General features: G+C 35.7%; 4 protein-coding genes and 5 pseudogenes across 4 annotated transcripts; 5 read left to right on the forward strand and 4 right to left on the reverse strand.

Moving 5' to 3' along the window:
• The first annotated feature begins 868 nt into the window (after positions 1-868).
• On the forward strand, positions 869-1870 carry LOC116133378 (annotated as a pseudogene).
• An 11519-nt stretch (positions 1871-13389) lies between these two features.
• LOC116133363 (uncharacterized mitochondrial protein AtMg00810-like) lies at positions 13390-14634 on the forward strand. The gene has a single exon (XM_031419073.1). It carries the CDS (start codon positions 13390-13392, stop codon positions 14632-14634), a length of 1245 nt encoding a protein of 414 aa, XP_031274933.1.
• Positions 14635-15310: 676 nt separating this feature from the next.
• LOC116133364 lies at positions 15311-15776 on the forward strand. Its single transcript, XM_031419074.1, has 2 exons — positions 15311-15593; positions 15694-15776. The coding sequence occupies exons 1-2, from the start codon at positions 15311-15313 to the stop codon at positions 15774-15776; spliced, it is 366 nt and encodes a 121-aa protein (XP_031274934.1).
• Positions 15777-17841: 2065 nt separating this feature from the next.
• Positions 17842-18831, reverse strand: LOC116133365 (probable F-box protein At4g22030). Its single transcript, XM_031419076.1, has 2 exons — positions 18817-18831; positions 17842-18747 (listed from the first exon to the last, which is right to left on the reverse strand). Exons 1-2 carry the CDS (start codon positions 18829-18831, stop codon positions 17842-17844), a joined length of 921 nt encoding a protein of 306 aa, XP_031274936.1.
• A 1553-nt stretch (positions 18832-20384) lies between these two features.
• On the reverse strand, positions 20385-27355 carry LOC116133377 (annotated as a pseudogene).
• Positions 27356-45382: 18027 nt separating this feature from the next.
• Positions 45383-46650, reverse strand: LOC116133366 (annotated as a pseudogene).
• Positions 46651-59857: 13207 nt separating this feature from the next.
• Positions 59858-61022, reverse strand: LOC116133367 (annotated as a pseudogene).
• Positions 61023-63550: 2528 nt separating this feature from the next.
• Positions 63551-66923, forward strand: LOC116133397 (peroxisomal membrane protein PMP22-like). The gene is made up of 7 exons (XM_031419100.1): positions 63551-63690; positions 63906-64004; positions 64697-64798; positions 66034-66109; positions 66331-66401; positions 66492-66577; positions 66702-66923. Exons 1-7 carry the CDS (start codon positions 63619-63621, stop codon positions 66754-66756), a joined length of 561 nt encoding a protein of 186 aa, XP_031274960.1. The 5' UTR covers positions 63551-63618; the 3' UTR covers positions 66757-66923.
• Positions 66924-68622: 1699 nt separating this feature from the next.
• LOC116133368 lies at positions 68623-70173 on the forward strand (annotated as a pseudogene).
• Positions 70174-72089: the final 1916 nt, after the last annotated feature.

Genomic DNA, 72089 nt, shown 5'->3' on the forward strand with positions numbered 1-72089 from the left:
CAATGCAGTAAACATATTCATCCAGAGTTTTTGAGATTGACATGAAGATCTTGCAGAGATCTCTTGGAAATTAAAATACATTAACAATGCTTAACTGGTAGCATATACAGAGACTTATCTGAAATATAATAATAGTACATGAAAGTATTCCACATGAGGAATTGAGTAAACCACAATGTTAAATAAATTGCCATGTGAATTTGCATGCAGAAGTTGAAAATTATAAAATCGCTGTGAACAAAACAATTATTTATTTAGTTTTTTAGCCGAATGAGCAATGCCTGTTGAATTAGAGCCAAGCAAGCAGGTTTCGTCCCTACTATTGTGTTGCTGTTTCAATGTTTACTCGAGAATGGTGTTGAAAGCAAAACGTAGGACCCCAAGACTTGAAAAAGTTGGTTGACAAAATTAATATTCAATGCGAAACATTGAAGAGGTCCAAGTTTAAAGCCAGAACTTGTTCAATTTTCAACTACCTTTCTATCGCTTCGCTTGTCACCCCCACACCTTGTTTGTATAAATATCACACAACTCAACATTCATATCTCAACCCAAATTCACTGCACGCTCTCTTATCAAAACCCTCAAAAACAATAACTACAAATCCCTGACACACAAACAGAAATTAGAAAGAAACTATTGTGTATAAAATGGCGACAGCTCAAGCTTCAAGCACCTTTTTCTCATAGAAGAAAGACGTTAGGCCCACATGAGTGCTCCAATTTCAGGTTGAGTTTGAACCATCTTTCTCTTCCAAACTTCCAACTAATACTCATTTGGAGAAAGGTCCAGCCCCAATATCAGTTTAACAAATAATTCTCACTAGAGTGGGATGCTCCCGATTCGGAGTGATTTCTAAGCTTTTGAAATGATGGAGGCTGTAGCTGAAGAGTTGAGATGCATAGATATTGGAGAGCAGAGGAACAACTGGAACCAGCTGCTTTATCATCCATTAATGCAATCACTCTCACCGCTTCTTTAATGACAGGAATTGCACCACAAGTGGTGTAAATGGATCAGGATTTTGGCTCTCAAGCTCTCTTCTACCATTCTTTATGGAGCGGCCACTGGCATGTTGGTGATGATGCCACTATTCAACCATCTCAGCTCGCTGAAGAACAAAGAAATGCGGCTAGATTGTTCAAGCGCTTCACAGAAACTTCAAACAGTCGTGGCCCTGCAACCCAACTGTTGTTGATGTATGAAGCTTGGAGAAAGTTTTGGCGCTGGACAAGGCATTCCCTCTTCCTTTACTAGGCAAAATGATCGAAAAGTTCCCTTCCGTGTTAGCCTGCAGTGTGGTGGCCTCAACAAAGGCGAAAGCAATGGCTCAAGGGAAGATAAATGGGAATGGTTGGAGTTCAAGCTGGAAGAAGAAATGAGAAACATTGTTGAGGTTTTGAAGAGGAAAGATCTGGATTACTTAGGTTGGGTAACAAACTTTGAAACTGAACAAAATTTTGGCGATTTCGTCCTTTGTTACAGGCCTTGCAGCCATTGGTTCAACCTTTGTGGGCAATCAGCCCTCTTGGTTCACTGGTGTGATGCTAGGATTCATTGTGGAGCCATGGCTGTCATAAACACATTTGAGCACGGTGGGCAAGTTGGGATGGTGTTTGAGATGTACCGTAGCAATGCCGGTTTCTTTAAGCTATGGAAGAGACAATAGAGTCAATATTGTGTGAGAATGGAGCTGAGAGAAGAGAAAATGGAGAATTGTTAGAAATGAAGGTTGCTCTACAATTGGGAAGGAGTTTATCAGAACTCAGGATTCTTGCAGCATCTTCTTCAAGTAATGGTAATGAGGCCACTGAAGAATTTGCAAGCAAGCTCTTTTAATGGATGCTTTTGCTAAATTAGTTAGTTTCATATTATGTACATTTCTGTTCATAATTAATTGATTCAAATTCTGAATTAGTTTGATGCTACTTTTTAATCCTTTCCCTTCAACGTAGTAGGGCTCATGACTATTATCTTATTTAATTCTCAGGTGTGAACTTAAAATTATGTTACATGCAAAAACGAAGGCCAAATAACTTTTATCGACTTTGATTTTACATTTGGTTAAGTTGAAGTCTTTTGATCCAGTTTTTTTGTTAAGAATACAAATGTCTGCACTTGAAAATGACTTCCATTACTGATTTTAAAATGAGAAATTAACCTCTGGTAGTCAACATTAATGTTGTTAAGATGGTGGAATGTATGAAATGACAAGAGCCGCTTCAGAAGTTCACGCAGAATTTCAAAGATGTGTAAACGAATTTTTCCCACGCAAGGTTTGCGTTAATAACACTTTCCACCCAAAAAGTTTTCAAAAAACCATTTTCCCACACAAAGTTAATATTATGTTACTACCCAAAGCCAACTCTGGCCGATTTTTATGAGGAAAATTCTCTCCGTTACCACCATTTGAACATTTAGTCTCCTCTTTAAAAAACCCCTCTCACTCTAGCACCTAATTTCTTGTCTATTGCCAGCTATCGTAAAACTAGGGTTTCCTATTCTTAACTAATTTTTGACTGATTCCGATGGTGAATATCCAATCGATCACCACTATTCAATCCACCAGCCTCCACTATACAAAACCCCTTCTTACCCTGGCTCTTGGTAACTCGCCAAACATTGGCTAAGAAAGTAAAGTGTATTTTAGGTATTAACGGAATATAAACTTTGGGTGGAAAAGTGATATTTTGAAACTTTTCAGGTGGGAAATTGTTATTAAGGCAATCCTTGGGTGGGAAAAAGTCGTTTACTCTTTCAAAGATATACAAGCAAGTTAAGGTGAATCTTTTAGACCAATAAAACATGTTAAGGTGCCATATTTTATTCATTCCTAGTAAAAAATATACTTGGGTTTCATCCAAGTTATATCAAATGTGATCAAACAAAAGCATATTGTGGGTTTTAAGTTGGCCTGATCTTTCATTTTGTCCAAGTCAAATTTATGTTGCTGTCTTCCTTTGTCAGAATGTTACTTGATTGCGAGGGAAAAAAAGAAATGAAAGTGACTATTCTTGAACATATCGATCGAGTCCTTCGTAACAGTAGTTATAGAAGTGGTTCTACCTAATAGTTGGCATATAGATGTAAAAATCGTGGTGGGTTTACTGTCTTTCCCTTTGTTTTGTTCATACCATTCTTTCTTTCAACTATAATTTATTCAGAAGTATGGAGGGTTACAAAGAGGTTGAACCCATCCTAGAACTTGCTCACCTTAAATTAAGCCCAACTTCTCACTTGAAAAATAGAAGGATAATTTTCACAAAACCTCCCCTAGAGTTTGATGAAATTTTAGGGCTTCAATATGTTTCACAAATAGACAGATAACCCCTTGATTGCGCGCACCTCAGCTAATATCCTAGGGTCTTGGAACTATTGGCCAAGTAAGAGCCCTAATGATCACCCCTATTAGTCCTTGAGGGGACTCAAACTTAAGAGCTTATAGAACCCTTTGATATGTGTCAGAAATAGCCAAGAAACCCCTTCTCGCCAATCTCAGTTAGCAAGACCAATTAGAGAAAAAGGCAAACAAGTAAGATGATAATAATTTTCAATACAAAATAAAAATGACGAGTATTACATTCTATATCAGATTTACATAGGTGGATCTTAAACGTATGAAGACAAATAAGTATTATCACCTAATAAGTTAGTTTTTTTGATAGTTAACAATCGTCCAACTCATAACACAGAAAATATATTCCTTAACTATTTTCGAAACATATTGCTCTACATAAAACTACCTCACATTCCTAACAAAAGATCATTTCAATTAAAGTAGATGGTTACTTGTGTTGTGTGAGACCCAATTTCCCAATCATGTTTTAATTTAGATAAATTCATGTGATGAGAAAGCACAAGACCCCCCACTACATCTAATTATAGTAGCCAAACTCATACAAAAAGGACTTAAAAGGGAAAAGGAGAAGTGCTTTTAAGCTTAGCAACAGGCTTTGATGATGGATCATGGCTCTGGTTGTGTTGTGGGAATGTCATGGAGATTGATCTAATAATAATAATTATAAATGAATAAAGGGAGAACGACATTTTCAAACCCAAGGTTTGACGAAATGACACTTTCCCACCCGTCAAGTTTTAAAATGACACTTTTCCACCATTCGTCAGGTTCTGTTAGTGTTTTCTGTTAATATTTGATTGAAAAGACGAGAATACTCTTAAATAGTTTATTTCTTAATTAGTTTATTATAAATTAAAATTTAATTAAGTAAAAGTCTTTATTCGATTATTTATTAGTTCAAGTGTAAAAATATTTTTTTTTTCTTTGTTTATTTAATTAATTAGGAATATTGATTTTTTATATTAATTTCGAAAAATGAAAAACTGTGAAACCCCGTTTTTAATCCTAATACATATTACGTATTCTGTGTGATTTTATTTTTATGGAAGGGGATTTCTGTTAGTTTTTAAAAGTTTTATTGGGAATGAAATTGCAAGAAAAGGAAGCTGCTGGGTTTGCAAGAACAAAGGGCTAAATCTGGAGGTTTATTTAAAAGAAAAGCTGATGTGGTAGGGGTTTAGCGAGATTACCTATAATCTAGGGGCAGAAGCATAAATTTAGAAAGATTAAAAATATAAAAAAGAAAGAAAATGGGCTGATTTTGGCCCAAAATGAAGAAGAAGAAAGATGAGAGAAGAAAACCGAGAGAAAGAAAAGAAAAAGGAGAAGAGAAGAAAAAGTGGGTTGGCCGAAAGGTTGAGCGAGGGAGCCATGGAGGAAATGAAGCGAAATAGAATTGGGGAGAAGAAAGAAAAAAAGTAGATCGGCCATAACCCAGTTTCTAATAGTCCATGCATGTAGATTGGGAGGTAGATATTCTAAATTTCTTCTTCAATCCAAGAGAAATTAACCCATTATTGTTCTGATCATGCTAGGAACGAAAGAGAAGAATGGAGGAGAGTGCTTGAGCCTTCAATTTTAGTTCGGTTGAGCTGAATGGTGAGTGGACCAGCCAAAAACTCTTTTAAAAACTCAATTCCTGTTTGCATGTAAAGTGTTGATTTCTATTATAGTGTTTGATCCAAATTTTGGTGTGATATCTTGTTAAATCTGTCTTGCATGTGTCGGCTGAGCTGACTTTAAAGTGCTGCATGTCCAGTTTCGATTCTAGCACCATGTCTTGATGAAATCTGGAAATTTTTGTAAGTGGAAAATGCATTGAATCCTTTTCTAAAGTTTGCATTTTTCAAGTTGCATGGTACTTGATGTTTATTGTTTCAGGCATTTAAAAGTTATGTTTAAATTGATTATTTGGAATATTGTTTGTACCATAGGATGGTTGTGGATGTTGTTGATTTGAAGAGTAGATGGAGAAAGGTTATAAAATGGCAGAATTAGAAATGCTGAACTTGGCCTGCATGTGGCATATGCATATACATAGTGTTTGTGAATAGAAAAGAAATTATGGGAAATTGTATATTGGATATGGTGGCTGACTATTGTGGTTAACCGAAATTGGAGATTTAATGCAATAGTTTTATATGGGTAGAGCATATATGTTGATCCTAAAGAACCAAGAGTTATTAAAATATGTTTTTGGTTATAAAAAGTTATGCTGTGAAATTAGACGCCTAAACTGAAAATTTATATATGTTTCGGTGTTGTAAATGAAGCTAAATTTCAGATTTTGTTTAGACTTATTAGAGATTGGTTGAAAATTGATTTCACCCCAAAATCGAAGTATTGGATTTTTTTTAATGAATTTTAAATTCTGGTGAATCCTATATGTGTCTAGTTTAATTTGGAGAGTTTCATGAGGTTTAGATTAGGGCTGAATTTAAATGGTTGAAAGAAAATTGTGTTTTAAATAGTATTATGATTCTGAAATGACTGAAAATATTACTGGGTAACGTATATTTGTCTTGAATGCCCCATTGAAATTATAGCTGATTCGGTGAGTGGATTAAACAAATCTTCTTCCAAATCCTTAAATCCATGCTTGCTGTTAACTTGTGATTTTATTTTAAATGTTTGATGAAGTTTGGTATAAGAATTTATATGTGTTCATGCTATATGAATAAAATGTTGCTGTTGAGAGTAGAGAATTGGTTGTTGTATACGGGTTGAGGTTCATGATGTTGGTAAATGGTTTCTTGTAAAAAAGAAAAGAGAAGGGGTGCATTCGTCAGTTTTGATAGTAAGTTTTAAAACTTGCATTCTACCCCCATTTTGCATGGAATTTCATACGTTTTGGCATGATTGCTTTTATATGAAATGTGGTATATATCTTATGATTAGTGTCGGACATATGCTATGGTAATGTGATGTTGAAAGTAATTTTTAATCTAGGTTAAACTGTCAGTTTTAAAACATGTTTGGAAATTTTCAATTTCACCCCTGGATGTGATTTTTGAATATTATGTCATATATGCATGATTTATAAGCACATATGTGGTATGTTCTTGACTTATATATGTTACTTGAGATTAACATGAGATGCATGATTAAATGAGAGTTTAGTGATTTTGATAAATATACTAAATGAGAAATGAAAAGGGTTTATTTGTCAGTTTTGAGGCATGTTCATAAATCTATATTTTTCCACCTTGGGCATAAATATCATACTTTTCAAGCAAACTATACATTTTTCACAAAGAAAAGTATTTTAGACTATGTATAAGAATATAAGTGGTTTTCAAACCACCCTACGAAGTACCCATCCCCTAGAGATACAGATTTTTAGCTCTGTCCGAGCGATGCAGGATCCCGCCGGGTATGATAGTTTCAGATTTTGGCTCTGTCCACGCGTATGACCGATTTTATTGGCTCTGCCTGGGCGTTGAGTGGTCCGCCAGGTATGACATATTTTATTAGCTCTGCCTGGGCGTTGAGTGGTCCACCAGGTACGACAGTTTTAGTATCTCTGCCCGCGCGATGATAGATCTTGTCGGGTATGACAGGTACATCCCTTGCTCTGCTTGCGTGCGGGAAGCCCACCAAGTAAGACAGATTTCCCAGAGGGTACTAGTTGCGGTGAGAGTTTTATGTTATTAACATCATAATCAGTTTTAGAATGTTCAAAATCACATTCAATTTCTTGTATCAGCTATGAGCGATAGTCTCAATATGACTTTTCAGAATATTTATTAAGAAAGCTTTGAGTATTAGCCACAGTTTCAAAATAAGATATCAGCTTATAATTTTCAGTATCAGTAAAAGCTACAATATCCAGTTTAAAGTTCAGTTATCAGCATAAAGTTTACAGTACTCCAAAATCAGTTATCAGTGCATAGTTTTAGAAAAATCAGTTTTCAATTTTATATCATCACAACAGTTATAAATTTAGTTACCAGATTTTGTTTTGTGAATCATGAGTGTTCATTGAATGATGGTTTGGATGTTTGCAGCATGACTAGTAGAGTTATTATTTTCATAATCTTATTTATTCTTGAGTGATGACATAGATGGTTGCAGCATGCCTTTCAGGAAATATTGTTCCCAGAAGCATAAGCACTTACAGTTATGTTTTAAGTTTCTAGAAAAAGAATTTTAAGCATTCAATGATGAGCTATAATTCAGAATTTGTTTTGAGCTTAAATGATGAGATTATAGTGCTTAGAACAATTTTAGAAAACGAGTTATACATGCATATATGAATGATTTAGTTACTTCCATAACACGTTCATAGAATCATATTGTTTTCAGGATTTCATAAGAACTATTGCATGCCATGACTATTGTTGAAGAATGTTTTGCAAACTCTCCCCAATCCCCCACTCACTGAGTATTTCAGCTCACCCCTTTTTAGACCTTTTTCCCCAGGTTCACAGGAAGAGTCGTGCTGAGGAGTGATTCCTTTCGAGGTTGGGCCCTTACGTCATCGACTCATCATGTGTGTAAAAATATCATGCTTGTTATCGCTACCGAATTATGTTTTATCCTTATGTTTATCTCCTGTGTTGATTATAAAAGATATGAATATCTGATACCATCCGTTTTTGGATTTTATGAACGTACAAGTTAGCTTTTAGATTTTCAAATGTATACATATATATATCTTATGTGTTTATGCTTTCAAAACGAATCCAAGCGAATGTTTTTATGAAAAACGTATTTAGAATACAGGTTTTTAGATTCCCACACGGCATGTCTCGGCTGCCCAAGTCTCATAGGTGCGCCCGGAGCTTATGGGGTAGGGAGGGTCGAGGCGGGTCGTGTCAAAAACACTATAAATTTAATAGATTATTGAATAATAGTGATGAGATATTGATGACGTTATAAATAAATAAATATTAAAATCATTTAACTTTAAACAATTTCATAGCATTACTCCTAATTTTTTAGGTGGAACTAACCATGGTTATCAAATCGTGTATCGTATCGTGTATCGAAAACCTAATTTTTTGAATCGTGTATCGCGTATCGTATCGTACCGTAAGATACGTCTTTTTCAAAAAAATTAATAAAATAATCAAAATTTTCTAAAAATTAATATAATCCCCAAGATTAATTAAAGAATTTTGTGGTATTATTGACTTTAAATTACGGTATTACATAATCAAAATTAATCACAAAATTCTAAGATCAATGTCAATATCTATATCTCCACTTATATTATTATTATCATGTAAAATGGGCAATACATATTCCTCTTCACTTTCTCCATGCAAAATAGGTAAATTTGGACAGGTTTTGGTGAATCGGGTTGGGTGACCCGGTTTTGACCCGAATTTTTTTTGGACATTTGATCCAAATTAATAAATTCGTATCGATTTATATCGATATTTTTAAGGATACGAACGGATACGTATCGTATCGTAGGATACATATCAACGTATCGAATGGTTTAGGATACACTCTCTGATACGTATCGTTGGCGACCTGTATCGAATCGTATCGTATGATACGTATCGGGTATCGTAGGATACTAACAACCATGGAACTAACTACTTTTTCTTTTTTGACTTTTTAGCTAATTAAAAAGAAGTCAAAATTTTAAGGGTACTTTCGTCTTTTTAATAAAATATTAACGAAAAATATAATAGAACCTAACGAAGGGTGAGAAAGTGTCATTTTTAAACTCGAAGGGTGGGAAATGTTATTCTCCCATGAATAAATAACTAAACATCTAGTTGGTACTAGCTTGTGCTAGATGATAATTGACTTATATATGACCCATCAAAATATTAAAAACTCTGAATATTCTACTCTTGTTCATATAGTGGGAGATCACTTGCCACCACCTAATTAATTCAATTCTACAAAATCTACTAATAAAATTATCTAAAATATTCGTTTATTCATTTAGCCCTTTAGCCATTAAGGTGAGATATACTTAATGATGTTGTGTTTGAGTTGCAGAAAAGACAATTATCGGGTTTCCCTTAAAAAAAAATACTATTTCAATTTTCAATGAAAACACACATTAATTGTTCATTATTATCTATTATTACCCTTCAACTACCCACTAGATTTACGTAAACCAAACTCATAATTGATGTAATTTGGAAAGCAAATATTACGTATTTACAAGATGGCAAGCTGGGATTAAGGCTTGATATCCTGAATTATTCTTCATTAATAAGTTGATTACATGTAATCTCACCATTAAGGTGTAATATTGTATTACCTTATTTATACTCTTAAAACATTGTATAAATTGAACTCTGTATAATCATACAAAATAATACAAAAGATTCAATTGAATTACTCACTGTCTCTTCTTTAAGGCATACTCCTAGCAACATATTGCTTCTCTTGCCTCTCTCTCTGATCAGCTTCTGACATGGTATCAGAGCTATCTTGTTAATTTCTTGCTTCCGCATTATTGATCTTCTCTAGCCAGTCTTCCAGATTTTATGAAGCAAGGCATTTGGGTCTCTTTCATCCAGCAACTCTTCTTTAGCCAATCTGCCACATCTTACAGCAAACAGATTGAGTCAGAGACTATTTTCCAATTTCCCACAACAAATTCCAACATATTGAGTCAACCACATTTTTTTTTAATTTTTTCTCCAAAATTTCCAGAATTCATCAAAGAAATTTGCTTCAACCAAGACTCCCCACATGGAACCAACAAACAACGACCAACCCATCACATCACCAACCTCAAACCAGTCCACCCAAAATAACCAAACCAACACTCAAAACCCAAATCTGTTGGGTCTGAATACCAACCCGACAGGTTCTAATCCTTACCCACTTTTCCAACTTGTATCACCCTCAGTAAAACGCCCAGAACCAAGTGATCCTCTCTATTCTCCGGCAACTGGTGGCTTCGAGCTTGTGCTCGTGAAACAACCTCTCACTGGATCCAGCAACTACGCAACTTAGGCTCACAATTTTTGGCGAGCACTGATCACAAAGGACAAAGAGGGGTTCATAGATGGAACCCTCTTGCCCCCAGAAGATCCGCAAATGCACAAATATTGGGTAAAATGCAACACACTCGTCTGAGCTTGGCTGAGCAATTCCCTGACCCAAGATATTGCCGCCGGACTCCCACAAACAGAAGACGCTCACGAAATGTGGCTGAACATTCAAGAAATGTATGGCCAACTTGATCTCGCCAAAATCTTCACCCTCCGACAAAGACTTGCCGAAACAAAGCAAGGTACACTTACTATCACAGCTTACTTTAACAAACTTTATGCCCTTTGGAATGAATTAGATGCAGTAGCGGAGCCCTTTGAAGGATCGTCGGCGACTCTCTACCAAATCTAGAGAGCCAAGAACCAAGATCGGCTCATTCATTTTCTCATGGGTCTGAATGAAGCATTCCTCCCATTTCGCACCCAAATATTGGCCACCACACCAATCACATCGTTGCGCCGCACTTACCAGTTGGCGGTGCAAGATGAGAGTCAACGCCAAACCACCCAAGATTCATCCAATCTGCTGATCCTGCCGCATTCATTGCTACCCAAGGAGACTCTGATGTTGTAAAGAAAATTGGAAGGGGAGAAGCTTATGGGATAGCAAAGGCAGATGGTGTTTTGCGAAATGGAAATGGTGGTGGAGTTTTTGTGCGGCTGGGGATTCAAGAAGACAAAGATTTTAACTCATATGGGGGCACTAATGTAACCAACGGCTCAAATCTAATTTTTTCATCCAATGGTCAAAATTCCACATCTCATATTAATGCATCTAATGGGTTTAGTGGATCTTTTCAAAATAACGGTTCTGGATCATCAAAAAGGGGCAAATTATATTGTGATCATTGTAAGAGGAGAAATCACAATCGGGAAAATTGTTGGAAGCTTCATGGCCGACCATCCAGTCAGAAATTTGGTAATTCATCTGTCAATCATACTTCCATTAATCCTGGAAACATTGTCACTACACCCATGATCAGTTCAGAACAATACCAACAGCTCATCCAGATGATGAATAACATTCCCCGAGCAAACACGACATCCTATGCAGGTACTATTCTTTGTTTTAATTTAATTAAAGATGATATCTGGATTATTGATTCAGGGGCTAGTGACCACGTTATTTGCAACCAGAAGTATTTTTCCCATATATCCACAGAATCCTCCACTTCCGTACATTTGCCTAATAGAAATATCATACCAGCCACACATAGAGGAACTGCTCAACTCACACAAAATTTAATTCTTAGAAATGTTTTATTTGTCCCAAGTTTTAGGTTTAATCTCATTTCTGTATCCAAAATCTATCGTGATAACAATTGCGTCCTAAAATTCCTTCCTGATATGTGTGAATTTCAGGACCATTTGACTGGGAAACCAATGGGCTTGGGTAAGGTTCAAAATGGTCTTTACTACTGGATGGGTGATTTGGTCGCAACTTTCCCAAAATTATCTTGTATTACCGAAAATAAACTTTCTGATTGTAATGCAAGTATTAATAAAAATTCATTTATTATGCATCAAAGATTGCGTCATAGTGCGTCAATTCCACACCCTAAGTGTTCAATTTGTCCTCTTGCTAAACAGTCTCGCATAAGCTTTCCGAATAGTGCCACACACACTACACGCCCGTTTGCTCTCATTCATCTCGATATATGGGGACCTTATCATACACCCAACCATGACGGTTCTAGATTTTTTCTAACAATAGCTATTGATTTTTCGCGGGGAACCTAGGTATACCTCATGACCTCCAAAACACAAACACTCACACACATTCAGAATTTCCTATCCATGGTCACAACCCAGTTTAACCTATCCGTCCAACGCATTAGAACTGATAATGCATGAGATTTCTTCAATTCCCATTGCTTGCTACTGTTTCTATCCTTAGGTATCCTCCATGAAAGTTCTTGTGTCTACACCCCTCAACAGAACGGTGTCGTTAAGCAAAAACATAGACATTTGTTAGAAGTCACTCGTGCCCTGAAACACCAAGCCAACATACCTGTCTCATTCTGGGGAGAATGTGTGATCACAGCTACATACCTAATCAATCGGATACCATCCCAAATTTTAAAAGGTAAAACCCCATATGAGTTACTCTTTGGAAAAGCACCAGACATTGGTCATCTTTGGGTCTTTGGATGTTTGTGCTATTCAACTGTCCTGGATTCCCATGACAAGTTTGGACCTCGAGCTACTCGGTGCATTTTTATGGGGTATCCGATGCATAAGAAAGGATACCGTTTATATGATCCAGTTGAACAAAGGTTTCTAGTTTCTAGAGATGTCATATTTCATGAGGACAGTTTCCTATTTTCTGAGATGACCACTGCTCTGGACAATAGTTCTGCACCTCCAATGCCTTTTCTGGAGGATGATCCCTCTCCAGTACCAACAAGTCCTCTCTTCACCATGGAGCCTGCCACTGACACTCAGTTGCCTCCAAATCCTTCAGAAAGTACATCATATTCTCTCTCAAATGCTCTACTCACTCCTAAGTCTTCTCCATCTATCAACGACTCCTCTCCTACATCTCTTATTGTGCCACCTGAACCTACCCAACGGCGGTCTACACGTCCCACTCGACCTCCCATTTGGACTGCTGATTATGTATGTCCTACCATACATGCCATTTTAGGTACTCCTTATCCAACTTACAATTATGTCAGTTATGACCGACTTTCTCCTGCCCACAGGATTTGTGTTAGTCAGATCTCCGACAGCCATGAGCCCTCTAGTTACACTGACGCTATCCAATATGAACATTGGCTGCAAGCCATGGTTGATGAACTTACAGCCTTGGCCCAAAACCACACATGGGATCTTGTCCCTCGCCCTCCACACAGAAAGCCTATTGGTTGTAAATGGGTTTACAAGATCAAGCATCAAGCAGATGGTTCCATTGAACGATACAAAGCTCGCCTTGTGGCCAAGGGCTTTACTCAACGAGAAGGCTTTGACTATCAGGATACTTTTTCTCCCGTTGCCAAACATGTCACCATTAGGGCCTTCCTTTCCATTGTTGCCATTTGAGATTGGTCTCTCCACCAAATGGATGTCCATAATGCCTTTCTTCATGGTGATTTACATGAAGAGATTTATATGGATCTACCTTCGGGAATTCGCCGACAAGGGGAGAATACTGTATGTCGTCTGCGAAAGTCCCTCTATGGTCTGAAACAAGCATCTCGACAATGGAACGCAAAATTCACAAAAGCTCTTGTTGGCATAGGATTTAATCAATCCAAACATGACTATGCACTATTCTCTTGGAAAAGAGGTAACTCATTTATCGCCCTTATTATCTATGTGTATGACATCCTTATCACAGGAAATGATGATGTGGCAATCAAGGCTCTAAAAGAGCGTTTACATAGACATTCCCGCATAAAAGATTTAGGGGAGCCAAAGTATTTCTTGGGAATTGATATTGCAAGATTTGCAGCAGGGATATCTCTTAGTCAACGAAAATACGTACTTGAGCTTGTATCAGACTCAGGATTATCTACATGCAAACCAAGTGCCATACCCGTTGAACAAAATACCAAGCTCTCCACTCAGCAATATGACAATGCAACTTCAGTCTTAGACAATGATCCACCGCTAAAAGATCCATCAAGTTATCAGAGACTTGTAGGACGATTAATCTATCTTACCATGACACGTCCAGACATCAGCTATGCTGTCCATATCCTTAGTCAATTCATGCATGGACCAAAGCAATCCCATATGGATGCTGCAACAAAGGTACTCAAGTATTTAAAAGGGTGCCTTGGACTAGGACTTCTTTTACCTAGGAATGGAAATCTGAATATGGCGGCAGATTGTGACTCCGATTGGGCTACATGTCCAATGACAAGAAAATCTCTTACTTGTTTCTGTATAAAGCTTGGTGGATCTCTGATCTCTTGGAAAACGAAAAAACAGTCAACAGTGTCCCTTTTCTCTGCAGAAGCAAAATATAGAGCTATGGCAAAAGCCACGTGTGAAATCATTTGGATTCTCGTGTTATTAAAGGATTTAGGAGCTGAAGTAAGAAAACCGGTCGTCTTGTACTGTGACAATAAGGCTGCAAATGACATAGCAGCAAATCCTGTTTTCCATGAAAGGACAAAACACATTGAAATTGACTGCCACTTCGTCAGGGATAAAATTCAGGAAGGAGTAATCAAGACCATGCATATTCGCACCCCAGAACAACCAGCGGATATCTTTACAAAACCATTATGTAGTCGACAGCATTCATTTTTGCTTGGCAAGCTCGGTGTTTTCGACATTTACAAACCACCAACTTGAGGAGGAGTGATGTAATTTGGAAAGCAAATATTACATATTTACAAGATGGCAAGATGGGATTAAGGCTTGATATCCTGAATTATTCTTCATTAATAGGTTGATTACATGTAATCTCACCATTAAGGTGTAATATTGTATTACCTTATTTATACTCTAAAACATTGTATAAATTGAACTTTGTATAATCATACAAAATAATACAAAAGATTCAATTAAATTACTCACTATCTCTTCTTTAAGGCAAGCTCCTAGCAACATATTGCTTCTCTTGCCTCTCTCTCTCTGATCAGCTTCTGACAATAATCACTAGTTTTACTTAATAATTTTAATTTATTTCCTTAATTAAACAATTTTTAAATAATATACCCATTGTGCATTAAAGTTTATGAAATTGCAAATTAACCCTCAAATAGACAAATACCTTCTCAAATAATAAATAATCAAAACTAAAGCAACCCTTAAGCAAGATCCCAATAACTTTTAAAACTGGTATCAAACCAAACAACTAGCCTGTCTTCTTCTTCTCTTCTCCTCCTATTGACTTCTCTTGCGGTCTCTGATCCTCTCATCGCATTAACTCACGCCCAATTTCTCATTTGATCTGAAATCATCGTAAAAATCACAACTTCTTTACTTTTTGTTGTCAAAAATTTGAACTTTTTGTCACCGGAAAACGATGCAACAGCTCTTGTTCACTGTGATATTTTCCGAGATGGTATTGATATTGGTGTTATCGTTCAAGACCCCCTTGAGGAAGCTTGTGATCATGAGCCTTGATCGTGTGAAGCGTGGCCGTGGGCCTGTGGTGATCAAAACGGTGGCTGGAACGGTCTTTGTGATGTTGATTTCGAGTTTATATAGTATGGTGAAGATCCAGAAGCGTTGGATCGATGAGGGCTCGGTCAATCCAACGGACCAGGTCCTCATGGGCAAGCACCTTCTTGAAGCCACTCTTATGGGTAATTATTGTTTTATTGAATTGTGTTTTCTGTTTTTTTTTGGGGGGGGGGTTGTAACTAATAAAGTTGCGAGCTTTATGAGGTTTGATTGATAATGTAGATTGGAATGTGCTTGATTTAGCGTTCTGTTATGTGGATACTGTTGATTGGCATATTGTGAAATACCATGTCTCTGAACTTTGAGGAATTAGAGTAACTGAAGTATCCAACTTTGTATCTCAAATGATGTGGCTGATTTGAGATTCGATGCTTTTATCGTCTGAAATACATCGTCTGAATTGAGAAAAGAAAAGGGCGGATCTACTAGCACTGAGTTTGTGTATCCATTATCTCTCACCTTGAGCTTCTCAACCAAGTCTCTACTTGGTTTTTTCAGAGGTGAGAAACGGATTCTGGGAAGTTTTGGGAAAGATATAGCAGCATTAATTCTATTCGAAGAAGGGCAAGAAATCAGATGATTTGAAACTTGTAAAGAGGCCATGAATGGTATTGACAATATAAGCTATTAAGCTGTATTTCTGGGTTGCTATCAGGTTTTGTTTCTTTTGTTCGAGTTTCTGAAGAATGAGAATGAAAATAAGAGAGCGCCGTGGCTGTATTTATAGCTATAAATTTAACCATGAATTGACAAAACAAAAGGTCGTAGTCTCGCAGATTGAATTATTGACCTGCTGGATGACTTGGCCCACGGCTGAACTCTTCCTCTTTGATCAAAATTCTTATAAATTTCTTTTTGACTTCTTTGTCAACTGTCGAATATTCAATATTTAAATGTTTCAAGGGTGAGAATTCTTTTCGGTCCCTATAGTTTATGTTTATTTTAAGGACACTTGTTTGAAATGTACTAATATTTTTGGTCATTTGACTCAGTTGATTAACTTCAAAATTATGTTGAAACAATGAAAAGAAAAATAATGAGAAATGCATTATACAAATAACACTTGTGTGCAATGGGTTCTTTTGTGAGGGAAATTCAGAGGGGATAAAATCCTCATTTGGCATACAGATATTTTGCGATCCCATAATCAAGGTTGAAGATCACGCAACTCCTCGTTTAATCAAATTTGAGTTTGTTTCCACTCAATCATATATCTGACCCTATATAAACCCAATTGTAATATGTTTTTAGGGATGGAAAATTAGTCACAGAAAGCAAACTAAAAATTTCTTATAAAACATAACAATGGACGTAAGCTTTACATTACGAGTAGACGAAACACTTTAAGAAGTTCTTTGTGTTTTGTGTTGATTCTAACATATTCATCATCATATTGTTCCATCTCTGATCCATAGGGATCATGCATACATCCTACGTGATTTTAATACTATCAATATCGTACCTCTAATTGGTGCAAAGTGTCTGCATCAACATGTTCATTTACTACTTTGCTCTTTTATTTTAGTGAAACTCTTTGTTAATATCTTTATTTTTGGAAGAATATGAGAGTTTATTTGTTTTAAAATCATTAACAAAAGTCCATTTTAATTCAAATTCTCATATTTCTTATTATTATGTTTTAATTAATTAAAGCGTGTTTAGACTGAAATCACGGGTAATGAGTTGAATTTACATAGGTATTTTTCAAATAATAGCAATTGAAATGGGGGTCTCTAAAATAACCGAAACTAAAGGGAGGAAAATGTACTTCGTCTTTGTTTCAATAACATGAGCTTGTCTCTTTCATGCTATACATCAACGTCAACATTTTCAGGTACCACATCAATATTTTTTTTAATTCTGATTTATATAAGATAACAAAGTTAAAAAATCAAAATTTTACCATTTTATTGAGCAAAAATTGATTATTTTTTTCATTTAATATTAAATAACATTTTAAGATGATTTAGGGGTTTTAGTAGAAACCACTCCCAAAAGCTAACTTAAGAGAGTAGGGACGAGTTCGAGTCCTCATGGTTGCTAATATGAGTGATCACTAAAACTCTATTCGATGATAGTTTCAGGGTCCCTGTTAGCTCAGACACTTTCTGCATTTGAAATTAAGCATGAAATATATGATCACATCTCTCATACACAATTTTGAAACTTAAAAAAAAATTCAGCTTGTGAATAAAAAGAATAATAGTAATATATTATCATTTAAATCTATTTTTTATACATTAAAGTTTGATATTATCCAAGGGTTTCTCTATAAAAGATTATATTACAAAAAAGAATTTGTTATCACGAATCAAAGAATGTATATAAATACAGTTATGGACTAAAATTTCTGAATCTCCTCGTACGAGATTAGAAAAGTTTACTTGCAAACTCCTCTACCTCGGTTCCATATATGCGAGAATGACTTGATTTCTTGGCAATATTTCTCAGCTGAGAAGTGCTTCTTCCCAGCAGTAGAGCTATTTTCTGTTCAAACATCTCCCCGTTTTCTCTCTTCTCTACATCACTTGCATTGAGAGTGGTTTCAATTGATTCTTCCAAGAGTGTGAAGAAGCCAGCGCAGTTTCTATACATCTCCAACACCATGCCAACTTGCCCACCGTGCTCTAAAGTGTTAACTGTGGTAGCTAACGCGCCTGCAGCCACCGTGATAACAGCAGCCCATGACCCGTGAGGAGACCCCACGAAAGCAGACCCAACAGCGGCAATGCCGGTGAGTAATGGCCCTGAGATGGCTAGAATCTTGTTTATCTTCAACGCCAAGTTGCCTAGTCTCATGTAATCTTCTGTATCTTTTAACACTCCAATAATCTCTCTCATTTCCACTTCCAGATCTTCACCCCATCCATTTTTCTCCGTATTCATGCTACTTTGCTCTCTTTTATATGCGTTTTTGTTGTTTGCCTGAGACTGATTTGATGGCCACCAAACAGCAGGCTCAAATGTTTTAGGGAACTTCTCTATCATTTTACCTAGCAAGGGAAGTGGGTATGCACGGTCAAGCGCCAAAACTTTCTCCATTGCTTCTTTCACGTCGGCTTCACTGGGAAACCTTAGAGCAAGGACGGTTTGTATTTCTCTCTGGATCTTCTTGAACAATCTTGTTGCGTTACGTTGCTCTTCTGCAAGTTGTGAGGGCTGGATCTTGTTCACCATAACCATCATCCCAGCGGCTGCAGAGAACAAGAGAGTTGATGATAACTTCAAAGCCAAAAGTGAATGCTTCGCGAAACTCCTACGCTTTCCACACTTGTTCTTGTCACAACATTGCGAAATAATGTTGTGACACAAGTAAAGGAAGGCTCTTTTCTATGAGCGACTTACCTTATAATATATCATTTAAATAATTGATGTGAAATCATTAATTAAGATCCTCCCATATATTGATTTATGGAAAGGGCAATTAATTTAATTATTGGTTTAGTGGTATACAACTATGAATGTTAGCAACTTAATTATTCATTTAATATAATGCAAATTGAAAAATATCAAACACGTTTTACTTTATATTGGTTACTTTACCTGAACTAAAACTGAATAAAAACATATATACACTTCACAGGTTTTTGAAGAGTCAAGTTTCTATGAAGTGATTAAATAAATAAAAGTCTAGCAGCAGGCAGACATGCAGCGAGCTCGATTAACTGGAATATGTCTAACTTTTGACGGCTATTACCAAAATCCAGCTGGTCAAATATCTGATCACCAAAATCCAGCTGGTCAAATATCTGATTTTACTGGGTAAAATTAACTAGAATCTTGGCAAAGCCCTTTGATTCGTGGTTTAAAGAAAACCAAAAAAATGAGCATAAATGAATATGGAGATAAAAGTTTGACGAAATAAGGGGTCGATTTTGTTGTTAGTCAAAAAGACAAAATTTTTGGGGTAATCATAGCCGTTGAGTGGCCTTTTGACTTCTTCAGGTTTTACAAGTTTATTAAGCATTCAACCATTTTGTCTACAGAGCCTCGCCACACTAGTTTGAAACCTAGACAATTCAACTCATATATATAAACACAAAAATATTTAGATATAGAAAATATATGTATTTTATAAAATCAACCATCGGGGCAAAACTCCTCTTATGATACAGATTTTCCTTCTTTTAAGAAAACTCTTACTCAGCAACTGAAAGTTGTACCTTCCCAAACCATACAACCTGACGGTTCATAACCAAAACTCTTTCATGCCAAAGTAGTTTTTGCATAAGATTGCTTTCTCTCTGAAGAGGGAGAGAATTCCAGTTCATAACACTTTTCTCTATGTTTTCTCTAAGCCCTTAAATTCAGTCTTCAACCTAAAAAATGTGACTAAAATAAATGTTAAATAATAATTTTTTTTTTTTTTTTTTTTGGGTAAATTTTGATATAATACATGAAGTTAAAACTTTTATCCATTATGTTAACCAGCGATAAATCATAATCGTCAATTAACAAGGTCCGTAGTTGAGACTGACAATATATTTATATACATAAAATTAAACTATTATTTGAAATTTGAAGTGGCAATATTGAAATGATAAAACCACCCCTACGTGGCCGGACAAGGACTCTTGAGTGTATTATATAAGAGGTCCTAAGTTCGAATCACCTCGGTTGTTAATAGGAATAACCATTGGAGAGTATCTCCGATTGTTAACTTCAAAACCTTGAAAGATTAGTCGAGATGTGCTCAAGCTGGTCTGGACACTAAGATGATTTAGTTGTCGTTAATAGCAAAAAATTAACTTGTTTGTTTCTGAGGACAACATGAACATATGATCATTAATATAATCAATAATTAAGGAGTATGTTTTATATATCTGAAAATGGAATGAAATAATTTCTGTTGTATGAAATTAAAAAAATAATTAATTAAATTAGAGGCTATTAATATCTTCTCTATACATGATTACACACTAGATATATATTTGTTATCACAAGAATCAAAGAATGTAAATTATCTCCGATCAGAAAAGTTTACTTGCAAATTCCTCTAGTTCGGCTCCATCTATGCGAGAGTAAATTGATTTTTCGGAAAGATCTCTCAGTTGAGAAGTGCTTCTTCCCAACTGTAAAGCTACTTTCTGTTCAAACATCTCCCCATTTTCTCTCTTCTCCACCTCACTTTCATTGAGAGTTGCGTCAATTGATTCCTCCAGAAGTTTGAAGGAGCCAGCGCAGTATCTATACATCTCCAACAACATACCGACTTGTACACCATGCTCCAATTTGTTAACTGTGGTAGCTAATGCGCTTGCAGCCATCGCAACGACAGCAGCCCATGACCCGTGAGGAGACCCCACGAAAGCCGACCCAACAGCTGCAATGCTGGTGAGTAATGGCCCTGAGATGGCTAGAATCTTGTTTATCTTCAACACCAAGTTGCCTAGTCTCATGTAATCTTCTGTATCTTTTGTCTTTAATACTCCAAAAATCTCTCTCATTTCAACTTCCAGATCTTCACTCCATCCATTTTTCTCCATATTCATGCTACTTTGCTCTCTTTCATATGCATTTTTGTTGTTTGCCTAGGAGTGATTTGATGGCCACCACACAGTAGGCTCAAATGTTTTAGGGAACTTTTCTATCATTTTACCTAGCAAGGGAAGTGGGTATGCTTGGTCAAGCGCTAAAACTTTCTCCATTGCTTCTTTCACGTCGGCTTCACTGGGAACCCTTAGAGCAAGGACGGTTTGTATTTCTCTCTGGAGCTGCTTGAACAATCTTGTTACGTTACGTTGCTCTTCTGCAAGTTGTGAGGGTTGAATCTTGTTCACCATAACCATCATCCCAGCGGCTGCAGAGAACAAGAGAGTTGATGATAACTTCAAAGCCAAAAGTGATGAAACGCCTGCGCAACCAGTTGCAGCAACACCAGCCATGGTGGTAGCAGTGAGAGAAATCATGTTGATAGAGTTCAACAGAAGGGTGTTCCAGTTGTCACGTTGCTGGCCCAGGTTGTTGTGCATCTCAACTCTATCAGCAACAGACTCTAAGATAGAGTAAAGTTGGGCTGTCACCATTGAATTAGTAGAGTCGCCAGCATTGTTTTCTTGTATTGATGTGCTAGGGACAATCTTTTCTACTGGGATTGAGCTTGTATTTTTATTAGCTCTCATCCTCAGTTGCTCAACCAAGTCTATACTCCGTTTTTTTGGAGCAGACAAACTGATTCTTGGGAGTTTTGGGACAGATATAGCAGCATTTATTCTATTTGAAAAACAACACGAAGATGAATAAAAAAGGTGTTGTGAGTGAATGCTGAAACAGCGTCGTACTGAGTATTAATGGAACGGTGTCGTTTTGAGATAGCTCCAAGATGATCCTGACCGCTGATTCAGAGGAAAAACCAACGGCTGAGATCAAGCCTCTAGTCAACACTATAAAAGGGTTAGGGTTTCTTATTGTAACAGTAGATCAAGCATAAAAGTTGAGAGCCGTATTTCATTTTCTTTTGTGAGATTACGGTTCTTTCTTTTGGGTCTGATTTCAGTGTAATCTGTGGGTTTCTTGAGTGGTTTGGGTTAATCAATCAAGGGAAGAACTACTGTGTTCTTATTATAGGGATTTCCAGGTTAGAGGATTCCTAGGGCAGATTACGGGTTTGAATCAAAGTTGTTTGATCTGGGTTCTTGGGTGTCATTCTTTGTAATCATGACTGTAATTGGTTGTTCTATAATATAGTGCAGCGAACTCCTTTTCCGGAGTTCAATGTGGATGTAGCTTGCTCAAATCGGGCAAGTGAACCACGGTAAAGATCCGGTGTTGATTGTTTTGTGGTTTCTATTTTCTTGTTTATTTATGGTTGAATCTTGGTTGATTTCATAACAGTGGTATCAGAGCTATCATCCTAGGGTGTATCTAGGTTTTAGAAATCGTTTAATTTTTTGACGAATAAAAAAATTAGGGTTTGCTAAAAAAATTAGGGTTTCTCAGATTTTAGGGGTTTCTCAATCCAAAGGTTCCTAGAGGCTTAGAACTTTGATTCTTACTGAGTCTTGGGGTTATTTTTGTGAGAGTAGATCACAAACACTGGTTAAGGGGAGTAATCTTGGTCATTGCCTTGAGTCTGTACTTGTAGTGTTCTTTTCGGGTTTTTTTTTCTGTCAAGTTTAAGGGTATATAGGCTGGAAACCAGTGATTGCCTTAAAAACTGCCTGACAGTATTTGGCAACTTCTAGTGTAACAACGCCACTTACACCTTAGACTGTATCACACTGTCTGTACAATACCATGAGCACTACACGTATGGAGATCTCCCAATACAATGGGAAGATCGATTTCGGGATTTGGAAGAAGAAAATGAAGGCTCTGCTTTCACATAATAAAGTCGGCCTTGTACTGGAAAAGGATCAAAAGAATGGTCCGGGAGAAATTGAAGGAGAATGAGGAGATTGATGAAGCAGCCTACAATCTGATGTGATGAACCTCTCAGACAGTGTACTGAGGAAGGTTGTTGGAATCGAAACCCCTCTGGGGTTATGGGGTAAACTCGAAACTTTGTATGCACTTCAATCTGCACCAAACTTAGCTTTTCTCAAGGGTGCTTTGTTTTCTTATAAAATGGATAGTAGCAAGACAATAGAGGAGAACCTAGATGAATTCCTAAAAATGACCTTAATTTTAAAGCGCACAGATCAGGAACTAGGAGAGACTAGTCTAGCCATGATACTGTTAAACTCCATTACCGAGGATTATCTTGTTGTTAAGAATGCACTACAGTATTTTGGTACTGTCCCTAGTGTTGACTTGATTGTGGCTGGTCTTAAGGCAAGAGAACTTGAGTTAAAGGTCCAAAGACGAAATGGGAGTAACCTATTTGTTAGGGAAAAACTAGATACCTTTCAATCTGGTAAAGGCAGTCAACCTAGCCAGAGGTCCAAAAACAAGAAACGGGGCAAATGGAACAATAAGCATAAGGCAGAGTCTAGAAAATGTTTTTTCTGTAATAAAACTGGTCATCTGAAAAAGAATTGCTTTGAATGGCTTAAGAAACAAAAGCAGGGAAACACAGAGAGTAACCTAGCCTTATCCAAACACTTAGCTGAAGAAACAGAGGTACTTACTCTCTCTGTTTCTGACAATACAAAAGAGTGGGTGTTAGATTCTGGGTGCTCTTTCCACATGAGCCCCAATAGGGACTGGTTTCAAGACTTTAAGGAGTATGATAAGGAGACTGTGTTCATGGGGAACAACAATGCCTGTAGGGTCAAAGGTAAATGTAGTATAACCCTTAGACTCTGTAGTGGGAAACTAATAAAGCTTACTCATGTTAGATACATTCCAGAACTCAAAAGGAACCTCATATCCTTAGGGACCTTAGATGAGGAAGGATGCTGTTACAGAGCCGAAAATGGGTGGCTGAATGTGTATAGAAACCAGAATCTAATTCTAAAAGAGAAAAAAAGAATGGGTTATACATCCTATGTGGAGAATATTACTCTGATTGCCTAAGTTCTTCCCTTGTCACCCCAAATATGTCAATAACTGAAAAATGGCACCTTAGGATGGGACATATGAGTCAGAGGGGACTAGATATCCTAAGTAACCAAGGCATGTTAGGAAAGGACATTGCTACAACCTTAGAATTTTGTGAGAACTGCATTTTAGGAAAACAGCACAGAGTCAGTTTCCCAAAAGGCATACACCTGGCCAAAGGTTGTTTAGATTACATACACTCAGACTTATGGGGACCTGAGAGAGTGAGGTCTCATGGGGGCAGTAGTTATTTTATGTCCATTGTAGATGATTTTAGCAGAAAAGTGTGGATTTACACCCTTAGAACTAAGGACCAAGCACTGTCTAAATTTCAAGAGTGGAAAGCCCTAGTGGAAAACCAACTAGACAAAAAGGTAAAAACTCTAAGGACTGACAATGGATTAGAGTACTGTAACACTGAATTTGATAAGTTTTGCAGTGAGCAACGAATCCTAAGACATAGAACTGTGAGAAGAACCCCTCAGCAGAATGGGGTAGCTGAGAGGATGAATAGGACACTCCTGAAAAAAGGTCAGATGCTTGTTGTTCACTTCAGGGTTACCTAATACCTTATGGGGAGGGCCTTGTCCACTGCAGCCTATCTGATAAATAGGAGCCCCTCTACTGCCATAAATTTCAAATGTCCAACCTATGCACATACAATGGGAGGAAAGTTAGAGCCTAGATCCACCAAGTGTGTGTTCCTAGGATATCAAGATGGTACCAAGGGGTACAGACTCTGGGACAGAAATTCACCAGGGGTAAAGATCATCATTTCCAGGGATGTGGTCTTTAATGAAGGGGTGTTCCCATGTAAAACCACTGAACAGAACACTGGTACCATCACCCCACCTAAACCTACCAAGGATACAACTGAGAGTACAACCATTGAGGTGGAGCCTATGGGTCAGCAGGCTGAACCACCTCAACCCAATGAGGAACATGCACCTGAAAACCAACCAGGACCAGAGGATCCTGGATCTGATAGTGAAGAAAATGAAGGAGATACCCCAGAGCCCCAACATGCACAATTAGAACACTATCAACTTGCCAGAGATAGAACAAGGAGGGAGGTAAGACCCCCTGCCAGGTTTTCTTATGCTGAACTGATATACACTGCTTTGCTTGCAGGAACAGGGATTCAAAGAACAGAACCAGACTCATATGAAGAAGCAATGAACTTTAAGGAAAGGGAAAAATGGAGGCAAGCAATGGAAGAGGAAATAAGGTCACTTAAGGTAAACAGAACCTGGTCCTTGGTTCCCAAACCCAAGAATCAAAAACTAATTAAATGCAGATGGTTGTACAAGATTAAAGAGGGAATCTTAGCTACTGACCCCCTTAGGTACAAAGCCAGATTAGTAGCTAAGGGTTACACCCAACATGAAGGAATAGACTTCAATGAAGTCTTTTTCCCTGTAGTCAAGTATAAAACCATCAGGTTAATGCTCTCCATTGTTGCCCATTATAACCTAGAGTTAGAACAGATGGATGTTACCACTGCCTTTTTGCATGGTAACTTAGAAGAGGAGATTTACATTAGCCAACCCCTAGGCTTTATTGATCCCCAAGAAACCTGACCATGTGTGCATTCTGCACAAATCACTGTATGGACTAAAACAGTCCCTAAGACAGTGGTATAAGAGGTTTGACAATTTCATTGTAAGTATAGGATACACTAGAAGTAGATATGACAATTGTTTCTATTTTAATTTGAATCATAATCTGCCTGTATATCTTTTACTGTATGTGGATGATATGTTACTTGTGAGTGAGTCTAAGTCTAAAATTCATGAGTTAAAGGGTCAGCTTAGATCAGAATTTGACATGAAGGATCTAGGAAATGCCAAAAGAATCCTAGGAATGGACATTATCAGGAACAGGGGTAAACATGAACTAATCATTAGGCAGAAATCATACTTAGAAAAACTAGTGTCTAAATTTGGTATGGCTGACTCAAAACCAGTGTCCATGCCTCTTGCAAACCATGTTGTGTTAAACAAGAGCCAATGCCCCACAACTGAATCTGGGATAATCAAAATGGAATCTGTCCCCTATGCAAATGTTGTTGGATCTGTGATGTATGGAATGATTAGTACCAGACCAGACCTGTCCTATTCTATTTCCTTACTGAGCAGATTCATGGCAAATCCAGGCAGTGAGCACTGGACTGCCTTAAAGGGAGTATTAAGGTACATTAATGGTACCCTGAATGTGGGTTTAAACTTCTGTAAAAGGCATAATACACTTGACTTGGTGGGTTTTGTAGACTCTGATTTGGCAGGTGACAAAGACACAAGGAAATCCACCACCTCATATTACTTTACCCTTGGAGGAAATTGCATTAGCTGGAAGTCACAGCTTCAGCCCATTGTTGCTCTCTCAACAACTGAAGCAGAGTATATTGCTATTGCTGATGTGTTTAAGGAAGCTGTGTGGCTGCAAGGTTTGTTAGCCGAAGCAAAACTGAGTAATGGCAAGGTTACTGTATTCTCAGATAGTCAGAGTGCAATCCCTCTCAGTAAGAATCCAGTTTACCATGAGTGAACCAAGCATGTGGATGTTCACTTCCACTTCGTCAGAGACTTAGTAACACAAGGGGTAATTGATCTTGTAAAGGTATCCACTGAAGATAACCCTACTGACATGGGAACCAAGGTTGTCTCACCTGCAAAGTTCAAGCACTGCTTGAACCTGCTGCATGTAAGTTAACCTGTGAAGACTAGAACAATGATGGAACTATTTGGGTTTGCTGCACTGTGAATGTTTAGCATTCAAGGTGGAGATTGTTGTGAGTGAATGCTGAAACGGCGTCGTACTGAGTATTAATGGAACGGTGTCGTTTTGAGACAGCTCCAAGATGATCCTGACCGCTGATTCAGAGAAAAAACCAATGGTTGAGATCAAGCCTCTAGTCAACACTATAAAAGGATTAGGGTTTCTTATTCTAACAGTAGATCAAACATAAAAGTTGAGAGCCGTATTTCGTTTTCTTTTGTGAGATTAGGGTTCTTTCTTTTAGGTCTGATTTCAGTGTAATCTGTGGGTTTCTTGAGTGGTTTGGGTTAATCACTCAAGGGAAGAACTACTGTGTTCTTATTATAGGGATTTCCAGGTTAGAGGATTCCTCGAGCAGATTACGGGTTTGAATCAGAGTTGTTTGATCTGGGTTCTTGGGTGTCATTCTTTGTAATCGTGACTGTAATTGGTTGTTCTATAATCATAGTGCAGCGAACTCCTTTTCCGGAGTTCAACGTGGATGTAGCTTGCTCAAATCGGGCAAGTGAACCACGGTAAAGATCCGGTGTTGATTGTTTTGTGGTTTCTGTTTTTTTGTTTGTTTCTGGTTGAATCTTGGTTGATTGCATAACAAAAGGGTATCTGAAACTTGTAAAGAAGCCATGAATTTTATCTGATATTTGATTATCTTTGTTTGTGATTGTTATTGTGTTCGTGTATGGTATCTGCCAGTATTTATACTAACGAACTATAACTGCTCAAAGATATATAGAAAAGGTCATCGATTGACTGGACTGGGTGCGTTTTGGAATGTGACTTGGCCTAAGCTGACTTTTTCTCTTTGTAATTTTCATGTCTAAGTTTAATCATCCCAAACTTTTTACTATCCAAGTGACATATTTCGTTTTAAAATATGACCCTCCATGTTTAAATTAGGAATTCCATTGAATACACAATTATTTATGTTTTGTAAAATCCTTATATCCTATTATTAATTAGTTGCTTTAATTTAATAAGAAAAATTTGTATATATATTTTTGTTAATTGAGATGTTTGGGTTAGCTTACGCACATTTCGACTATTCTTCAACCAGGCCATTGTCATGGCCCCTTAGATAAATCATGTGTAAATGTACTATCTTTGCACCTAGTGGGGAATCAAGCGTGGGACTGAGGGTTGAAGTCATATACAATACCCTTAATTCGCCCTTGTTGGTGCCCGCTGGGCTAGCCATGGGTGGGTTTCCTCCAAATTTTAGGATCAGGGTATCAGATCTTTTGGAGTGTGCTTCATTCAAAGGGTTTAGAAAAGGTTGAGTATTATTAGTTAGCTCTGTATCTTTGGTTCATCCATTTTTCTTTGAGATTTTGCTAATTATATTTAGTTAAACTTGTAATAAATAAGTAAATAACACGTTAACAGAACATGGTGGTGAAAGTTATACATACATATGGGAAGGATAATGAATCTGATCATCGTTCTAGCTGGCACAAACGAGTAAAAATGTGAAATGAAAAACTCAGACTCTTTTAACTTATACGAAGGTCCATTAATGCGGTTGGTAATTAACAAATACAAGGTTTAAATTCGACATTCTTCGATCATCAAATCCTTGCAACCAATCCTGTTTCTAACTTGTTATCTCTGCTGCTACATTTGTTTGCGTATATGGATGGTTCAACTAGCTAATTTAGGGCTTGATTTCTCATTCAACTCCATGTTTTTTGAACCACACAGTCTAAACTACGACCTCATCTGATGAATCTAGTTTGAAACTTAGACAATTCAAAAGCTTGTGAGAATATTTATTTAATATAATACAAGCAAGAAATAATTAACCTCCAACATATGAAGCATAATGAAAAATTCATTACTGTATAATTATGTTACGCGTACAACTTGTTCCATACTTTCATTCATCTTCTAGTTTACAATATAATGAAGAGATTTTTGATTTCTTGGTCTTAGAAAATGGGATTGAAGTGATATGGTAAAAGTTTTGATGAATGAATAGACAACGACTTGTGTTGTTGATATGGTAAAAGAGAAAAGGTCAATATTGAAAATATTGACAACCCAAAAGACTTATATTGGAATAATATGATTAAATAATTCCATTAGGTGACTTGCCATTCAACAAATAAATAAGATGATCATTGAGTAGCATTAACAGGAATCAATAAATTTATTGGTCTAAGTCTAACTCGAAAATAGACTAAAGCAGTGTAAATTTATTGGTCTAAGCATTAATAGGAATCAATAACTCAATTGCTGCAGCGACTGAGTTATTTTCCAAAGATGTAACAAAAACTCCATAAACTATATTTTTGGTTGACTAAGTAGTTTGATAGGAACTCTTGATATATTACTCAAGAGATCCTTAGTTCGAGTCACTTCTCGGTTGCTAATAGGGGTAATTACTGGAGTTTTTACCTGACTAGTAGTTCTAGAGTCCTAGAAGATTAATTGAGATGTGCGTAAGCTGGCCCAGACACCCTTGAACATAAAAAAAATAAATAAATAAATAAAAAAACTCAATATTGGGAGTTGATTCAAAACAAAAATTGAATATTTTTGTTAAACTTATGTTCTCTGTGTGCACAGCTGATGTGTGTGTGCACACTGAAGTTAGACATATACATGTTGCATTTCATCTCGCATTTTACTTCATGCATGCGTCCATTCTTCTTCTATGCTAAAATCGCATGTCTGACTCACTTTGCACAAGTTGCATTTTTTACTTAACAGCTAAGATATTTTCTTTGCATCTTTTGTGCTGTCTTTTTGACCACTTACAAGTATCCCAATATCCTTTAGTGGTCTAGGGAAAATCAGACTTTTTCCCTTTTTGATTGTGGTCCCAAAAGTTTGGTTGTGGTCCCAAATGATAGATGAAATCTTTTTTCATTTTTAAACCAATATATGTCAGCCCTTGTTTATTGACTTGGCAAGAATTAGGGAGCACGAAATTGGTCTTTATCATTCTTGCTCATTTGTAAAGCCAACCTTTGATATTGTATTTGTCTGTACTCTAATTCTTTTTACACATGTGGCGTTTTTCTTATATTATCTTGCCTATCAAGTTTTATCTCTTTCATGGTTTTTGTGTGAGTTTTCGTTTTATAAGTATCCGTCTCTCCTCTTGTGGTCCTGCAAAGTTGGTGGGCTTTTGTTTGTGGTCCCAACAAAAGATGAAAGAGATTGTCTACCACTTGTCTTAAAGAGATTGGCCAAGCAAGGATTATTTAAACTCATCTCCTTCTTCCTTGCATCTTCGAACCTGGATATTATTTTGTTTGTGCTCTGAAATTTTTAGAGAGTCTATTCCTTGACAGGTTCCATGTATGGTTTAATGCTTAAATCTTTTTGTTGATCTTTGTTTATTGTTTGTTGTTGCTAGAACTTGGTTCCTACACTAAGAGCTTGAAAGGAGTTCAAGCCGTGGAAGTTGGAGGTGTTCTTCGGTGAGTGAAGCTTGGGTGGAGCTCAATCGTTATCCGGGAGTGTTCCTGGTGTGGAGTGATCCGAAAAGTGACGAAGCATTAGAGATTCAGAGGGTGGTGTTTAATGTAACGTAGAATAGGGAGTTCTTTTTGCTGTAGCTAAAATCAACTCTAAGTGATATCTTGTAATGTTTGTTGTTATAGTGGATTAGCTTCAATCTGGACGAGGTCCCACGGATTTAGGCTAAGAATGGTTTTAGCCAAACTATGTACATGCTTGTGTGCTTTATCTATACTGCTTGTGGTTATTGATTCATGCTTAACTTAATAACCATTAATCAACTTAGTAAAATCTTCCGTTGAACTTTAAAAATGGGTATCTAACGTTGAATAGAGTTCACTAACTCTAACAACAACAATATAATTTATATTGAGGGTAATAAGGATGCGAGATAAACACTAAAATTGCGACTCAACAAACATTAAGAACTTTTCATACCGTCAAAGTATTTTAATGATAAAACTTCATATGGATTCGGTGTCCTTTTATCTTCAAGGATTGGCCCAACATTTCATGTTTCAATTTAAACACTTTCCATTTTTTATTATTCTCAAAGGAGAATATTTTTTTTTTTTTACCAATCATCTATGGATCCAATCACACGTTTAGACTTGAGTAGGTTGAAAAAAGACATACAACCTTAGCATGATCGACGTTATATGCTATATATAACTCTTGCTCCTTTAGGTTCTTTAAATATTGTGCAAACCAAAGAGAATGGTGACTTTGTGTTGTACTGAAACCGAGCGGATATGTATCATCATATGTCATATTTGTGTTCTTATTTTTATTTATATTTATCAAATATACTCTAAAACATTATAGTATATTTGCCTCCCCAATTCTTTATCAAGAATATATGATTAAATTAAAATATGCATCCTCAGTGCTTTATAAAGAATTATTAAATATGCAAAACAATTGGTTGTGGTTAAATCAAATTAAAAGATAATTCAACGCCAAAAGTGATGAAACGCCTGCGCCACCAGTTGCAGTAGCACCAGCCATGGTGGTAGCAGCAAGAGAAATCATGTTGATAGAGTTCACAGAAGGGTGTTCCAGTTGTCACGTTGCTGGCCAATGTTGTTGTGCATTCAACTTATCAGAAACAGACTCTAAGATAGGGTAAAGTTTTGGCGTCACCATGAATTAGTAGAGTCGTCAGCATTGTTTTCTTGTATGCTGTGCCGGGGACAATCTTTTCTACTGGGATTGAGCTTGTGTTTTTATATACTCTCATCCTCAGTTGTTCAACCAAGTCTATACTCGGTTCTTTTGGAGGAGACAAACTGATGCTTGGGAGTTTTGGGACAAATATAGCAGCATTTATTCTATTTGAAGAGCGACACAAAGCCATGAATGGTATCTGATATTTGATTATCTTTGTTTGTGATTGTTATTGTGTTTGTGTATGGTATTGCCAGTATTTATACAAACGAACTGTTGTATAATATGACCAAAAACAGTGTAATCATGCAATAACCCAGAAGTGTTCATTCAACCAAACAAAGCACAAAAGAAACAATTAATAGTAAAGTAGAAGGAAGAAGAAAAACACCAGATTATAGTGGTTCGGTAATCTGAAAGATTACCTACATCCACTCTTCAGAGCAACCAGAAAAAGAACTTCACTATGAGTTTGAGAAACCTTACAGAAGAATCGGCTCACCCTTTACAACGAGGCATCACTCCGATACAAAAAGCCCTCTGATTTTACACTTGTATACCCAGATGCTCTCACCACCATACGTTCTAAATAGGCAGAAATCAGTACATATTTATACAGTAAAAAGAGACTACTCAAAGAAGGACAGCTCACACCTACCGTCACCGTTGATTCCATGGACGAACCTCGAATTTCCAGCATAGCACCCCTAACTATTTCTCTCTGTTAACCAAGAGGGAAATGAGAGAATTGAGCTGCGCACAAAACCTAAAACGAATTTAGTTTTTAGAATATAGGGAAAAGACTGAACTGCCCTCAAGTCTTAACAATTTACATTTGACCAGCCAACCTCCAAGTTGACTTCCACGTGTGTCATTAGAATGCCAGTCACAACAGACTATAACTAATCAAAAATATATAGAAAAGGTCGTCGGCTGACTGGACTGGATGCGTTTTGGAATGTGACTTGGCATAAGCTGACTTTTTCTCTTTGTAATTTTCGTCCCCCCTTCAAGTCAAGATTATCTTCTACATACGCAAGAGTACTTGAACCCAATATTTAGTATAAGTTTAATCATTCCAAACTTTTTTTGTAAAACCTATTCCTAATTAGTTAGTCATGAATTGTATTTAGTTAATTAATTCTTATTTGATTTTTCGTATTGTGGTAAGATAGGGTATTTCTGTGCAGTTTTTAAAGTTGCTTTAAGGGGTGAAAACGAAGAAATAAATCCTGATGGGTTTGCCAGTATCAAGAGGGAAAAATTTAGACATTTTTGCTCGGAAAAGCTTATGTGGCGGGGTTAGATGAAATTAGAAAATTTTGGGGGCAGATTATATTTCAGAAAATTGTTTAGTTTAAAAGAAAAGAAAAACTGGGCAGTTTGCCCAAATAAAGAAGAAAAACGAGAGCAGAAGAAAGAAAGGAAAGGAGAAAGAGAGAAGGAGGAGCAGAGAGAGGAGAGAAAGAAGAAAAAAACAGGAGGAGAAGAGAAGAAAGAGTGGGTTTAGTCAGGAGAGATAGAGTGAGAAAGGAAGAGAAGAAAAAGAACTAAGAGAAAGGGAGAGGATATGTTAGTTTTGAGTCTGTGAACAGTGCATCATCCAATCTGACCTGGAGTCGTTTGCGTCCGATCGTTTTGATTTTTGGATATGTTGTTCATGAAACACAAACTCTACATTCTGAACGGTGGAGATCAAAATCAAAGCTATAATAGGCAGTCAATTATAGGATTAGAAGGGTAAGTAGCAAAAATCAAACCTTTTTCTAATATTTCCAAGCGTACATGTGTTAATTGTCAAGTTTTGTTTCTAAGATATGAAGGATTTTACAAGCATGGAGATACATTGCATCCAAATGCTTAAATTCATGTCTGCATGTGAAGGTTGTGTTAGACTTTTTTTATATGGTGCTACACTTTTATGCTGATATGGACGATGTGGTCATACGGTTGTGTCTCCTCCCTTGGGCAGCTGTCTTTGATGGAAAGACAACTGCATATAAAGGAGACTTTAAAGGTCCCCATTTGACGCAATTTTTCCTTTGATTCTCAAAACATCACTCGAACAGTCAGTGGAAGATTCTGTATTTGAAGGAACAAGAAGATTAAACAACAATTGCTATGGCTGAAGGTTTGTCATTTACTCCGCATATATTTCATGGAGATTTTATGATGAAATTGATTGTATCAACTTTTATATGAATATTGGAATATGAATGTATTTACATTTGGTATCAGAGCATTGTTGAATCTCTGCCTACCATGAAATTGTTTGTTTGCAAATCTGGAAAATATTGCATAAATTTTGGGATTTTTTTCTATTAAAACCTATACTGTAAATCAAGCAAACTTTTATTATAAATAGAATCTTTTTTGATTTTTATGTCATTGGAATCCTTGTTGAAAAATCTTTCCAATGGTATATTATTTGTCAAAAACGGGAGTTCTGGTTACAAAGTTATGCTAGTTTAAAATTTGGTTAAAAATTATCGTTTGGGTGCTTTGGAACCCATTTACGGCACCGATTTAGGACAAAATTGTCATTTGGGTTGTCACTGATATAGGTAATAAGTCGACATTCAAGTTCCTGTCGAAAAACCAGAAAAATGGCCAGAAACGGGTTGTTGAAAATCTGTAAAACTGGGTAACAAGTTGCAGAAAACGGGTCAAGAAGAACCAACCCAATAGGTTAAACGGGTCAAATGATCCGATCAAAGTCAATAGTGGGTCAAACCAACCTAGAAACCGACAGGTCAACCCGACCGATTAGCACGGTCAATGGGCCAGACTGGTCAATGAACTGGTCAAAGGGCATAGAGTGGTCAACGAACTGGTCAAGCGGTTCAGGCCGGTCCCAAATAGACCAAACCCGCCCAACAAACTGGTCAACCCGACCCGGTAAAAACGAGTCAAGCCGATCCAGTTGAGATCTATGTGTTCTGGTGCGTGAGGAAGCGTGTGCTTGCATCAGACGCGGGGTGATTTAGGCGAGTGTAAGCGCGTGAAGGACGTGGTAGGGACGTGTAGGCGTGTGTAGATGCGTGGAAGTGTGTGTTGCCTTCTGGCGACGCGTGAAGGCGTGAAGGGACACAATTTGTCACGATGGCACGTGGGAGTCCGGTGACAGCGTATATGATGGTTTTTTAGTCATATATTACTTTTTTTATGCATAAACAATTTGTTACTCTTGTATTGATGTGTTATATTATATAATTCATGTTATAAATTATTTGATGTTATGATCGTATACATTTGATTCATTTAGAGTAGCCGCAGCATTCAAATTATGATAATATATGCATTAAGTAATATATTTATGATCATATCAAGGTTATAACACCGTTTTGTAGCTAATCATATTAATAAAATTATTTTACCTATAGGAAATGTTATATTTTCATGTAATTAGGGTAGAATAGAAAATTTCTTATTTCTAATTAGCCCACAGGTATTATGAAATTTAATAATTTCTAGTTTCATCATTAAAGGATAATGAATATAATATGTAATGTCTTTACCCATAGGGAGATTTTATGATATGTGCGATTCATTTATGATTATTTATTTGTTTTACATTGGTAAACTTATAATTGTATTGATGGTTTGTGCCTCATATTTATTTAGTAAGCATGCTATTTGATATACCTATAGTTGATCAAACTTTGATGATGGTTGAGAATAAGGTCCACAATTTAAATGGTGATAACTACAAATCCTGGAGAGAGGCGTTCTTCTTCATTTAGGGTGCATTGATCTTGATTATGCTTTCGTAAGGAAGAGCCACCTACAACTATAGATATAGCCCTCAAGTGAGATGCATTGTATGAACGGTGAGAGCGATCCAACCGTTTAAGCATGAGTTTATCAAGTCTCACATTACGACTAGTATCCGTGGGTCGATATCGGAGTTTGAAAATGTTAAGGATTTGATGGATGCAATTCATGCATAGTTTGAAACATCAGACAAGGCATTAGGTAGCACCATAGAGTAGATTGACATCCATGAAGTTCATTGGTATCAAAGGAGTCGTGAGCATATATGAAAATGAGGGACATCGCTGCTCAGTTGAGATTTCCGATGGTGATTAATGATGATTTCCTAGTGCATTAGTCTTGAACTCTTCTCATCTCATTATACTCCTTTCAAATATCTATAACACATAGAAGCATAAATGGTAAATCAATGAGCTTTTGACCATGTGTGTTCAAGAAGAGGAGAGACTGCTTCAGGAAGTGAATGAAACTGCACATCTGGTGACAGGAAGTGCCAAGTATACTTAAACAAGAATAAGGAGTGGGAAGGGAAAATGCAAGCTACATGAGGTTATGAGCAAAGATAATAAGAACAATATCAAGTTTTTCTTCTGTTAAAGACGGGACACATGAAGAAGGATTGTCCTAAGAGGAAGGCCTGACTTGACAAGAAAGGTAACCTCTCATCTCTTGTGTGTTATAATATAATATGTTGTGTTTCACATAATGATTGGTGGATTGATTCTGGTTCTACAATCCATGTTTCAATACCATACAGGGTTTTCTGGATCAAAGGAAGCCATTGGGAAGTGAATGCAGCATCTATTCGGGAAACAGGATGCCTTCACGTGTTGAAGCTGTTGGAACATTTAGAATTATTTAAGTACTAATATGGTTTGGATTTGGAACGATTTGGAACGAACATTTTATATTCCTAGTTTTCTAGGAATTTAATTTCAGTTTCTAAACTCATACCTTGTGGATACTCTTTCAACTTTTATAATAGTTCTTTTAATTTAAATAAGAACTCATCTATTGTGGAAATGGTACTTTGGTTGATGGTTTGTTTAAAATCATTTAAGTGATATTGCTCCTTATAGTCTTATGACTTCACAATGCTAACACTGGTATGAAACGTTATTATAGTATGAAAACTCTTCTTTTTATGGCATAGGAGATTAGGACACATCTCCATTGATAGGATTAAAAGGTTGGTAAATGCTGGAGTTCTTGAAACTCTTGACTTTACTGACTTTGATACTTGTGTAGACTGTATTAAGGGAAAGCAGAAATACAAATCCAAGAAGGGTGCCAGGAAGAGTTCTGAACTTTAGAAATCATACACACAGTATTTATTGCCTTGACATAAGCTCTAGTGGTCAAAAAATTTATCACCTTTATTGATGATTACTCGCGATATATGTATCTCTATTTGTTTTATCACAAGGATGAAGCGTTAGATGCTTTCAAAATATATAAAGCAAGAAGTAGAGAAACAATGTGGAAAACAATTAAGAGCGTGAGATCTGATAGAGTTGGTGAATATTATGGTAGATACACTGGTATAGGACAAACACTTGGTCCATTTGTAAATTTCTTCAAGAGCAAGGTATTATGGCTAATACACCTTACTGGTACACTATCTCAAAATGTGTGTAACAGAATGGAGAAATAGAATATTAATGGATATGGTACAGAGTATGTTGAGTAACTCCAAACTTCTCTCTTTGTGGTTGAAGCTCTCAAAACTGCAGCGTATATATTAAAATGAGTTCTAACTAAGGCGGTTCCCAAAACGCCATTCAAATTATGGAAAGGTTGGAAACAAGTTTAAGTTATTTACGCGTCTGGGGTTGCCTAGTAGTTGAAGTTAGAGTTTATAATCCACAAGAACGGAAGTTAGATCCCAAGACTATTAGTGCATATTTTATTGGATATGCGGAAAAATCCAAAGGATATAAGTTTTATTGTCCGAACCATTCCAGTAGAATTGTTGAATCAAGAAATGCCAATTTCTTGAAAATGTGTGGTCAGTGGGAGTGATCAAATCAGGACTCAGTCCTTGAGAAAATTGATATTTTAGACAATGCTCCTACATCGAGTAAAAGATTAGTGTTCATCCAAACGGGTGAATAATGAGGAACCACTCAATCAAAATACACATTTTGATGAGATTGTTTTAGAAGATCATTTTAAACAACCTCCACTACAGGAGGAATAACCAGTTGTGCAACAGTCTAAGAGACTGTAGATACAACATTAAGGAGATCCACTAAAACAAAGAAATTAGCAATTCCTACTGATATGAAGTGTATATGCAAGAGTCTGGCTTGTGACATAGGTATTGAGGATGATACGACACGTTTATACAAGCTATGAATAGTAATAAATCTGAGTTGTGGTATAATGCCATGATTGAAGAGATGAATTCTATGGCGGATAATGAAGTTGGGCTTATTGAGTTACCTACTGGAAAGAAACCTATGGTTGTAAAGAGTATTAAAACCAAAAAGGATTCATTAGGCAACATTGAGAGATACAAGGCTAAACTTGTTGCCAAGGGGTTCACGCAAAAGGAAGGAATAGATTATAAAGAAACATTTTCTTCGGTTTCTAAAATGATTCCTTTCGTATCATAATGGCATTAGTTAACCATTACAATTTAGTATATATCAAATGGATGTGAAAACAGCTTTTCTAATGGAGATTTGGAGAAAAGGTTTATATGAAACAACCTGATGGGTTCATTTCAAGGATGGTGAGCATTTGTTTTGCAAGCTTAAGAAGTCCATTTATGGACTCTAAACAAGCCTCCGACAGTGGTATTTAAGATTTCACACTGTTATCTCTTCATTTGGTTTTATAAAGAATGTCATGGATCAGTGGATATTACCACAAGGTCAGTGGAGTAGTAAAATCATCTTTCTTGTGTTATAGTAGATGATATTCTACTTGCAACTAATGATTTGGGTTTGCTACATGAGGTGAAACAATTTCTCTAACATTTTAGTATGAAGGATATGGGTGAGGCGTCTTATGTCATTGGCATTAAGATATAGGAATAGGTCTCAACATATTTTGGGACTATCTCAAGAAGCCTATATTAATAAAATTCTTGAGAGATTAGGATGAAAGATTGTTCACCCACTGTTGCACCCATTGTAAGGGTGAAAGTTCAATCTGAACCAATGTCCTACACTTGAGATTGAAAAGGAACAAATGAAAACTATTCCTTATGCTTCAGCTATTAGAAGCCTAATGTATGCTCAAGTCGTACTAGACTGGCATGCTTTTGGAGTTGGCACGTTAAGAGATATCAAAGTAATCTATTGTTAGATCATTGGAGGGCTGCAAAGAAGGTCATGAAGTATCTTCAAGGAACTAAAGTTTCATGTACTTATAGACGGTCCGACATTTTAGAAGTCATCGGATATTCAGACTCAGATTCGCTGGCTGCGTTGATTCTAAAAAATCAACATCCGGATATGTTTTATGCTTTGGGGGTGCTATATCTTGGAGAGGTGCCAAACAATCTTAGTTGCCACTTCTACATGGAAGTTGAGTTTGTTTCTGTTTTTAGGCCACTAACAGGTATTTGGTTGAGAAGTTTCATTTCTAGGCTTGGAGTTCTTAAGTCTATCTCTAGGCCAATAAAGTTATATTGTGACAATTCAGCTGCTGTATTCTTTGCTAAGAAAATAAGAGTGGAGTCGAAGTAAACACATCGACATAAGTACTTAATAAGGGAGCACGTTAAAGCCAAAGAAGTGCTCATTGAAAACAAACATACCGAGCAGATGATTGTTGATCCTCTAACAAAAGGCATGCCACCAAAGACGTTTAAGGACCATGTTGTTCAAATGGGACTATGTCCTACTGTCACTATGAAAGGTAATACTTTCATTGTTTGAAACTTTGTAATTTATTTGTTTCTCTTTTAAGTTGTATACATTTTGGTTAGAGACAAATAACATTCTAGAGGGACCTGGAACAAACATTTGAGGTTTGTTCATAAAGTGATATCCACATTTAAGCGTTTATTTAGAAAAAGAAAAATTGCATTATAATACATAGAAGGTAATACTTGTTAAAAGGGACTTACGGCTATGATTCATGTAATTTTCCTCTTTTAGTGAACACACCGCAATACATCTCTTGTATTCTGGGTTATTATAAAAGTTTGACAAGTGGGAGAATATTAGACTTTTATTATGGTCCTACACTTTAATATAATTATATTATGGTCCACACTTTTAATATAATTACATTATGGTCTACACTTTTATGCTGATGTGAACTAATGTGGTCATACGGTTGTGTCTCCTTCCTCGGGCAGTTGTCTTTGATGGAAAGACAAACTGCATAAAAGGAGAATTTACAAGTCCCCATTTGACGCATTTTTCCTTTTGATTCCCAAAACCATCACTCTGAAGTTACAGTCAGTGGCAGATTCTGTATTTTGAAGGAACAAGAAGATTAAACAACAATTGCTATGGCTGGAGGTTTGTCATTTATTCCGCATATATTCCATGGAGATTTTATGATGAAATTGATTGTATTATCAACTTTATATGAATATTGGAATATGAATGTATTTTACAGGTTGTGTTTTCCATTTTATTGTTTGAATGGGATTTCTTTAGTTATGTGTGTATGATGCATGCAAGATGGCTTGGATTCCATGTGTTTATGAAATTTATGTCGGCCGCAATTATACATGTAGTGGTGGCTGGTTTATATGCGTTTATGGGTTGCATTTTTGTTGAATAAAAAACAGAATTGGAGGCTGGAATTAACGGTTCTGGACTACATTTTTGCCCAAATTATGCAGGTAAAGGTGGCTAGGATTTTATATATAAATATATATTATATATTTATATATATATATTATATATAATATAAACTCTTGGCTTGACTAGAAAAAATTAAACTAGAAACTTACAGATGTTATTTGGAGTGTGGTGAGTTATGCAAGTGAGGTTTATATATATATGATGTGGTAAATAACCTTATCGGTAAAAAGGGCAATTGGGGTGCTTTCATCAGTTTTGAAAGTATATTTATAAACTGCATTTTACCCCCTATTTTCCATGAAATTCATATGTTGACATGATTTATCCTTATATGTAAATATTTTATATTATTATGTTGTTGTTGTTGTTGTTGTTGTTGTGTTGTTGTTATCATTATTATTTTGCTCTTGGGTTTAATTAAATTATAATGTGTTTTATGAGTTTTGACTTTTTAAAGTGATATTTGCTTATGATTTGTCTCGGATATATGCTAAGATCAAGTAATGTTGAAATAATTTTCAATCTGGGTTAAACTGTTAGTTTCTGAAAATGTTTAGAAAATTGCAGTTTCACCCCTATATGTGATTTTTTTTTTATTATGTCATATATGTATGATCTGTAGGCACATACGTAATATACTGTTGACTTGCATGTTACTTGAGATATGCATGAGTATGTTGTGATGTTAAAACCACCCTACGAAGTGCCCATCCCTATGACACATTGGCTATGCCCGAGCGATGCAGGATTCCGTCGGGTATGACAGTTCTAGATTTTGGTCTGCGCATGCGTATTGAGATATTTAGTGCTCTGCTTGGCGTTGAGCTTGCCCAATAGTTGAGATGGTTGTCTTCAGGCTCTTCCCATGCAATGATAGATCTTGCCGGTTCGGGTAGGATATATTCCCAGCTCTGCTTGTGTTGGAATGCCCACCAGGTATCAAGATTTTCCCAGGGTACTAGTTGTGGTGAGAACCTTTAGTATCAGTTTACTGTTGGAACATGATATCAATTTAAAGTTTTCAGATACCAGCTATAGTTTTCAATATCAGTTAATAGTTTCAGTTTTCAGTATCTGATGATAGTTTGCATTAGTTATATGAAATTTCGATGTTTAGCATGATTTATAGAAAACATTATCTTTAGAAGCATAAGCATTTAGAGCTATTCTTTAAGTTCTCATAAAAGAGTTTTCAGCATTTAGTAATGAGCCAAGATTCAGAAAATTGTTGTCAGTTTAATTGATCAGATATAATACTTAGAACATATAGAAATGAGTTATGCATGCATACATGAATGATAGCATCACCATATCATGTTCATGGAATCAATGTTGTTTTAGTATTCCATAAGAATCATTGCATGCCATAACTTTGTTTGACGAATGTTTTGCAAACTCCTTTCCCCTACTCACTGAGTATTTTAGCTCACCCTTTTCAAAAAATGTTTTCCCTCCCCAGGTTACAGGAAGATCGTGCCAGTAGTAAGTCTCTGCTTAGGATTGTGACCGTGTCGACATCTTTCTATGTGGGTTTACATTATGTCATTGTATTTTTGGGACTTCCGTTTCAAAACTATGTTTTCCATCATGTATTTCCTTTTGTTATGCTTCGGAATGTGTTGTATAAATAGAAAACCTGATACCACAAGTTTTCCTTAAATCTTTTCTTTGTAAAACGAAAGATGATGTACTTTTTTTTTTTTTAGATGTTGGAAAGGAAATAATATGATATTATTCAGAAAAAGTAAGTCCTTTAAAAAGTCTATAGTTTTTTTTTTTTCTACATGGCACGTCTCAGGTATCCGAGTCTTGTGGGAGCGTCCAAATCTTACGGGATGAGGAAATTCGGGATGGATCATGTCAACTTTACTATCCAAGGACATATTTGTTTTTAAAATATGACTCTCCATGTTTAAATTAGGAACTCATTGTTATGTTTTGTAAAATCCTATATCCTATTATTATAGTGCTTCCATCTAATAAGAAAAATTTGTATAAATATTTTGTTAATGGGGTGTTGGGCTAATCTTACGCACATTTCGATTATTCTCACTCATAATCACAGCCTCAAAGTAAATTATAATCAAATATACTATCTTTGCACCTAGTGGAGAATCAAACGTTGGACTAAGGATTAAAGTCATGCACAATCCCCTTTGTTCACCATATTGTGCCCGCGGGCTAGTATGGTGGGGTTCTCCAAATTTTAGGATCAGGGTATCAGATTTTGGGGTATGCTTCATTCAAAGGGTTTAGAAAAGGTTCAGTGATTATGAGTTAGCTCTATATCTTTGGTTATCCCTTTCTTTTAGATTTACTAATTATATTTAGTTAACTTGTAATAATAATATAATAACACGTTAATAGAACCTGGTGGTGAAAGTTAGCATACATATGGAGGATAATGAATCGATCATCATTCTAGCTGGCACAAACAAGAAAAAGAATGAATGAAATGAAAAGCTCAGACTCTTAGGCTTCGTTTGGTTGGATTTTGGGAATACTACTTTAGATTCCCAAAAAAGTTTAAACAGTAAAATACCCAAAAACTCACAATATATTCAACTTTATTCAACATTTTTTAAACCCATAAATTGTTAAATCAATTAAATACCCCTAAATATTTTTAATGTGTTTTGTTACGCGACTCCGGCCACCCCTCCGGCGGTGGTGGCCGGTGTCCGTATTTGAGGGTGGATTGGGGGTGTTTTTTATTAACTTTTAATGTTTTATTATAAAGGGTGTTTTGTAAAAAAAAAAACATAGGGGGTATTTATGAATTTGTAAATCATACATCGTAATACCCGCCAAATTCAATTTTTTTTTAACTTTTTTCAAAAAACTTTCCCAAAAACACAAAATTGTGAACCAAACGGAGCCTTAGTCTTTTAACTTATAAGAAGGTCCATTAAGTGGGGGTAATTAACAAATACAAGGTTTAAATCGACATCTTCGATCATCAAATCCTTGCAACCAATCCGTTTCTAAATGTTTCTCTGCTGCTACATTTGTTGTATATGGATGGTTCAACTAGTAATTTAGGGCTTGATTTCTCATTCAACTCCATGTTTTTGAAAACAACAGTCTCAAACTACGACCTCATCTTATGAATCTAGTTTGAAACTTAGACAATTAAAAGCTTGTGGAGATATTATTAATAAATACAAGACCAACATATGAAGCATAATGAAAAATTCATTACTGTATAATTATGTAGGCGACAACTGTTACATACTTTCATTCATTTCTAGTTTACATATATATAATGAAGAGATTTTTGATTTCTTGATGTCTTAGAAATGGGGTTGAAGTGATATGGTAAAAGTTTTAATGAATGAATAGACAACGACTTGGTTGTTGATATGGTAAAGAGAAAAGGTCAATATTGAAAAATATGACAACCCAAAAGACTTTAATTGGAATAATATGATTAAATAATCCATAGGTGATGCCTCAAAATAAATAAGATGATGATTGAGTAGCATTAAAGGAATCAATAAATTTATGGTCTAAGTCTATCTGGAAAATGACATACACGTATAATACACCGTGTAAATTTATTGGTCTAAGCATTAATAGGAATCAATAACTCAGTTACTGCGTAAGCAGCGACTGATTATTTTCAAAGATGTAACAAAAACTTAATAAACTATCTTCGAATTTAATAATACTCTTAGTATTACCAAGAGAAGTTTGAGTTTCTTTTCTATTACAAAAGAGTTAGTCATTAGGATTTACCTGTAATAGTTCTAGAGTCTCATGAAATTAATTGAGGTGGATAAGTTAACCCAGATATCTCTGGACATAAAAAAAAAAAAAAAAAACTCGATATTGGGGTTGAGTTTAAAGTGGTAGGTCTTAGCTGGTTTGTTTTTCTGTTTTCTTCTTCTGTATAAATCGAATCTAATGCTTGGTTATTTTGGTGTGTGGTGTATGAGAGGTGTTGAGATCTGGGTTTATAGAGGGGTGTGTGCACTGTGTAAAGGGTGAGCGTATCTCTGTAAGATTCTCTTATTCTCATAGTGAAAAATCTACTTATTGCCCTGGAGAGTGGATGTAGGTAATCTATAAGATTACCGAACCACTATAAATCGCTGTCCCCTTTTTCATTTCATTTTTATCTGCTGCTTATATGTTGAATGTTATCTGCTGTTGAATGTATTTGGTTTTCTTGCTATTGGTTTTGCAGTTTGGTCTCTTGAGTTTTAACAGATATTTTGTGATATGGATCCCATAATCAAGGTTAAAGATCACGCAACTCCTTGTTTAATCAAATTTGAGTTCATTTCCAACTTAATCATGTATCTGACACTATATAAACCTAATTGTAATATGGTTTTAGGGATGGAAAATAAGTCATAGAAAGCAAACAGAAAATTTCTTATAAAACATAACAATGGACATAGGCTTTACATTACGAGTAGACGAAACACTTTAAAAAGTTCTTTGTGTTTTATGTTGATTCTAGCATATTCATCATCATATTGTTTTATCGTTGATCCACAAGGATCACACACACATCCTACGTGATTTTAACACTGTCAATCACGTACTTCTAATTAGTGCAAATGTATGCATCAAGAAGTTCATTTACTAACTTGCTCTTTTATTTTAGTGAAACACCTTGTTAATATCTTTATTTTTGGAAGAATTATAAGAGTTTATTTGTTTTAAAATCATTAAAAAAAAGTCCATCTTTAATTCAAATTCTCATATTTCTTATCATTATGTTTTAATTAATTAAAATGCGTTTAGACTGAAATCACGGGTAATGAGTTGAATTTACATTGGTATTTTTCAAATAATAGCAATTGAAATGGGGGTCTTTAAAAATAAACCGAAACTAAAGGGAGGAAAATGTACTTCTTCTTTGTTTCAATAACATGAGCTCGTCTCTTTCATGCTATACATCAACGTCAACATTTTCAGGCACCACATCAGTATTTTTTTTATAGTCTGATTTATATAAGATAACAAAGTTAAAAAATCAAAATTTTATAATTTTTATTACGCAAAAATTGATTATTTTTGTCGTTTAATATTAAATAACATTTTAAGATGATATACGGGTTTTAATAGAAACCACTTCCAAAAGCTAGCTTAAGAGAGGGGAGACGAGTTCGAGTCCTTATGGTTGCTAATAGAAGTAACCACTAAAACTCTTATTCGATCGGTAGTTTCAGGGTCCTTGTTGGCTCATACACTTCCTGCATTTGATATTAAGCATGAAATATATGATCACCCCTCTCAAAGACAATTTTGAAACTTAAAAGAAAATTCAGCTTGTGAATAAAAAGAATAATAGTAATATATTATCATTTAAAGAATTTAAATCTATTTTTTATACATTAAAGTTTGATATTATCCAAGGGTTTCTCTATAAAAAATTATATTACAAAAAAGAATTTGTTATCACAAAGAATGTATATAATAATACAGTTATGGACTAAATTTCTGAATCTCCTCGTACGAGATTAGAAAAGTTTACTTGCAAACTCCTCTACCTCGGTTCCATATATGCGAGAATGACTTGATTTCTTAGCAATATTTCTCAGCTGAGAAGTGCTTCTTCCCAGCAGTAGAGCTATTTTCTGTTCAAACATCTCCCCGTTTTCTCTCTTCTCTACATCACTTTCATTGAGAGTGGTTTCTATTGATTCTTCCAAGAGTGTGAAGAAGCCAGCGCAGTTTCTATACATCTCCAACACCATGCCAACTTGCCCACCGTGCTCTAAAGTGTTAACTGTGGTAGCTAATGCGCCTTCAGCCACCGTGATAACGGCAGCCCATGACCCGTGAGGAAACCCCACAAAAGCCGACCCAACAACTACAATGCCGGTGAGTAATGGCCCTGAGATGGCTAGAATCTTGTTTATCTTCAATGCCAAGTTGCCTAGTCTCATGTAATCTTTGTATCTTTTGTCTTTAACACTCTAATAATCTCTCTCATTTTCATTTCCAGATCTTCACCCCATCCATTTTTCTCCGTGTTCATGCTACTTTGCTCTCTTTTATATGCGTTTTTGTTGTTTGCCGGGGAGTGATTTTATGGCCACCAAACAACAGGCTCAAATGTTTTAGGGAACTTCTCTATCATTTTACCTAGCAAGGGAAGTGGGTATGCTTGGTCAAGTGCCAATACTTTCTCCACTGCTTGTTTCACGTCGGCTTCACTGGGAACCCTTAGAGCAAGGACGGTTTGTATTTCTCTCTGGAGTTGCTTGAACAATCTTGTTGCGTTACGTTGCTCTTCTGCAAGTTGTGAGGGCTGGATCTTGTTCACCATAACCATCATCCCAGCAGCTGCAGAGAATAAGAGAGTTGATGATAACTTCAAAGCCAAAAGTGATGAAACGCCTGCGCCACCAGTTGCAGTAGCACCAGCCATGGTGGTAGCAGCAAGAGAAATCATGTTGATAGAGTTCAACAGAAGGGTGTTCCAGTTGTCACGTTGCTGGCCAATGTTGTTGTGCATCTCAACTCTATCAGAAACAGACTCTAAGATAGGGTAAAGTTTTGCTGTCACCATTGAATTAGTAGAGTCGTCAGCATTGTTTTCTTGTATTGCTGTGCCGGGGACAATCTTTTCTACTGGGATTGAGCTTGTGTTTTTATTATCTCTCATCCTCAGTTGTTCAACCAAGTCTATACTCGGTTCTTTTGGAGGAGACAAACTGATGCTTGGGAGTTTTGGGACAAATATAGCAGCATTTATTCTATTTGAAGAGCGACACAAAGCCATGAATGGTATCTGATATTTGATTATCTTTGTTTGTGATTGTTATTGTGTTTGTGTATGGTATCTGCCAGTATTTATACAAACGAACTTGTTGTAAATATGACCCAAAAACAGTGTAATCATGCAATAACCCAGAAGTGTTCATTCAACCAAACAAAGCACAAAAGAAACAATTAAATAGTAAAGTAGAAGGAAGAAGAAAAACACCAGATTTATAGTGGTTCGGTAATCTGAAAGATTACCTACATCCACTCTTCAGAGCAACCAGAAAAAGAACTTCACTATGAGTTTGAGAAACCTTACAGAAGAATCGGCTCACCCCTTTACACGAGGCATCACTCCGATACAAAAAGCCCTCTGATTTTACACTTGTATACCCAGATGCTCTCACCACTCATACGTTCTAAATAGGCAGAAATCAGTACATATTTATACAGTAAAAAGAGACTACTCAAAGAAGGACAGCTCACACCTACCGTCACCGTTGATTCCATGGACGAACCTCGAATTTCCAGCATAGCACCTCTAACTATTTCTCTCTCTGTTAACCAAGAGGGAAATGAGAGAATTGAGCTGCGCACAAAACCTAAAACGAATTTAGTTTTTAGAATATAGGGAAAAGACTGAACTGCCCCTCAAGTCTTAACAATTTACATTGACCAGCCAACCTCCAAGTTGACTTCCACGTGTGTCATTAGAATGCCACGTCACAACAGAACTATAACTAATCAAAAATATATAGAAAAGGTCGTCGGCTGACTGGACTGGATGCGTTTTGGAATGTGACTTGGCATAAGCTGACTTTTTCTCTTTGTAATTTTCGTCCCCCCTTCAAGTCAAGATTATCTTCTACATACGCAAGAGTACTTGAACCCAATATTTTAGTATCTAAGTTTAATCATTCCAAACTTTTTTTGTAAAACCCTATTCCTAATTTAGTTAGATCATGAATTGTATTTAGTTAATTAATTCTTTTATTTGATTTTTCGTATTGTGGTAAGATAGGGGTATTTCTGTCAGTTTTTAAAGTTGCTTTAAGGGGTGAAAACGAAGAAATAAATCCTGATGGGTTTGCCAGTATCAAGAGGGAAAAATTTAGACATTTTTGCTCGGAAAAGCTTATGTGGCGGGGTTAGATGAAATTTAGAAATTTTGGGGGCAGATTATAATTTCAGAAAATTGTTTAGTTTAAAAGAAAAGAAAAACTGGGCAGTTTGCCCAAATAAAGAAGAAAAACGAGAGCAGAAGAAAGAAAGGAAAGGAGAAAGAGAGAAGGAGGAGCAGAAGAGAGGAGAGAAAGAAGAAAAAAACAGGAGGAGAAGAGAAGAAAGAGTGGGTTTAGTCGAGAGATAGAGTGAGAAAGGAAGAGAAGAAAAAGAACTAAGAGAAAGGGAGAGGATATGTTAGTTTTTGAGTCTGTGAACAGTGCATCATCCAATCATGACCTGGAGCTCGTTTGCCGTCCGATCGTTTTGATTTTTGGATATGTTGTTCATGAAACACAACTCTACATTCTGAACGGTGGAGATCAAAATCCAAGTACTATAATAGGCAGTCAATTATAGGATTAGAAGGGTAAGTAGCAAAAATCAAACCTTTTTCTCAATATTTCCAAGCGTACATGTGTTAATTGTCAAGTTTTGTTTCTAAGATATGAAGGATTTTACAAGCATGGAGATACATTGCATCCAAATGCTTAAATTCATGTCTGCATGTGAAGGTTGTGTTAGACTTTTTGCATTATGGTGCTACACTTTTATGCTGATATGGACTGATGTGGTCATACGGTTGTGTCTCCTCCCTTGGGCAGCTGTCTTTGATGGAAAGACAACTGCATATAAAGGAGACTTTACAGGTCCCCATTTGACGCAATTTTTCCTTTTGATTCTCAAAACCATCACTCTGAACAGTCAGTGGAAGATTCTGTATTTTGAAGGAACAAGAAGATTAAACAACAATTGCTATGGCTGAAGGTTTGTCATTTACTTCCGCATATATTTCATGGAGATTTTATGATGAAATTGATTGTATTATCAACTTTTATATGAATATTGGAATATGAATGTATTTTACATTTGGTATCAGAGCATTGTTTGAATCTCTGCCTACCATGAAATTGTTTGTTGCAAATCTGGAAAATATTGCATAAATTTTGGGATTTTTTTCTATTAAAACCTATACTGTAAATCAAGCATAACTTTTATTATAAATAGAATCTTTTTTTGATTTTTATGTCATTGGAATCCTTGTTGAAAAATCTTTCCAATGGTATATTATTTGTCAAAAACGGAGTTCTGGTTACAAAGTTATGCTAGTTTAAAATTTTGGTTAAAAATTATCGTTTGGGTGCTTTTGGAACCCATTTACGGCACCGATTTAGGACAAAATTGTCATTTGGGTTGTCACTGATATAGGTAATAAGTCGACATTCAAGTTTCCTGTCGAAAACACCAGAAAAATGGCCAGAAACGGGTTGTTGAAAATCTGTAAAACTGGGTAACAAGTTGCAGAAAACGGGTCAAGAAGAACCGACCCAATAGGTTAAACGGGTCAAACTGATCCGATCAAAGTCAATAGTGGGTCAAACCAACCTAGAACCCGACAGGTCAACCCGACCCGATTAGCACGGTCAATGGGCCAGACTGGTCAATGAACTGGTCAAAGGGCATAGAGTGGTCAACGAACTGGTCAAGCGGTTCAGGCCGGTCCCAAATAGACCAAACCCGCCCAACAACCTGGTCAACCCGACCCGGTAAAAACGAGTCAAGCCGATCCAGTTGAGATCCTATGTGTTCTGGTGCGTGAGGAAGCGTGTGCTTGCATCAGACGCGTAAGGGTGTCTATTTAGGCGAGTGTAAGCGCGTGAAGGCACGTGGTAGGGACGTGTAGGCGTGTGTAGATGCGTGGAAGTGTGTGTTGCCTTCTGGCGACGCGTGAAGGCGTGAAGGGACACCAGGTTTTGTCACGATGGCACGTGGGAGTCGGTGACAGCGTATATGATGGTTTTTTATGTCATATATTACTTTTTTTATGCATAAACAATTTGTTACTCTTGTATTGATTTGTATTATATTATATAATTCATGTTATAAATTATTTGATGTTTTATGATCGTATACATTTGATTCATTTAGAGTAGCCGCAGCATCTAAATTATGATAATATATGCATTAAGTAATATTATTTATGATCATATCAAGGTTAATAACACCGTTTTGTAGCTAATCATATTAATAAAATTATTTTACCTATAGGAAATGTTATATTTTCATGATTAATTAGGGATGAAATAGAAATTATTCTTATTTCTTAATTAGCCCATATGTATTATGAAATTTTAATAATTTCTAGTTTCATCATTAAAGGATAATGAATCATAATATGTAATGTCTTTACCCATAGGGAGATTTTATGATATGTCGATTCATTTATGATTTATTATTTGTTTTACATTGGTAAACTTATAATTGTTATTGATGGTTTGTGCCTCATTATTTATTTAGTAAGCATGTCTATTGATATACCTATAGTTGATCAAACTTTGATGATGGTTGAGAATAAGGTCCACAATTTAAATGGTGATAACTACAAATCCTGGAGAGAGGTCGTTCTTCTTCATTTAGGGTGCATTGATCTTGATTATGCTCTTCGTAAGGAAGAGCCACCTACACCTATAGATACTAGCCCTCAAGCTGAGATTGCATTGTATGAACGGTGAGAGCGATCCAACCGTTTAAGCATGATGTTTATCAAGTCTCACATTACGACTAGTATCCGTGGGTCGATATCGGAGTTTGAAAATGTTAAGGATTTGATGGATGCAATTCATGCATAGTTTGAAACATCAGACAAGGCATTAGGTAGCACCCTAATGAGTAGATTGACATCCATGAAGTTCATTGGTATCAAAGGAGTCCGTGAGCATATTATGAAAATGAGGGACATCGCTGCTCAGTTGAGATCTTTCAGATGGTGATTAATGATGATTTCCTAGTGCATTATGTCTTGAACTCTCTCTCATCTCATTATACTCCTTTCAAGATATCTTATAACACATAGAAGCATAAATGGTAAATCAATGAGCTTTTGACCATGTGTGTTCAAGAAGAGGAGAGACTGCTTCAGGAAGTGAATGAAACTGCACATCTGGTGACAGGAAGTGCCAAGTATACTTCAAACAAGAATAAGGAGTGGAAGGGAAAATGCAAGCTACATGAGGTTATGAGCAAAGATAATAAGAACAATATCAAGTGTTTCTTCTGTTAAAAGACGGGACACATGAAGAAGGATTGTCCTAAGAGGAAGGCCTGACTTGACAAGAAAGGTAACCTCTCATCTCTTGTGTGTTATGAATCTAATATGATTTGTGTTTCACATAATGATTGGTGGATTGATTCTGGTTCTACAATCCATGTTTCTAATACCATACAGGGTTTTCTGGATCAAAGGAAGCCATTGGGAAGTGAATGCAGCATCTATTCGGGAAATAGGATGCCTTCACGTGTTGAAGCTGTTGGAACATTTAGACTTATTTTAAGTACTAATTATGTTTTGGATTTGGAACGATTTGGAACGAACATTTTATATTCCTAGTTTTTCTAGGAATTTAATTTCAGTTTCTAAACTCATACCTTGTGGATACTCTTTCAACTTTTATGGTAGTTCTTTTAATTTAATTAAGAACTCATCTATTGTTGGAAATGGTACTTTGGTTGATGGTTTGTTTAAAATTCATTTAAGTGATATTGCTCCTTATAGTCTTATGACTTCACATGCTAACACTGGTATGAAACGTATTATTATGTATGAAAACTCTTCTTTTTTATGGCATAGGAGATTAGGACACATCTCCATTGATAGGATTAAAAGGTTGGTAAATGCTGGAGTTCTTGAAACTCTTGACTTTACTGACTTTGATACTTGTGTAGACTGTATTAAGGGAAAGCAGAATAACAAATCCAAGAAGGGTGCCAGGAAGAGTTCTGAACTTTTAGAAATCATACACACAGATATTTATTGCCTTGACATAAGCTCTAGTGGTCAAAAATATTTCATCACCTTTATTGATGATTACTCGCGATATATGTATCTCTATTTGTTTTATCACAAGGATGAAGCGTTAGATGCTTTCAAAATATATAAAGCAGAAGTAGAGAAACAATGTGGAAAACAAATTAAGATCGTGAGATCTGATAGAGTTGGTGAATATTATGGTAGATACACTGGTATAGGACAAACACTTGGTCCATTTGCTAAATTTCTTCAAGAGCAAGGTATTATGGCTTAATACACCTTACCTGGTACACTATCTCAAAATGGTGTAACAGAATGGAGAAATAGAATATTAATGGATATGGTACAGAGTATGTTGAGTAACTCCAAACTTCCTCATTCTTTGTGGATTGAAGCTCTCAAAACTGCAGCGTATATATTAAACTGAGTTCTAACTAAGGCGGTTCCCAAAACGCCATTCAAATTATGGAAAGGTTGGAAACCAAGTTTAAGTTATTTACGCGTCTGGGGTTGCCTAGTTGAAGTTAGAGTTTATAATCCACAAGAACGGAAGTTAGATCCCAAGACTATTAGTGCATATTTTATTGGATATGCGGAAAAATCCAAAGGATATAAGTTTTATTGTCCGAACCATTCCAGTAGAATTGTTGAATCAAGAAATGCCAAATTTCTTGAAAATGATGTGGTCAGTGGGAGTGATCAAATCAGAGACTCAGTCCTTGAGAAAATTGATATTTTAGACAATGCTCCTACATCGAGTAAAAGATTAGTTGTTCATCCAAACAGGGTGAATAATGAGGAACCACTCAATCAAAATACACATTTTGATGAGATTGTTTTAGAAGATCATTTTAAACAACCTCCACTACAGGAGGAATAACCAGTTGTGCAACAGTCTCAAGAGACTGTAGATACAACATTAAGGAGATCCACTAAAACAAAGAAATTAGCAATTCCTACTGATTATGAAGTGTATATGCAAGAGTCTGGCTGTGACATAGGTATTGAGGATGATCCAGACACGTTTATACAAGCTATGAATAGTAATAAATCTGAGTTGTGGTATAATGCCATGATTGAAGAGATGAATTCTATGGCGGATAATGAAGTTTGGGCCTTATTGAGTTACCTACTGGAAAGAAACCTATTGGTTGTAAATGAGTATTTAAAACCAAAAAGGATTCATTAGGCAACATTGAGAGATACAAGGCTAAACTTGTTGCCAAGGGGTTCACGCAAAAGGAAGGAATAGATTATAAAGAAACATTTTCTTCGGTTTCTAAAAATGATTCCTTTCGTATCATAATGGCATTAGTTGCCCATTTCAATTTAGATTTACATCAAATGGATGTGAAAACAGCTTTTCTCAATGGAGATTTGGAGGAAAAGGTTTATATGAAACAACCTGATGGGTTCATTTCAAGTGATGGTGAGCATTTGTTTTGCAAGCTTAAGAAGTCCATTTATGGACTTAAACAAGCCTCCCGACAGTGGTATTTAAGATTTCACACTGTTATCTCTTCATTTGGTTTTATAAAGAATGTCATGGATCAGTGTATATACCACAAGGTCAGTGGGAGTAAAATCATCTTTCTTGTGTTATATGTAGATGATATTCTACTTGCAACTAATGATTTGGGTTTGCTACATGAGGTGAAACAATTTCTCTCTTAACATTTTAGTATGAAGGATATGGGTGAGGCGTCTTATGTCATTGGCATTAAGATTCATAGGAATAGGTCTCAACATATTTTGGGACTATCTCAAGAAGCCTATATTAATAAAATTCTTGAGAGATTTAGGATGAAAGATTGTTCACCCACTGTTGCACCCATTGTTAAGGGTGACAAGTTCAATCTGAACCAATGTCCTACACTTGAGATTGAAAAGGAACAAATGAAAACTATTCCTTATGCTTCAGCTATTAGAAGCCTAATGTATGCTCAAGTCTGTACTAGACTGGCATTGCTTTTGGAGTTGGCACGTTAAGAAGATATCAAAGTAATCTATGTTTAGATCATTGGAGGGCTGCAAAGAAGGTCATGAAGTATCTTCAAGGAACTAAAAGTTTCATGCTTACTTATAGACGGTCCGACATTTTAGAAGTCATCGGATATTCAGACTCAGACTTCGCTGGCTGCGTTGATTCTAGAAAATCAACATCCGGATATGTTTTTATGCTTTGCCGGGGGTGCTATATCTTGGAGAGGTGCCAAACAATCTTTAGTTGCCACTTCTACCATGGAAGTTGAGTTTGTTTCTTGTTTTTAGGCCACTACACAAGGTATTTGGTTGAGAAGTTTCATTTCTAGGCTTGGAGTTCTTAAGTCTATCTCTAGGCCAATAAAGTTATATTGTGACAATTCAGCTGCTGTATTCTTTGCTAAGAATAATAAGAGTGGAAGTCGAAGTAAACACATCGACATTAAGTACTTAGCAATAAGGGAGCACGTTAAAGCCAAAGAAGTGCTCATTGAACACATACATACCGAGCAGATGATTGTTGATCCTCTAACAAAAGGCATGCCACCAAAGACGTTCAAGGATCATGTTGTTCAAATGGGACTATGTCCTACTTTGTCACTATGAAAGGTAATACTTTCATTGTTTGAAACTTTGTAATTTATTTTGTTTTCTCTTTTAAGTTGTATACATTTTGGTTAGAGACAAATAAACATTCTAGAGGACCTGGAACAAACATTTGAGGTTTGTTCATAAAGTGATATTCCACATTTAAGCGTTTATTTAGAAAAAGAAAAATTGCATTATAATACATAGAAGGTAATACTTGTTTAAAAGGGACTTACGGCTATGATTCATGTAATTTTTCCTCTTTCTAGTTGAACACACCGCATATACATCTCTTGTATTCTGGGTTATATTATAAAAGTTTTGACCAAGTGGGAGAATATTAGACTTTTTATATTATGGTCCTACACTTTTAATATAATTATATTATGGTCCTACACTTTTAATATAATTACATTATGGTCCTACACTTTTATGCTGATGTGAACTAATGTGGTCATACGGTTGTGTCTCCTTCCTCGGGCAGTTGTCTTTGATGGAAAGACAACTGCATATAAAGGAGAATTTACAAGTCCCCATTTGACGCAATTTTTCCTTTTGATTCCCAAAACCATCACTCTGAAGTTACAGTCAGTGGCAGATTCTGTATTTTGAAGGAACAAGAAGATTAAACAACAATTGCTATGGCTGGAGGTTTGTCATTTACTTCCGCATATATTCCATGGAGATTTTATGATGAAATTGATTGTATTATCAACTTTTATATGAATATTGGAATATGAATGTATTTTACAGGTTGTGTTTTCCATTTTATTGTTTGAATGGGATTTCTTTAGTTATGTGTTGTATGATGCATGCAATGATGGCTTGGATTCCATGTGTTTATGAAATTTATGTCGGCCGCAATTATACATGTAGTGGTGGCTGGTTTTATATGCGTTTATGGGTTGCATTTTTGTTGAATAAAAACATGAATTGGAGGCTGGAATTATACGTTCCTGGACTACATTTTTGCCCAAATTATGCAGGTAAAGGTGGCTAGGATTTTATATATATATATATCTATATATATTATATATATATATATATATATATATATATATATATAAACTCTTTGGCTTGACTAGAAAAAATTAAACTAGAAACTTACAGATCTGATTATTTGGATGGTGTGTTGAGTTATGCAAGTGAGGTTTTATATATATATGATGTGGTAAATAACCTTATCGGTAAAAAGGGCAATTGGGGTGCTTTTCATCAGTTTTGAAAGTATATTTTATAAACTTGCATTTTACCCCCTATTTTCCATGAAATCTCATATGTTGACATGATTTATCCTTATATGAAATATTCTTATATTATTATTGTTGTTGTTGTTGTTGTTGTTGTTGTTGTTGTTGTTATCATTATTATTTTTGCTCTTGGGTTTAATTATAATTATAATGTGTTTTATGAGTTTTGACTTTTTAAAGTGATATTTGCTTATGATTTGTCTCGGATATATGCTAAGATCAAGTAATGTTGAAATAATTTTCAATCTGGGTTAAACTGTTAGTTTCTGAAATATGTTTAGAAAATTGCAGTTTCACCCCTATATGTGATTTTTGAATATTATGTCATATATGTATGATCTGTAGGCACATACGTAATATACTGTTGACTTGCATGTTACTTGAGATATGCATGAGTATGTTGTGATGTTAAAACCACCCTACGAAGTGCCCATCCCCTAGTGACACATTGGCTATGCCCGAGCGATGCAGGATTCCGTCGGGTATGACAGTTCTAGATTTTGGCTCTGCGCATGCGTATTGAGATATTTAGTGCTCTGCTTGGGCGTTGAGCTTGCCCACTAGGTATTGAGATGGTTGTCTTCAGGCTCTTCCCATGCAATGATAGATCTTGCCGGGTATTGAGATATATTTCCCAGCTCTGCTTGTGTTGGAATGCCCACCAGGTATCAAGATTTTTCCCCAGGGTACTAGTTGTGGTGAGAACCTTTAGTATCAGTTTACTGTTTTGGAACATGATATCAATTTAAAGTTTTCAGATACCAGCCTATAGTTTTCAATATCAGTTAATAGTTTCAGTTTTCAGTATCTGATGATAGTTTGCATTAGTTATATGAAATATTCGATGTTTGTAGCATGATTTATAGAAAACATTATCTTTAGAAGCATAAGCATTTAGAGCTATTCTTTAAGTTCTCATAAAAGAGTTTTCAGCATTTAGTAATGAGCCAAGATTCAGAAATTGTTGTCAGTTTAATTGATCAGATTATAATACTTAGAACAATTAGAAATGAGTTATGCATGCATACATGAATGATTAGCTATCACCATATCATGTTCATGGAATCATGTTGTTTTCAGTATTCCATAAGAATCATTGCATGCCATAACTTTTGTTTGACGAATGTTTTGCAAACTCCTTTCCCCTACTCACTGAGTATTTTAGCTCACCCTTTTTCAAAAAATGTTTTCCTCTCCCCAGGTTTACAGGAAGATCGTGCCAAGTAGTAAGTCTCTGCTTAGGATTGTGCCACGTGTCGACATCTTTCTATGTGGGTTTTACATTTATGTCACATTGTATTTTTGGGACTTCCGTTTCAAAAACTCATGTTTCCCATCATGTATTTCCTTTTGTTTATGCTTCGGAATGTGTTGTATAAATAGAAAACCTGATACCACAAGTTTTCCTTAAATCTTTTCTTTGTAAAACGAAAGATGATGTACTTTTTTTTTTTTTTAGATGTTGGAAATGGAAATACTATGATATTATTCAGAAAAAGTAAGTCCTTTAAAAAGTTCTATAGTTTTTTTTTTTTTCTACATGGCACGTCTCAGGTATCCGAGTCTTGTGGGAGCGTCCAAATCTTACGGGATGAGGAAATTCGGGATGGATCATGTCAACTTTACTATCCAAGTGACATATTTTGTTTTAAAATATGACTCTCCATGTTTAAATTAGGAATTCCATTGTTTATGTTTTGTAAAATCCTTATATCCTATTATTAATTAGTTGCTTCCATCTAATAAGAAAAATTTGTATACATATTTTTGTTAACTGGGGTGTTCGGGCTAACTTACGCACATTTCGATTATTTCTCAACTCATAATCACAGCCTTCAAAGTAAATTATAATCAAATATACTATCTTTGCACCTAGTGGAGAATCAAACGTTGGACTAAGGATTAAAGTCATGCACAATCCCCTTTGTTCACCATTATTGCTGCCCGCTGGGCTATGTATGGGTGGGTTTCTCCAAATTTTAGGATCAGGGTATCAGATTTTGGGGTATGCTTCATTCAAAGGGTTTAGAAAAGGTTCAGTATTATGAGTTAGCTCTATATCTTTGGTTCATCCATTTTCCTTTTAGATTTTACTAATTATATTTAGTTAACTTGTAATAAATAAGTAAATAACACGTTAATAGAACATGGTGGTGAAAGTTATGCATACATATGGGAAGGATAATGAATCTGATCATCATTCTAGCTGGCACAAACAAGAAAAATGTGAAATGAAAAGCTCAGACTCTTAGGCTTCGTTTGGTTGGATTTTGGGAATACTACTTTTAGTATTCCCAAAAAAGTTAAACAGTAAAATACCCAAAAACTCACAATATTATTCAACTTTATTCAACATTTTTTAAACCCCATAAATTTGTTAAATCAATTAAATACCCCTAAATATTTTTAATGTTTTTGTTACGGCGACTCCGGCCACCCTCCGGCGGTGGTGGCCGGCTGTCCGTATTTGAGGGTGGATTGGGGGTGTTTTTATTAACTTTTAATGTTTTATTATAAAGGGTGTTTTGTAAAAAAACAAACATAGGGGGTATTTTATGAATTTGTAAATCATACATCGTAATACCCGCCAAATTCAATTTTTTTTTAACTTTTTTCAAAAAACTTTTCCCAAAAACACAAAATTGTGAACCAAACGGAGCCTTAGTCTTTTAACTTATAAGAAGGTCCATTAATGTGGTGGGTAATTAACAAATACAAGGTTTAAATTCGACATCCTTCGATCATCAAATCCTTGCAACCAATCCCGTTTCTAACTTGTTATCTCTGCTGCTACATTTGTTTGCTTATATGGATGGTTCGACTAGTTAATTTAGGGCTTGATTTCTCATTCAACTCCATGTTTTTTGAACCAGACAGTCTCAACTACGACCTCATCTTATGAATCTAGTTTCAAACTTAGACAATTGAAAAGCTTGTGAGAATATGTATTTAATATAATACAAGCACCAACATATGAAGCATAATGAAAAACTCATTACTGTATAATTATGTAGCGCGGACAACTTGTTACATACTTTCATTCATATTCTAGTTTACAATATATATAATGAAGAGATTTTTTATTTCTTGATCGTCTTAGAAATGGGGTTGAAGTGATATGGTAAAAGTTTTAATGAATGAATAGACAACGACTTGTGTTGTTGATATGGTAAAAGAGAAAAGGTCAATATTGAAAATATTGACAACCCAAAAGACTTTAATTGGAATAATATGATTAAATTAATGCCATAAGGTGACTTGCCATTCAACAAATAAATAAGATGATGATTGAGTAGCATTAATAGGAATCAATAAATTTATGGTCTAAGTCTATCTCGGAAAAAGTTGACATCTACACTGTACTTATACTACACCAGTGTAAATTTATTGGTCTAAGCATTAATAGGAATCAATAACTCAGTTACTGCGTAAGGCAGCGACTGATTTATTTTCCAAAGATGTAACAAAAACTTAATAAACTATCTTCCGAATTTAATAAATACTCTTAAGTGTATTACTCAAGAGAAGTTTGAGTTTCTTTTCTATTACTAAAAGAGTTAGTCATTAGAATTCTTACCTGGTTAATAGTTCTAGAGTCTCATGAAATTAATTGAGGTGTACATAAGTTAACCCAGATATCTCTGGACATAAAAAAAAAAAAAAAAACTCGATATTGGGAGTTGAGTTAAAACAACAATATAATTTACATTGAGGGTAATAAGGATGCGAGATAAACGCTAACATTACGACTCAATTAACATAAACAACTTTTCGTACCGTCAGAGTATTTTAATGATAAAACTTCATATGGATTCGATATCCTTTTACCTTTAACCGTTGGCCCAATATTTCATGTTTCAATTTATTACTTACCATTTCTTTTTACCAATCATCTACGGATCCAATCACGCGTTTAGAGTACTTGAGTAGGTTGAAAAAAGACATTCAACCTTAACAAGAACGACTTTCTACCGTATATATAACTCTTGCTCCTTTAGGTTCTTTTAAGTAGTGTGCAGAGTATTGCAGACCAAAGAAAATGATGACTTTGTGTTGTACTGAAACCGAGCGGATATGTAGCATAACATGTCAGATTTTGTGTTCTTATTTTTATTTTTATTTATCAAATATACTCTCAAAACATTATAGTATATTTGCCTCCTCAATTCTTTATCAAGAATATATGATTAAATTAAAATATGCATCCTCGGTATTTTATTAAAGAATTATTAAATATGCAAAACAATCGGTTGTGGTTAAACAAATTAAAATAAATATTTTTTTAAATACTAGAAAATGTAAAAAAAAAAAAAAAAAAACTATTCCTTTAACAATTCTCTTTACATAATTTTACAAAGAATTTGGTTATCCATGTACAGAACCAATTAAAGAATACGTATAGTCAAGGAATAAATCTACATCAGGTAAAATCAGAAAAGTTTGCTTGCAAATTCGTCAATCTCGGCTCCATTACTGCGAGAATAAATTGAGTTTTCGGCGAGATCTCTCAGCTGTGAGATGCTTCTTCCCAACTTCAAAGCTACGTTTTGTACAAACATCTCTCCGTTTACTCTCTTCTCTACTTCGCTTTCATTGAGGGTTGCTTCAATTGATTCCTCCAGAAGTGTGAAGGAGCCAGCGCAGTATCTGTACATCTCCAACACCATACCGACTTGTCCACCATGCTCCAATGTGTTAACAGTGGTAGCTAACGCGCCTGCAGCCACCGCAACGATAGCTGCCCATGACCCGTGAGGAGACCCCACGAAAGCCGACCCGACAGCTGCAATGCCTGTGAGTAATGGCCCTGAGATGGCTAGAATCTTGTTTATCTTCAACGCCAGGTTGCCTAGTCTCATGTAATCTTCTGTATCTTTTCTCTTTAACACTTCAATAATCTCTCTCATTTCCTCTTCCAGATCTACACTCCATCCATTTTTCTCCATCTTCGAGCTACATTGCTCGCTTTTAACTGCTTTTTTGTTGTTTGCCTTGGAATGGTTTGACGGCCACCACACAGCAGGCTCAAATGTTTTAGGGAACTTCTCAATCATTTTACCTAACAAGGGAAGTGGGTATGCTTGGTCAAGCGCCAACACTTTCTCCATTGCATCTTTCACATCTTCTTTATTGGGCAACCTTAGAGCAAAAACTGTTTGTATTTCACTCTGGAGCTGCTTGAACAATCTTGTTGCGTTACGTTGCTCTTCGGCAAGTTGCGAGGGCTGGATCTTGTTCACGATAACCATCATCCCTGTGGCTGCAGAGAACAAGCGAGGGGTTGATGATAATTCAAAAGCCAAACGTGGAATGTGATGTTGTGAAGCCGCGCAGCTGCAAAGAGGCCCACCAGGAAAAATGTGCAAAGCAACACCAGCCATGGTGTAGCAGTGAGGGTAACCATGTTGTATGGAGTTAAAAGAAAAGGGTGGTTCCATGTGTCGTTGCGTGGCCAGGTTGTTGTGCATACTCAACTCTATCTCAGCAACAGCACTCTAATAGCTGGTAAAGTTGGGCTGTCACCATAGAATTGTAGAGTCGTCACATTGTTTCTTTGTTTGTGGCTAGGGACAACTTTTCATAGCTGGATTGAGTGTATTTTTATTATCTCTAATCCTCAGTTGCTCAACCAAGTTTGTACTCCTTTTTTTTGCAGGTGAGAAGTGATTCTTGGGAGTTTTGGGACAGATATGGCACGCATTTGTTCTATGTGAAGAACACATGAAAGAGAAAAAAATATATGAAATTTGTAAAGAAGCCATCTGATGGTGTTGGTTTTCTTCGATTGTATTGTGTTTTACGAAGGTTGAGAATGAAAATCGAGACACAATGAACTTTATTTATATTGTAACGAACTATACTGAAAAGTATTAATAAGAAACGGTATGCATTTGAAAACTATATTGACCCGCGGTATGGATGACTACAATTTAATAGGACTGATTCCGGCATTCACAATCGCCATCAGGTCAAGATAACTTTCCTCCCCGTGACTACCTTCTTTTCACGGTGGCTCTGTCACCTAGGTCATGATGATCTTGTTGACGTGAACACTTGTAATCTGCATGATATTGCGTTATGAGAATGGCTTGTGTGAACTTTCCAAATAGTCCCAATTATAATTCGTCAATAGAAAAAGATGCACATGTTGCTTGTAGATTCGATGAGGGCATGCCATCAACCCCATATTCTCTCTCTCTCCTCTCTCTCTCTCTCTCCTCTCCTATCGCCCTCCTTTTCTCTCATGCTCTCCACTGTCTTGGCTCGACTCTACTTAATATCATATGATAATATATCAATATAATATATATATATATATATGTTGACATCATCACTACCAATCAAGATTTAGCGGACTTTATACCAATTAGGAATCAACAGACACTCAAAGGCAAAGTAACATTAGCTGTCTAAACCTTAAACCATCTTTAGAAGATACTATATACATGTTAAATTTAGGATAGGGATTAAAGATCTTCACATATCAATAATCAAGACAACTTACAAAAACACTTATGACATTGAGCTAAAAATAAGTAACTCTTCTCCTCAAAGAAGAGATTAGATACACACTTGTATACAGAAAAAATAGAGAAGAAACTCTACTAGAAAGAGACTAAGAGCATTTTTAATAGTGCTTTTTATTTTGAAGAGCATCTTTCGTATAAGTAAAGTGTATCTTCATTAATTTTAAAATATAAAAAACATAATTTTTATTCAAATCCAATAGACTCTTTAAATTTAATGAAGATATTCTTTATTTTTAAGAAAGAGACTTAATGGGAAAGAGAATTAATAAGTAAAATACATAGGAACTTGTAGTTTATTAATTAAAATTAAGATAGAGAGTGAAATTTGATTCTCTAAATGTGGAGAGTCAAACTCACTTTCTAATTTATATTTTAAAGATAAAGAGTTTATTGGACTCTCATTTTTATGGATAAACTCTTTATAATAAAGAGTTTAGGTCATATAAAAAATCATTTGGAGATGCTCTAGCTGGTGATTCTCTAAGAATTTTTTACTCTTGTAACTTGAGTGATTGTTCTATTCGTATGCTTCATTAGCAATCGCAAAGAAAGTCATTAATGAAATAATAGTGGATTTATATATAGTATTCGAACCACTTTAAAAAAAAAAATTTGTAAATATTTTATTTATGTTTCCTTAAACATATATTATCGTTACATCACAAACAATCTCGTAATCATTGAACATGTAGGCTTCGTTTGTTTCACTTTTGGAAAAACTATTACTAGTATTCCCAAAAAAGTTAAATAGTAAAATGTCATTATTCCCAAAATATTATTCTATACCTCAAATACTTTTTTTAGAAATTACAAAAATACTACGACCACCCTCTGACGGTGGTGACCGGCTGTCCATATTTAATGGGTGGATTAGAAATGTTTTTGTTAACTTTTAATATTTTATTATAGGGATGTTTAATAAATAAATAAATATAGAAGGTATTTTTATTAATTTTTAAATTCTATATCGTAATATCCACCAAATTTAAATTTTTTAACCTTTTTTAAAAATCTTTTATCAAAGGTGTAAAAAAATGAACAAAACGGAGACGTAGATTCGTAACCATTTATGTGTGCCTATTTTATATATTAATCTCTATATAGCAATCTATTATATATTATATATAGATACACACCTAACAGTAATACTAAATTAAGTCAATTTTTTCTATCGTTTCTATCGAGACTGACGTAACATGAATTATTTGAGGCAGATTGATTATTGATGGGCAGATGAAGCACATACCCATCATCCGATGGCACATCGTAGTTTAGTATTACGGATACTTAAATCCGAAGAGGAGGTTGACCCAGTTGCGAGCCGAACCCGAAGGGTGAGAAAATTTCTATAAGAATTAAGAATATCATCATTAATGCTAATTATTCACTTTCATCTATCACTGGACAATCCGCCAAAGTTTAGTCACACAAAGGCCCCACCAAACGCGTCTCAAGTCTCATGGAAGATATTTAATTGCAAGAGAGTTAATTCATCACGTAATAAGAAGAGACGAGTGCCTTAGTCAAGACTATAGCGATAATTAAGAAACTTTCCCTGTTTTCAGATTGAAAGAACTTGAACAGCAGATTTTTGTGAAAGTGAGAACATGGGTTCAATTGCAAAGAATGGGTTGAGACAGTACTTGATACAGCTCCGGCAACATCCTTTGAGAACAAAGGTTCTTCCTTTCTCTTGTTTTTTGGTTTTTTGTTTCTCTTCTTTGATGGGTTTTTTGTTTTATGGATAAGCTTTTTGTTTGGTGGCTGAGAAAGTTGAGGAAATAAAAGGAAATTTAAAAATTGGATTTTTATAACTTCTGTTTTTTTATTAGAAATATGGGTTTTGACTCATAATTTTCTGGGAATTTTGTGACATTTTTACTTGTATTATCAGGCAATAACTGCTGGAGTGCTATCAGCAATCAGTGACATAATAGCTCAGAAACTCACTGGCATACAGAAACTTCAATTGAGAAGGCTACTTCTGAAAGTGGTCAGTATCTTTCTCATCTCAACTTTATATTTTTATGTTTCCAAATTAATTGATGATATTTATGCACAGTAGATTGCGCTTATATTATTGTTTCAGTGTCATTTGTTCATCTGATCATTAACTATTTAGCATTGTGTGACCTCCAATTATATTGATTGGTAAATCTCAGACTTATCTTGCTAGTGCACTGTCTGAAGACAATAGTCCACTGAGTTCATTTCCTATTTTCTTTGTATTGTGGGTTGCTGATGTTTCATACAATTACCTTTGTGGCTTTGTCTAAGTTTAAAAACTGGCTGGATAACATTAACTATTTCCAGGAAAAAGTTAATACAGAAGATAATTTATTTTTACATTCAATTTTTGGTTCTTCGACTCACTTGATTACTTCAAATTGTGAGTATGTACCACTTACTGTCGAACTGGCTGCTTATGCTGGCTTTTGGGTTGCATATAGTAAATGGATTCATTGTTTGTTAGATGGTTATTAGAGTGAATGCTTGTAAGCAAGTTCTGCTCGATGAAAATTGGACACAGGTGAGTCGGTTTGAGTGTAGCTGTGGACCGTTTAATTGGTATTTCGCACTCAGGCCTGCCTGGTTTTACACTGTCATAGTGGTTTTTAAATGAATGTATGTATTGTCGTTATATGTTTGTTCTCCAGCCATCTATTCTAATATGGTCAATTGCAGGTTTTTGGATTTGCATATCTTGGACCATTTGGACATTTTTTGCATCTAGTATTGGATAAAATATTCAAAGGGAAGAAGGATACAAAAACAGTTGCCAAGAAGGTAAATGGCTCTCTTCAACTTCAAAAGCTGTTAAATNATAAAGACGAATAAATATTATCACCTAATAAGTTAGTCTTTTGGGTAGTTAACAATCGTCCAACCCATAACATAGAAAGTATATTCCTTAACTATCTTCGAAACATATTGCTCTACATAAAACCACCTCACATTCCTAACAAAAGGTCATTTCAATTAAGTAGATGGTTACTTGTGTTGTGTGAGACCCAATTTTCCAATCGTGTTTTAATTGAGATAAATTCATGTGATGAGAAAGCACAACACCCCCCACTACATCTAATTATAGTAGCCAAACTCATACAAACATGACTTAAAAGGGAAAAGGAGAAGTGCTTTGAAGCTTAGCAACAGGCGTTGATGATGGATCATGGCTCTGGCTGTGGTGTGGGAATGTCATGGAGATTGATCTAATAATAACAATTATAAATGAACAAAGGGCGAACGGCATTTTCACACCCAAGGTTTGACGAAATGACACTTTCCCATCCGTCAAATTTTAAAATGACACTTTCTCACCCTTCATCGGGTTCTATAAGTGTTTTCTGTTAATATTTAACTGAAAAGACCAGAATACCCTTAAATAGTTTATTTCTTAATTAGTTTATTATAAATTAAAATTTAATTAAGTCAAAGTCTTTACTTAATTATTTATTAGTTCAAGTGTAAAGATACTTATTTTTCTTTGTTTATTTAATTAATTAAGAATATTGATTTTTTATATTAATTAGAAAAAATGAAAAACATTATAAATTTAATAGATTATTGAATAATAGTGATGAGATATTGATGACATTATAAATAAATAAATAAATAAATATTAAAATAATTTAACTTTAAACAATTTTATAGCATTACTCCTAACTTTTTAGATGGAACTAGAGGTGGAATATTTGGGCCGAGTTGCAAAATGGCAACCCGCAACCCGGCGGGTTGCTATTTTGTCTCTTTTGAAAGAGACCTGCCAACCCGCCGGGTTGGCCGAAAAAAATAAAATAAAAAATAAAATATTTTATTTTATTTTTTAAATTACCCATTTACCCTTGAAATATAGCCGTTTTATAGCCGTTGGAAGGGTCTTTTTCGTCATTTTTCTTTCCCATTTTTNGGCTCTCTTCAACTTCAAAAGCTGTTAAATTGCAGTTGTCATTCATCCGGCTGAAGTGAATGAGAAGACAAAAGAAGTAACCATTCTAAAATTCTGAATTGTATTAATTCAGGTGGTATTGGAACAATTGACATCTTCTCCTTTGAACAACCTTCTTTTCATGATTTACTATGGAGCTGTTATTGAGGGTAAGTTAATACCGCCATATGTAAATTTTACACATAGAATGCTCAGTCTTGTATGTGAAGCAATCACGAAATCCATATGAGAAATATAGTTCAATCATTCCTTACCAACTCTTAGTTCTGTCTTTTGTGCTAAGTTTGGCAACTTTTCAAACAAACCCCTAAAGAATCATACACTTGCTAAGATATGAACATTTCTTATAGCCATATCCTCTGAAATGCAGGGAGACCTTGGATGCATGTGAAAACTAAGATCAAGAAGGAGTATCCGAAAGTTCAATATACAGCATGGACGGTATTTGTTTATGTTCTCTGTATTGACTATGTTAAAATGAAAATATGCATCCCTTCAATATCTTTATAACCTTAATGAATGAAAATGCAGTTCTGGCCAGTTGTGGGTTGGGTAAATCATCAGTATGTGCCTCTGCAGTTCCGTGTCATTTTCCACAGTGCTGTAGCGATGTGCTGGTACATACTCTGTTTCCCTTTTGATACACTTCCTCTGTATGTAAATATTTCTTTGATTTCCTTTAGTGTTTCTTCCTAAAATTTACACCAAGGGAAAAATGGTTTTGTTGTATGCTTGTTACAGGGGGATATTTCTGAATCTACGAGCAAGGTCTATGGCATTGCCGAAAGCAAAATGACAAGGAAAGCATCAATATGTCTCACATGATTAATATGTAGTTCAGAGGATCTTTTAAACAACCACATTAGTTCAAGTGCTCAATCTCTTTCATATGTATTCTGAATATGAAAGCTTCTCCATTGAGTTATTCTTAACTTCTTACTCCCTTTGCTGGAGAACACCTTATGACCCATTGCATTTCAGGAGATGCTTGATATGTGTCGTGTTCCAAGTTTAATCACATAATATATTAGTTTTTTAAATCGTTGACAAGGGCTCGTCTAGATAGTAGATACTACTATATTTCACAAATTTCCCAGTTATCAATGTTGTAGGATCTAGGAATAACCCTCAATACAGAACTAACTCGTTGTTCAATCTAGAGCTACTCTAGCAAATGAAAATTTTACCCTTTAAATTTGTAATGTGAAAGTTGAAATGTGTAACAGGTAAAAGTAAAACAGAAGCTACGCAGTCTTAGAACTTGTGGAGGGTAATGTCTTGGTAAAATATGCAACCAGTTCAACTTTGAAATTTCAATACTTGTGGTGGCAACCAGTTCAACTTTGAAATTTCAATACTTGTGGTTTTGGGCGTCCTACTCAATAAATTATACAAGTGAAGACGCCATTATTTTGGAATGAAGCAAACCATCAATTTTGCTTTAGCAGTTGGTTCAAATAATTGGAGCAAAGTATTCCTTGCTATTTTTCTTTTTTAATGACTGGGGTGTCCTATTCAGTTTATACGCACTTCAACTAATATTTCAGGACCCTAGAACTACCGACAGAGAAGAGTTCCAGCTTGAGCGCATCTCAATTAATCCCTCAAGACTTTGGAACTATTGGTCGAGTAATCCTGCAAGACTTTGGAACTACTGACCGGGTAAGAGTTCTCTTGGTCACCCCTATTAGCAACCAAAGTGAATCGAACTTAAGGCCTCTTGGGTAATACATTCAAAAATCCTAGTTGATCACTCGATCATCACTGTATAATTAATGTCATTGAAAATGTTTAAACCTGCTATGACAGATTAGATAGTGACCTTCAAAATAAAGAGGTGCTGAACTTCACGAGATCGCTAACAAAGATCTCTATCTTTTGCCCCTTTGAAGATGATTTTAGAGTTTTTAAGATTAATTTTGCAGAAAACATTTTCTGAATTCCCAGTTGTTTGACTACACTTCTGATAATATAAAGGATATTCTATAATATAAAGGATATTCTCAAATATATCCTTAAAAAATGGCGTATATTTTTTAGTAAAATTAAACAATGCAGTAAACTAGTGATCATCTCACAGGAGTTTTTGAGATTGACATGAAGATCTTGCAGAGATCTCTTGGAATATTAAAATACATTAAACAAATGCTTAACTGGTAGCATATACAGAGACATTATCTTGAAAATATACATAATAGTACATGGAAGGTATTCCACATGAGGAATTGAGTAAACCACAAATTGTTAAATAAATTGCCATGTGAATTTGCATGCAGAAGTTGAAAATTCTAAAAATGACTGTGAACAAAACAATTATTTTAAGTTTTTTAGCCGAAATGAGCAATGGCCTGTTGAAGTAGAGCCAAGCAAAGCAGGTTTCGTCCCTACTATTGTGTTGCTGTTTCAATGTTTACTCGAGAATGGCTGTTGAAAGTCAAAACGTAGGAAACCCCAAGACTTGAAAGAAGTTTGGTTGAGAAAATTAATATTCAATGCAACATTGAGAGGTCCAAGTTTTAAGCCATGAACTTGTTCAATTTTCAACTACCTTCTCTATCGCTTCGCTTGTCAACCACACACCAGCTTGTTTGTATAATATCACCAACTCGACATTCATATCTCAAACCCAAATTCATTTCACAGTTTCAATGTTTACTCGAGAATGGCTGTTGAAAGTCAAAACGTACGAAACCCCAAGACTTGAAAGAAGTTGGTTGAGAAAATTAATATTCAATGCAGAAACATTGAAGAGGTCCAAGTTTAAGCCATGAACTTGTTCAATTTTCAACTACCTTCTCTACCTTCGCTTGTCAACCACACACCAGCTTGTTTGTAAAATATCACACAACTCGACATTCATATCTCAAACCCAAATTCATTCACGCTCTCTTATCAAAACCCTCGAAACAATCACTACAAATCCCTGAACACAAAACCAGAAAATTAGAAAGAGACTATTGTGTATAAAATGGCGACAGCTCAAGCTTCAAGCACCATTTTTTCTCATAGAAGAATAGACGTTAGAGCCCAATGAGTGCTCCGAATTTCAGGTTGAGTTTGAACCATCTTTCTCTTCCAAAACTTCCAACTAATACTCATTTGGAGAAAGAGTCCAGCCCCAATATCAGTTTTACAATAATTCTACAAGACTTAGAGTGGATGCTCCCGATTCGGAGTGATTTCTAAGCTTTATGAAATGATGGAGGCTGTAGCTGACAGAGTTGAGATGCATAAGAATATTGGAGCAGAGGAACAACTGGAACCAGCTGCTTTTATCATCCATAATGCAATCACTCTCACCGCTTCTTTAATGACAGGAATTGCAGCCACAATGGGTGTAAATGTCAGGATTTTTGGCTCTCAAGCTCTCTTCTACCATTCTTTATGGAGCGGCCCCTGGCATGTTGGTGATGATGAACACTATTCAACCATCTCAGCTCGCTGAAACAAAAAATGCGGCTAGATTGTTCAAGCACTTCACGGAGAACTTCAAACGTCGTGGCCCTGGGCAACCAACTGTTGTTGATGTGAATGAGCCTTGGAGAAAGTTTGGCGCTGGACAAGGCATTCCCTCTTCTTTACTAGCGCAAATGATCGAAAAGTTCCCTTCCGTGTTAAGCCTGCAGTGTGGTGGCCTCAACAAAGGCGAAAGCAATGGCTCGAAGGAAAATAAATGGAATGGTGTAGTTCAATCTGGAAGAAGAAATGAGAAACATTGTTGAGGTTTTGAAGAGGAAAGATCTGGATGTTACCAAGGTTGGGTAACAAAGCTTTGAAACTGAACAAAATGTTGGCGATTTCGGGTCCTTTGTTGACAGGCCTTGCAGCCATTGGTTCAACCTTTGTGGGCAATAGCAGCCCTCTTGGTTCACTGGGTGTGATGCTAGGAGTCATTGGTGGAGCCATGGCTAGTGTCATAAACACATTTGAGCACGGTGGGCAAGTTGGGATGGTGTTTGAGATGTACAGTAGCAATGCCGGTTTCTTTAAGCTTATGGAAGAGACAATAGAGTCAAATATTGGTGAGAGGGATGTTGAGAGAAGAGAAAATGGAGAATTGTTAGAAATGAAGGTTGCTCTACAATTGGGAAGGAGTTTATCAGAACTCAGGATTCTTGCAGCATCTTCTTCAAGTAATGGTACTGAGGCCACTGAAGAATTTGCAAGCAAGCTCTTTTAATGGATGCTTTTGCTAAATTAGTTAGTTTCATATGATGTACATTTCTGTTCATAATTAATTGATTCAAATTCTGAATTAGTTTGATGCTACTTTTTAATCCTTTCCCTTCAACGTAGTAGGGCTCATGACTATTATCTAATTTAATTCTCAGGTGTGAACTTAAATTATGTTACAAGCAAAAACGAAGGCCAAATAACTTTTATCGATTTTGATTTTACATTTGGTTATGTTGAAGGCTTTTGATCCAGTTTTTTTGTTAAGAATAACAATGTCTGCACTTGAAAATGACTTCCATTACTGATTTTAAAATGAGAAATTAACCTGTGGTAGTCAACATTAATGTTGTTAAGATGGTGGAATGTATGAAATGACAAGAGCCGCTTCAGAAGTTCACACAGAATTTCAAAGATAAACGACTTTTTCCCACGCAAGGTTTGCGTTAATGACACTTTCCACCCAAAAAGTTTCAAAAAACCATTTTCACACACAAAGTTAATATTCTGTTACTACCCAAAGCCGATTCCGGCTGATTTTTAAGAGAAAAACTCTCTCCATCACCACCATTTGAACTTTTAGTCTCCTCCCTAAAAACCCCCTCTCACGTTGACATCTAATTTCTTGCCTATTGTCGGTCACTGTAAAAATAGGGTTTCCTATTTTTAGCTGATTTTCAGTTGATTTCGATGGCGAATATTCAATCGATCACTACCATTCAATCCACTGGCCTTCACTATACAAAACCCCTATTACTCTGACTCTTGGTAACTCGTCAAACACCAGCTAGGAAAGTGAAGTGCATTTTGGGTATTAACAGAATATAAACTTTGGGTAGGAAAGTAATATTTTGAAACTTTTCAAGTGGGAAATTGTTATTAAGGCGAACCTTGGGTGGGAAAAAGTCGTTTACTCTTTCAAAGATATACAAACAAGTTAAGGTGAATCTTTTAGACCAATAAAACATGTTAAGGTGCCATATTTTATTCATTCCTAGTTAAAAATATACTTGGGTTTGATCCAAGTTATATCAAATTTGATCAAACAAAAGCATATTGTGGGTTTTAAGTTGGCCTGATCTTTCATTTTGTCCAAGTCAAATTTAGGTTGCTGTCTTCCTTTGTCAGAATGTTAAGAGAGTTACCTGATTGCGAGGGAAAAAACGAAATGAAAGTGACTATTCTTGAACATATCGATCGAGTCCTTCATAACAGTTGTTATAGAAGTGGTTCTACCTAATAGTTGGCATATAGATGTAAAAATCGTGGTGGGTTTACTGTCTTTCCCTTTGTTTTGTTCATACCATTCTTTCTTTCAACTATAATTTATTCAGCAGTATGGAGGGTTACAAAGAGGCTGAACCCCTCCTAGAACTTGCTCACCTTAACTTAAGCCAAACTTTTCACTTGAAAAATAGAAGGATAATTTTCACAAAACCTCCCCTAGAGTTTGATTAAACTTTAGGGCTTCAATATGTTTCACAAATAGATAGATAACCCCTTGATTGCACGCACCTCAGCTAATATCTTGGGGTCTTAAAACTGTTAGCCAGGTAAGAGCCCCAATGGTCACCCCTATTAATCCTTGAGGGGACTCGAACTTAAGAGCTTATAGAACATCTTTTTTCTTTTTTATTATTAAGTCACTCAATGATGGTTAACCCCTTGATATGTGTCAGAAATAGCCAAAAAACCCCTTCTCGCCAATCTCAGTTAGCAAGACCAATTAAAGAAAATGGCAAACAACTAAGAGGATAATAATTTTCAATACAAAATAAAGATGACAAGTATTACATTCTACATCGGATTTACATAGGTGGATCTTAAACATATAAAGATGAATAAATATTATCGCATAATAAGTTAGTCTTTTGGGTAGTTAACAATCGTCCAACCCATAACACAGAAAGTATATTCCTTAACTATCTTTGAAACATATTGCTCTACATAAAACCA

The sequence above is a fragment of the Pistacia vera genome, unplaced genomic scaffold (assembly GCF_008641045.1).
Source record: "Pistacia vera cultivar Batoury unplaced genomic scaffold, PisVer_v2 Contig269, whole genome shotgun sequence".
Classification (NCBI taxonomy): domain Eukaryota; kingdom Viridiplantae; phylum Streptophyta; class Magnoliopsida; order Sapindales; family Anacardiaceae; genus Pistacia; species Pistacia vera.

What these genes read in the sequence shown, in the direction of transcription:
- LOC116133363 (XM_031419073.1), top strand. Translation starts at nt 13,390, where the DNA reads ATGGATGTCCATAATGCCTTTCTTCATGGTGATTTACATGAAGAGATT.
- LOC116133364 (XM_031419074.1), top strand. Translation starts at nt 15,311, where the DNA reads ATGCAACAGCTCTTGTTCACTGTGATATTTTCCGAGATGGTATTGATA. An exon ending in TCTTGAAGCCACTCTTATGG is followed by an intron (nt 15,594 to 15,693) that starts GTAATTATTGTT and finishes TTGATAATGTAG; the next exon opens with ATTGGAATGTGCTTGATTTA.
- LOC116133397 (XM_031419100.1), top strand. Translation starts at nt 63,619, where the DNA reads ATGGGTTCAATTGCAAAGAATGGGTTGAGACAGTACTTGATACAGCTC. An exon ending in AACATCCTTTGAGAACAAAG is followed by an intron (nt 63,691 to 63,905) that starts GTTCTTCCTTTC and finishes TTGTATTATCAG; the next exon opens with GCAATAACTGCTGGAGTGCT. An exon ending in AGTGCTGTAGCGATGTGCTG is followed by an intron (nt 66,578 to 66,701) that starts GTACATACTCTG and finishes TGCTTGTTACAG; the next exon opens with GGGGATATTTCTGAATCTAC.